Source organism: Stegostoma tigrinum, chromosome 8, assembly GCF_030684315.1.
Source record: "Stegostoma tigrinum isolate sSteTig4 chromosome 8, sSteTig4.hap1, whole genome shotgun sequence".
NCBI lineage: Eukaryota > Metazoa > Chordata > Chondrichthyes > Orectolobiformes > Stegostomatidae > Stegostoma > Stegostoma tigrinum.
The window spans coordinates 55,779,380-55,851,468 of NC_081361.1; positions in this window are offsets into that span (position 1 = coordinate 55,779,380).

Below are 72,089 nucleotides of genomic sequence, written 5' to 3' on the forward strand. Positions count from 1 at the left end.
CTCCTTCTCACGATCGGTAGGCTGTAAATTTCAGAGTCGTTTATAAATGGCTTTAAATTTTCTGTGCGTAAAGAATGTTAACATTTTTGAAAATCTAAATGCATTTTCAAGACATTGGTCTAATGCCTCAAATCAAGAGTAAAGAGAAGAATTGGGAACAGTGGGAGGGGCTCAGAGCAAATATCTTTCAAACAGTTCGCGCAGGTCCTTTGTAAATGGTGTGGTGTTTTGTTTCAGAATAATTTTATTTCAATTTTCTGAAACTTCAAATACATCTTGGGATAATAATAGACAAGGACATCCCAAACCATTTGGATTAAAGCTCTTACAATAGATCACAAGATATTAATTGTGTCAATCCTGTTATCACAGCTGCATAGAAACAGTGTACAGATGACAGTCTAATCTGATTTGTATTCAAGTTCCGACTTCCTAATTCTTTGGCATTTGTACAAAATGTGGCAGGAGGAATGAGACTGAAATGACACACAGACCCAGAACAGAATCAGAATTGATCATTGTTACGATCCCCACAGAGACTATGCTCCCTGAAATGTTATGACTGTCATTGGAACAGTTAACTGGACTAATAAATTTCTTCTTAAAAGTTATCTTCAAATGACATAACCAGATTATATGGTTTAAAACAAATTAAATTTCCTATAAAATAATCAAAAACAAATACTAAGTAAACACTCTTAGTTAATTACTGTACTTGTAATTTACATTAAAAAATACAATAAAATGTAACAATGTATATTTTAGATGAAAGTCCTCATCTGGCCTTTCTTTTTTCTAGTATGACTTCTAAGCTGTTGGCCTGGGTCTCAAGGGGTAAAATGGCGTAATGAAGATTAAATAAAAAGGATTGGGTGGGAATGTGGGGTGATAGATGAGATTATCAGGGAGTGCAATGCAGAAAGGAATACAAAAGGCTTGGCGGATCTGCTAAATTGAGTGGCTGAGCCTACAACTCACTCCGTGAAGTGTGGTGATGCCTTCCATCTTTATTCAAATCACAAGAGAAATTAAAAATGCTACCAGCTCAGCTAGACTGGTCAGAGTAAGTCTTTATTCCCTCAGAGGCCGCAGTTTTTATTTATAAGTGTTTCAGGCCAATCGTGGGCAATTGCATTTATCAGGCTCTCACACAGTCCAACTGAAGGTCACCTGTAAACACAGAATTTTACAAGTGGATTGCATGCTGCAAACAACTTCATTGACTAAAAGTCTTGGCCATGTCATACATCATTACAAACTAATCCTAATGATGACTGGAAAGCAAAAGTATTGTAGGTGAGCTGCACACTTCACAAATATATACCAAGGTTACACAGCCTGTGCAAAGTCCAGGAGATGCGTTTGTCCCACTTTGGACTGTAAAGTGTCCACACGATCATTGTATATGCAATGCTGTTTTTCTTGATTCATATCAGGGGAGTTGTCATTCTTTCTATCACAATCCCAATCCCCCACAGTACATGAGCACATGGCTTGTGCACCATGCATTTGAATCAGATCTAGTTTGTAAAAGGTGAAATGTTGTGGCATTCCTATTTTCCTCCTTGTTGGAGGCTTCCATGTTCCAATTTAGATGATAGTTAAATGTTAACTGTAGGACTGCTGAATTATCTCATTACTGAGGGACTGTTTCTGATATGCCCAACAATAGCGTCTTAGGAACTGTCCTTAATAGATCCGTGAGGTTTGCGTGCTTGTTCAGGTCTAGGGATTTGTTACAGTACTGAAAGAGGGCACTGCATAATTCTTGTATGTTGCACTCTGGCCAAATGGAGCACACATCAAAGGTATGTCATGGATGATAAGGGATTTGCAAAGCCTGCAATAATTGCTCCTTCAAATGGCTTCATTGAACTTGGCAACTCTCAAAGTCAATTTCCATGCCAACATGGATCCAAAGCCCATGTGATTTAAATAGAAAAGATGATTAACTATTCTCTGGACCACAACTGTACTCTACATTGGTAGTAAATGGGCTGTTTATAGCAAAACTGTTTATAAGATTATATCCACAAAACCATGCTCAATGCTCTCCTAGGATTTTGGAGCCCAGTATCTAAATCACTATAAGCACAGTTGTTGTTGCCATTGTGTCCAGGTCAGAGCACTGTACTTCTTTCCAGTAGAAGACATCAGACCTCCCTCTGCCTTTAAAAGCTCCATCACACAAGCCTTTTATCAGGTAGACTTCAGAACAGATCAAATGAACCCTTCATTTTAAACCACATTGAAGTCATAGTCTGATAACAAAGCTTCCTTTTTGTAACAATATTTCTTATTTGTATGTTAATATTCCTCTAATGAGAATGGGATATGGACAGCAGAATTACTTTGATTGGTGAATATGGACCACTATGGAGTTTGAAATTTAATACACAATAGGAAGTAATTTTTTTAAACGGAAAATGTCTATTGTTACAAATGACAGCTATCACAGCAAATGACAAAGAATTGAATTAATTATTTGTTTTATTCAAATTATATTTTAGTGTATAAATGGATTATACGATTAGTATAAAACTCCCATTCATGGGATGTGTGCATCACCGATTGTGCAGTGGTTAGCATGCTGCCTCACAGCACCAGGGTCCCAGGTTCAGTTCCAGCCTCGGGCAACTGTCTGTGTGGAGTTTGTACATTCTCCCCACATCTGCATTTTTTTCCTCTGGGTGCTCTGGTTTCCTCCCACAGTTCAAAGATGTGCAGGTTAGGTGGATTGGCCATGCTAACTTGTCCGTAGGGTTTGAGGAGGTGTAGATTAGGTGTGCCCTTGGGGGATGGGTCTGCGTGGGATGCTCCAACTTTGGTGTGGACTTGTTGGGCTGAAGGGCCTGTTTCCACACTGTGGGGATTGTATTCTAAAAGTGACAGCTTCCCTTCCAGGGTGGCAAGATGCTCAATTTGCCCAAATATGGGATGATGGGTTCATGCAGGGGCAACCAATGAAAGCCATCGGCCTGACATTGTATACGAGCTCACACAATCACCTACTCCTTGCACGACCCACCCTATGGCACCATCCCAAAAACAAATCACTCCCTTTCCCACTTCTCCAGGTGCTCAACACTGACGTGTGGGCCGTTGAAACAACAATGCCCCTCAGTAGCTGGTGATTGGCCAAGAAACCTGCCAGCCCACGATTTAAGAGGCTTTGACTGGCGCCTGATCCAATGGCCCGATTTTGCTGGTGGTAGCAGGGCTGTCTCACATTTAAAGATAGTCCCCCCCACACACACACACACATAGATGAGGAACGGAAAATTCCCAGCCAATTATGTAAGTGCAATTTGGAAAACCTTTAAAATAAATTGTATCAGCAAAGATACAGAAAAAGCAAATCTCGAGTGACGGGAAATAAGCAAATGTCATAAACAAGCAGAAACGTGACTGGCTGGTAATATACCTACTTGAGTGTAAATTTAAAACCAGTTAAGAACTGACAGTTATGTAGGTAAATTGAATGAGCTTTTCTTTTGTACGGGAGCTGAGCCATGCTAATGAGCTGCTAATTCAATGACTTGGTGCAAAGGCCAAGGAAATACAGGCATAGCATGGAAATGGGCACAAATTTCCTCACACATTACAACACAATAACATTAATGCTTGGTTGCTTCTTATGCACAACTTGAGGAAATTCCAGGTCTCAGCATGATACCCACTGGAGCTTAGACAAAGAAGAATCTACATTCCAACAAACTACCTTACATGTTTGACTAGACTTATCTGGAGTTTAAAAACCTTTTTGACAGAGAAATTAGCCAGGACCAGCTTTGTTGATATTTTCATAATTGTAAATACATTACTTTGACCTGGCCTTTTCATCTCCTGGGAATAGAGAAGACTTGTTATGTCGATTTCCTATTTATGTGAAAGGTACCAAATGCAACTGTCTAACAATGGACCCATTAAAAAATGTGATATTCACAATGGACACTGAAAAGATTAAAACATTATGTCTGTGTCTTTTGTGTTTTTGCCGATGGCAAATAAATATTTTTGGCTTGGACCATGGATGCCTGATGTTAATAGCACTATTATTCCCAAAATATGTCTGCGTACGTAAAAGTAAATTTAAGCTGTCAATGATGTCATTTAAAATGGATTATAGAATTGTAACATTTTGTTAGCTCTTGTATTTGTTTTGCCTCCTGGACATTAACAAGGCTACCACTGGGAACTGACTGCTCTCCCAAACCGTCTCAATTTCGTTTGGTTCAAAGCTTTCTACACGCTTCTCTTTTCTTATCTGTTCAAGACACAGGCGATGTTAAGTCTTTGCCTATCAGTACAGTAGAATATTAAATAGATTTCTGCCAATTGCTTGCAGGAGCTCAACTCTAAATATTACTTTACAAATAAAAACAATGACTCTATTATTTGAAACAAACACCTTCCACAGGTCTGCTCATTTTTCACCTGTCACAAGTACAATGAACTGAAAAATCCCTGTTTATGTAGGACAGTGCAAAAGGTTGAGGCTAATTGATGTGCCATGTCTAACCACTGTGGGTGCAAGAGGCCAATCAATGTACATTTATTATTTCCAAAACAGAACTCAACTTTCTAGTAGCCAAAAATTGGAGTAAAAATATTTGCTTTCTACAGCATCTCTGCTGCTTTATATAATTCTGGTATTTACCAAACCTTGAGAGAATTTTATAAACAATTGAACAGGCCTTTTTATGACACCAAAAATTTGTGAACCAGCCAACCTTATAGGGTGGGGTTAGTAAACAAGGCCATTGTCAGCCCAAGAAATAGCATTTATACAGAACCTCAGTTTTCATTTATTTTACACACATTCCTTTCCACTGAATACATTTGTTTTAATTTTCTTCCCAGCTATACTCTTATCTCCAGGTTTACACTCAAATGAAATTAACCACTTGAGTAAGTCAAGGATGCCAATGAAAGTGTTAAGAACATTAATGCTCTTTTTCTTGGCTGGAGTAGCAACAAAAAAGAGTATGGCATGTGAATGGCAATGACGGCCTTAGCATCACACAAAATGTGCCATTTCCATGAAAAGCAAAATCAGCTTCATTCTCAGCTATGTATATCAAATTCTGTTACATTTAACTGCAATGTCATAATATAGGAATCCTATGCATTAAAAGCTTATCTTCTATAACTTGCTGTTTTATCTCGAGAAACCTTCTGGACTACACCATTATTGGGAAAGACAAGTATGGGATAACTGATTAAAACATTCTTACCATGACTTGTTCATGATTAAAGGCAAACCCACTACAATAAATTATTCTCTGTTTGGATACTGGAGCCACAGGAATAGCTAATGATTTACCCATTCACATTATCTACATCATTTATTTTACAAGTGAACATTATATTCAGATTTAGATGTTTTTAAAACTTTCTGGGTCTGCAAGAGTCAGATGTTTTGACAAATACTTTTTCTAATGGAAAGTCAGTATTGCAGTAGAACAAAAAGGTGTAATGTACAAATCTTTGGCCTTTATAAAAACTCATTTGATAAACATGGGCAATAGTATTGAGTCATGTGGACTAGGTGGTTATAAATTCAAACTGATGTTAATTAGTTTATCTAAGCAAAACAACACTAAAAGGTGCCACAGTTTGATGCTCCTCAGCTGACTGGGGGAGAAAGGTCCCTGCCTTTGATCACTTTTTCATGATCTTATGTAGAATGTCTGTAGAATTACGTAAGAAAAACAATCTTAGGGAGGACCTATCCTTCTGTAGCCTCCTCTACCCTGTTCACCACTGCTCATTGAGGTATATTTTCCTTTTAGTAGCATGAGCAATGTGTAAAGAGGAAGATTAGATGGGAAGAAACACAACATCTACAAAACCTAACAATGTTATTTTCCAACAAATTCAGTGAAAGGAAAATCAGGCAGATTCCTGTTCCCAGTTTACAGACCCTCACCAGCAGATTAGCTCTGTGCTTTTTGATGTTAGAGACTAAAAAACTGCAGATGCAAGAATCCTTACCTCCCAGTCACCGGCCACTTCAACCCACCACCCCACTCCCCCCTCTGACACGTCTGTTCTCAGCCTCCTCCAGTGTCGCAGTGAATCAGAGTACATATTTGAAGTACAACACCTTATCATCTACCTGGGTACTCTACAGCCCGGAGGACTCAACACCGAGTTCTCCAAATTCAAATCACCTTCCCACCCATCTCCTGGCACCCCTTCCATCCCTACCTCCTCCCTTTCATTCCACCTACTGACCCTCCCTTCCAGGGCTTAATCCCTCCCATCAACCAATCAGGTCGCACCTATAACTAGTGTCCACCTGTCACCACCATTCCACTTCCACTCCTCCCCCTGCCTTTATCTGCAGCCTCCCGACTCCCACATCCAGTCTTGAAGAAGGGTAATACCGAAAACATTAGCTGCTCCTTTCCTCTAGATGCTGCCTGGCTTGTTGTGTTTTTCCAGCCTCCTGTTTGTCTACCACTGTGCTTTCAACCAGGGTGATGGTTAACAGTCAGATGGTGGGGATAAAAATCTACTCCCTTGTCTCATCTCATAAAGAGAAATGGCCACATAGTGGAGGTTACCAGTGCCAGTGAAATCTTGCATCAGCATCAGTGTGTGCCTTGAGAAAAAGGAAATTACAAATGGATAAAGGAGGAAAACAACATGTAAAGAAACATTTGGTAATCCAAATAATAGCCTTTTAATTTGATTAAAGTCAGCTTCCCTATTTTAGAAACAATGTTAATCTGAGCTCAGTTTATTGAATATTTGTGTAGTGTTCTGTTTATTAGTTCTCTGTTTCCAGTGTCTCACTGCATCAATTAACTAAGTCTGGATGAAAGGATCATCCCCTGAAGACATCTTTAATTTTTAAAAGGGATTCCAGGATGCTCAGCAACATTGCAATAACATGACAGATGCTCATTAAAGCAAGAGTGTGTACCCTGCATGCATTAATAAATCAGTGCTGAAATTGATGCTGAATTTCTTTCTAAGTTATGAACGCATCGCATAGACCTTCTGCACTTTTCCAAGGACAAACTCCACTGAATGATAACCTCTAGACACAAAGCCCATTTAAAAATAAACTGATTCAGATGTTGTGTAATCTTTCCTATATCCTATAATTGAAAAATTACACCCATGATTTTGAGGTCTTCTTTAGAACGAGGGTTGACAGTTTGGGAATAATGGAGCATTTTTCATTTTGCATCATGCAGAAGGTCAACTATTGCAGGACTGTCATAGCAATATACTTCCAACTCTCAGTGCCTAAAGCAATTAATTATGGTTCTAACATCAGATTCAAATTTTTAGTTTGCAGTAAATTAGAGAAAAAAAACAATTATTTTGGTTCACATTTCAGCCATCTTAAAATATCAACATGACATCTAATGCTATCTTGAATAATTTTGTGCTTTATTACCATCAAATGTTTCAAATAGTACTGCACATGATATCCTTCTAAGAATTTAGATACTGTTTTTTCTTTCATGCTGCAAAAGTACCATACTCACCACCATCATGTGGGATCTAGCAATGAGTATAATTGCAATAATAAATTATATCTGTGTTTCAAAATTTTAAGAAAATTGATTCATGGAGTGTAGAGGCTTTTTAAATTTTTTCTAGACTACTTGCATAAAATATGATATCGTTACCTGATTAGAAAGGACTTGGCATATGTGGCATCACAGAATGGGTAACAAAATGGTTGGCAAGCAGCCAACAAAACAAAGTAGAACAAGATTAAAAGTCAAATATTTCTAGCCCAATAGCTGTGAAGAGAGGTGGGGGTAATATGCAAATATACAATGAGTCACAGGGCTGAATACAACCTTTTCTCTGCTGTCTCTGGCGTTCCCTAGGAATGGGTCTTTCACTCCTATTGTCAACAGAATTTATAGAATTGTGGGCTCACTAAGTGCCTGTCTCCTCTAAGTTTCTTGTTTTAATTTTGAGTGAGCAGGGTAAAGTTTTAGCAGCACTTCTGTGGCTGTACAAGGAAGTGGTTTGAAGGGGGCACTGTTCATGTTACATTGGATCCTTTCATTCTAATGTCATACCCAGTCTGTGAGTAGAAACAAAAAGTGTTCTCCACAAGCTTTTGGAAAGAGCAGATGTATCTGTATCAGCTCCCTACAGACCTAATAATTATGTATGACTAAATGGGACACTTGGTCCATTGGGATTGGCTGCCTGCTTTCTGGGATCTAATGCCAATTGGAGCCCAACCCATCCCCAATCCCACAACTTTATCTCAAAACTCCAATCTTCCTGCTCATGTTTCTCTCTAGCATTCCCTCACAATCCCTCTCCTTTGCCAGGGCCTACCAATGCAGCTATGGGAAAATATTTTGCATTTAGGGGCATCTATTATCCTTCAACTTTCCAGGTCTCCTACCAGCAGTGGTCATCAATCCTGGCATGGCATGGAGCTGCTGGATACTGATTGGCCAGTAGGCCGAGATAGTGACAGAAGTGCTCCTTCATTCTAATTAAAATCTGTCAAAAATCTTAAAGGAAGACAATTCAGCCAAGTGGAGTTGGTCTTGCCCTGATATTTGCACTGGCATCTGGGCAGCCTTGTGCAACTGCAGTTCCATGTGGGCCTAACTAGTTAGAAATGACAAATATCCTCAAAATCACACAGTACAAAAGAGGATCTTCAGCTCATCAAGTCTACACCAAAAATACACCTACTCACACTACTTTTCTGAAGAAGGGTCTAGGCCCGAAACGTCAGCTTTCCTGCTCCCCTGATGCTGCTTGGCCTGCTGTGTTCATCTAGCTCTACACCTTGTCATCTCCTACTTGCACTTGTTCCACTTTCTTGCATTAGACCCAAAGCCTTAAATGTTTTGACATTTCAAATGCTCATCCAAGTACTTTTCAAATGTTGTGAGGTTTCCTACCTCAACTACCCTCCCAGGCAGTGCATTCCAGATCCCAACTGTCTTCTGAGTAAGAGATAATGGGAACTGCAGATGCTGGAGAATCCGAGATAACAAAGTGTGGAGCTGGATGAACACAGCAGGCCAAGCAGCATCTCAGGAGCACAAAAGATGACATCATCAGATAGTGAAGGGACAAGGCCTGAAACGTCAGCTTTTGTGCCCCTAAGCTGCTGCTTGGCCTGCTGTGTTCATCCAACTCCACACTTTGTTATCTCTGCCTTCTGGATAAAATGCTTTTCCTCAAGTTCCCTCTAAATCTTATGCATTTCACTTTAAAACTATGCCCCTTTGTAATTCGTGCTCAATTAAGGGGAGCATCTGTTTTCTATTCATCCTGTTCATTACCCTATAATATTATACGCATATGTCGTGTCTCCCCTCAACTTCTCTACTCTAAAGAAAACAACCTGCTTATCCAACCTCTCTCCATCCGAGGCAACATCCTGGTCAATCTCCTCTGCGCCCCCTCCATTGTAATCACATCCTTCCTATATGGTGGTGATTACAACCGCACACAGTACTTAGCCAAAGTTTTGTCCAGCTCCAACAATACCTCCCTACTCTCAATCTATGCCCCAAGCATTCCATTTGCCTTCTTAACTACCCTATTAACCTGTCCTCCCACTTTCAGCAAACTGTGGGCAAATACCCCAAGAGCATCCTAAAACTCCATTCATTGAATAATCCCTTATTTTGTCCTTCTTCCAAAGTGCATCACCTCACATTTATCGGAGTTGAATTCCAACTGCCACTGATCCGCCCATCTCAGGAGTTTGACATATCCTCCTGTAATCTAATAGCTTCCTTCTCTCTGTCAACTACCCAGCCAATCTCCGCAAACTTACTTTTCATCACTCTCACATTCTCATCTACATCATTTATGAAAATCAAAAACCATACAGGGGCCCTGTACTAATCCCTGTGATGCACAACTGCACACCGGGCTCCATTCACAGGAACATTCTTCTACCACTACCATTCCTGTGTCCTGCCACTAAGCCTTCTATAAAACAGAAACTGTTTGGAAACAGACAGCTGGCCTGGCAGTTTTTGTGGAGAGAACTTGAAAACCTTAAACATTGGCTCCAATTTTCTGATTTTCCCAGATGTCATTTCTGAAGCAAAGTTAGTGACCCAGTGAAATGCACCGTGAAACAGACTTGGAAATTGAAGATTATTTTGGTCAATTCCTCTGCACTTGGAATCCTCCGAAATTCTCCATTTAAACTGGAGAGTTCAGAGGGTTCTGATCAAACCAAATAAAATAGTTACTCGACAAAACAGAATATTGAATACAAAGTCTAGCTCCTGAGTGACTATCCAACTGGCCATACATTTATCTTTCACCCCCACAATTACACTTATACCCCCTTCTCCTTCCAATCCCAGACCTCGACTTCATCCTCTCTTTCGCTCTAGGGAGCTCACTGCTGTTAAAGGGAGCATGGTTTAAGAAAATCTGTCAGAATGGAAGTATGGCTCCAAATTTCTGAAGGAACCCCATGTGGAATTTCTCCGATATGTGGTAGTCTCTCCTCCCACAAAAAAAAATGGAGATTGGCATTCCTCGGAGAATCCGGCCCATTAACTCTAATACTCTCACCACTTAAACTGCCAAACCTGCTATTTCCAGCGTTTTAATGTTTCTATTTCACATATAAAGCATTCACTCACACATTAGGTATTTATAACAATACGGCTACTTTTATAATCATTATTCTCATGCTGGTTCACCAAGGCTTTATTAAATTCAACTTAAAACTCATCACGATGGGATCAGAGATCAGTATTTCTCATTTTGTAGTTCACAAGTGCAATTATGACATTGCAGTACCTCAAATTTGGAGATTACTGATATTTTGTGTGAAAACCGAATAAAGGAACCATTTCACTTAGACTCTCAATTCCCTCCATTTAAGATATTTTGCCAGGCTGTCTACATTCAAGAAAAATGCATTTTTGTACAAATTTAAATAAATGTACATTTGTATGTCAGGATCAAGCATTCCCAAGATTTGGCAGAGTACACATAAATGCAGGTGAAAGCTCCCTCTCAGTACAAACCAAGACAAACATCGTCTACTGCACAGTATGACAGTCTGCCCTCCTTGGCTAGTCTGTACTCTGCTTTAATAATGCCTTCAGTCTAAGCACAGATGATCATCTGTCACTGGACTGAAGAAAGAATTTTATTTTATACACCAGATCACTAGTGGCTACTGAGCAAGACAATGGAATTATTCTAAATTGGTTTGAACCAGAATTCAAGATGGAATTTAATACAGCGTCTCATGGCAGGAAATACGGTAGCCAAATCCACAGAAACATTTGTAGATTTGTACATCATTCTGCTGGAAATCCTCTTGTGATTAATTTGGAGGTGAGAATGAAAAGAGTTTGCAACCTGCCTAATCGCTTGGGTTGTCTGTTAAGCAGTCACCACCAGCGTCCCCGCTGACTACATCTGCGGGAAGTGCACCCAACTCCAGCTCCTTGAAAACCGCGTTAGGGAACTGGAGCTGGAGCTGGATGAACTTCGGATCATTCGGGAGGCAGAGGGGGTTATTGAGAGGAGTTACAGGGAGGTAGTCACTCCTCAAGTACAGGAAAAAGGCAGATGGGTTATGATCAGAGGACGGAAAGGGAACCGGCAGGCAGTGCAGGGATCCCCTGTGGCCATTCCCCTTCACAATAAGTATACCGTTTTGGATACTGTTGGGGGCGACGACTTACCAGGGGAAAGCAGTGGGGCACAGGTCTCTGGCACAGAGTCTGTCCCTACTGCTCAAAAGGGAAGGGGGAAGACGAGCAGAGCAGTAGTCATTGGGGACTCCATAGTTAGGGGGAGAGATAGGAAGTTCTGTGGGGACAAGAGAGACTCACGGTTGGTGTGTTGCCTCCCAGGTGCCAGGGTGCGTGATGTCTCTGATCATGTTTTTGGGATCCTTAAGGGGGAGGGGGAGCAGCCCCAAGTCGTGGTCCACATTGGCACCAATGACACAGGTAGGAAGAGAGACGGGGATTTAAGGCAGAAATTCAGGGAGCTAGGATGGAAGCTGAGAGCTAGGACGAACAGAGTTGTTGTCTCTGGTTTGTTGCCCTTGCCACGTGCTAGCGAGGCGAGGAATAGGGAGAGAGAGGAGTTGAACACGTGGCTACAGGGATGGTGCAGGAGGAAGATTCTTGGATTCTTGGATAATTGGGGCTCATTCTGGGGTAGGTGGGACCTCTACAAGCAAGATTGTCTTCACCTGAACCAGAGGGGTACCGATATCCTAGGGGGGGAAATTTGCTAAGGCTGTTCGGGTGGGTTTAAACTAATTCAGCAGGGGGATGGGCACCAAAATTGTAGTTCGACTATAGAAAAGGTTGAGAGTAGGGTGGTCCGAAATAAAGTTTCAGGGAAGCAAGATGGCACCGGCAAGCAAGAAGTTGGTTTCAAGTGTGTCTACTTCAATGCCAGGAGCATCCAGAATAAGGTGGGTGAACTTGCAGCATGGGTTAGTACCTGGGACTTCAATGTTGTGGCCATTTCAGAGACATGGATAGAGCAGGAACAGGAATGGATGTTGCAGCTTCCGGGATTTAGATGTTCCAGTAAGAACAGAGAAGATGGTAAAAGGGGTGGAGGTGTGGCATTGTTGGTCAAGGACAGTATTACAGTTGCAGAAAGGATGTTTGGGGACTTGTCAACTGAGGTAGTATGGGCTGAGGTTAGAAACAGGAAAGGAGAGGTCACCCTGTTGGGAGTTTTCTATAGGCCTCTGGATAGTTCCAGAGGTGTAGAGGAAAGGATGGCAAAGATGATTCTCGACTGGAGTGAGAGAGACAGGGTAGTTGTCATGGGGGACTTCAACTTTCCAGATATTGACTGGGAACACTATAGTTCGAGTACTATTGATGGGTCAGTTTTTGTCCAGAGTGTGCAGGAGGGCTTCCTGACACAGTATGTAGATAGGCCAACAAGGGGCAAAGCCACATTAGATTTGGTACTGGGTAATGAGCCTGGCCAGGTGTTAGATTTGGAAGTAGGTGAGCACTTTGGTGATAGCGATCACATTTCTGTTAAGTTTACTTTAGTGATGGAAAGGGATAGGTGTATACCACTGGGCAAGAGTTATAGCTGGGGGAAAGGCAATTACGATGAGATTGGGCAAGATTTAGGGAGCATAGGATAGGGAAGGAAACTGCAGGGGATGGTCACATTAGAAATGTGGAGCTTATTCAAGGAAAAGCTCCTGTCTGTCCTAGATAAATATGTACCTGTCAGGCAGGGAGGAAGCTGTAGAGTGCGGGACCCGTGGTTTACGAAGGAGGTGGAATCTCTGGTCAAGAGGAAGAAGAAGGCTTATGTTAGGATGAGATGTGAAGGCGCAGTTAGGGCACTTGAGGGCTAAGAGGTAGCCAGGAAAGACCTAAAGAGAGAGCTCAGAAGAGCCAGGAGGAGACATGAGAAGTTGTTGGCAGTAGGATCAGGGTAAACCCTAAGGCTTTCAATAGGTATTTAAGGAATAAAAGAATGACGAAAGTAAGAGTAGGCCCAATCAAGGATAGTAGAGGTAGGTTGTGTGTGGAGTCAGATGAGATAGGGGAAGCGCTAAATGAATATTTTTCAACAGTATTCACTCTAGAAAACGACAATGTTGTCGAGGAGAATACTGAGATACAGGCTACTAGACTAGGTGGGATTGAGGTTCACAAGGAAGAGGTATTAGAAATCCTTCAGAAGGTGAAGATAGATAAGTCCCCTGGGCTGGATGGGATTTATCCTCAGATCCTCTGGGAAGCCAGGGAGGAGATTTCCGAGCCTTTGGCATTCTTCTTTAACTCGTCATTGTCTAAAGGAATAGTGCCAGATGACTGGAGGATAGCAAATGTGGTTCCCCTGTTCAAGAAGGGGAGTAGAGACAACCCTGGTAATTATAGACCAGTGAGCCTTACCTCAGTTGTTGGTAAAGTGTTGGAAAAGGTTATAAGGGATAGGATTTATAATCATCTAGAAAAGAATAAATTGATTAGGGATAGTCAGCATGGTTCTGTGAAGGGAAGGTCGTGCCTCACAAACCTTATTGAGTTCTTTGAGAAAGTGCCCAAACAGGTAGATGAGAGTAAACCGGTTGATGTGGTGTATATGGATTTCAGCAAGGCATTCGATAAGGTTCCCCACAATAGGCTATTGTACAAAATGCGGAGGAATGGAATTGTGGGAGATACAGCAGTTTGGGTCAGAAATTGGCTTGCTGAAAGAAGACAGAGGGTGGTAGTTGATGGGAAATGTTCATCCTGGAGACCAGTTACAAGTGGTGTACCGCAAGGGTCGGTGTTGGGTCCACTGCTGTTTGTCATTTTTATAAATGACCTGGATGAGGGCGTAGAAGGATGGGTTAGTAAATTTGCAGATGACACTAAGGTCGGTGGAGTTGTGGATAGTGACAAAGGATGCTGTAGGTTGCAGAGAGTCATAGATAAGCTGCAGAGCTGGGCTGACAGGTGGCAAATGGAATTTAATGCAGACAAGTGTGAGGTGATGCACTTTGGTAGGAGTAACTGGAAGGCAAAGTACAGGGCTAATGGTAAGATTCTTAGTAGTGTAGATGAGCAGAGAGATCTCGGTGTTCATGTACTCAGATCCTTGAAAGTTGCCACCCAGGTTGACAGGGCTGTTAAGAAGGCATACAGTGTTTTAGCTTTTATTAATAGAGGGATTGAGTTCCGGAACCAAGAGGTTATGGTGAAGCTGTACAAAACTCTGGTGCGGCCGCACTTGGAGTATTGCGTACAGTTCTGGTCTCCGCATTATAAGAAGGATGTGGAAGCTTTGGAAAGGGTGCAGAGGAGATTTACTAGGATGTTGCCTGGTATGGAGGAAAGGTCTTACGAGGAAAGGCTGAGGGACTTGAGGCTGTTTACGTTAGAGAGAAGAAGGTTGAGAGGTGACTTAATTGAAACATATAAAATAATCAGAGGGTTAGATAGGGTGGATAGGGAGAGCCTTTTTCCTAGGATGGTGACGGCGATCACGAGGGGGCATAGCTTTAAATTGAGGGATGAAAGATATAGGACAGATGTCAGAGGTAGTTTCTTTACTCAGAGAGTAGTGAGGGAATGGAACGCTTTGCCTGCAACGGTAGTAGACTTGCCAACTTTAGGTACATTTAAGTCGTCATTGGACAAGCATATGGACGTACGTGGAATAGTGTAGGTTAGACGGGCTTGAGATCGGTATGACAGGTCGGCACAACATCGAGGGCCGAAGGGCATGTACTGTGCTGTAATGTTCTGTGTTCTATGTTCTAAGTTCATTAAATAATTACTTGAATACTGGAATTCAGTTGGGGCTCAGAGATTCAATGGAAGTCCTATGGTTTGACAGCTCCTGAAAGCTGCCCAACACTGAACAATGCATGGCTCCCCCCAGTTTTCCAAAGTGGGCAATACCTACATTGCCCATGTCAAGTTCCTGTTCTAAATATAAGGAGCTGGTGTTTGTTTGGCCTGTGTGTCTCTTGGTCTCTCTGTAAACTGAACTTTGCTTGCTGATACAGATAGGAGAAGGTTTTCCATTTATATTTTAAAAGAATAGTGTGGAAGCTCTTTGGCACCTGTCTTGTCCATGCTTTAGACACTTCAACTACTTTATTTGAATCTCGTTCACCCCTGACATAGGACAGGCTTTCTTCCACAAAGGTGGGTCTCAAAAGATGAATGTAGATCTTTTCCTGGGTCTTCTTGGGTTGCAACACAGTCTTCTGTATGAGGCTTACTGTGAGTCTTCTGATCTTCATTGAGGAGGTGATATCCAGGTGTATGTTGTTATCCCCTCTCATCTCTGACTTTCCAGAATGTTCTGTGGCTTTTGGCCAATGGGGTCATGAGCTTGGTTCAAATAATCCAGTGGAGTCACGCCAACATGCTTCCCTGTTTCTATGCCAAAAGGTGTAAAGTGCAAATACTCAGGTAGCGAAAGTGCCAGAACGTCCGATCAACACTTTCCAACATACAACCAACGGGCTGGTTGGAAGTGGTTCGCCTTGATCCTTTGATCTTGGTTCCTTCTCTTGTCTGTAGCTGATAATGACTGGCTGCTGTTTAATTTAATTTCGTCAATTTTCTTTCAGGCCTGATTTCTCCAGCTCTGAGTCAATTTAGAATGTCCAATTTTGGGGCCATGGTCACTTGACCACATTTGCCACCTATTCTACGTGAGTATTTTGGGATGCATAAGTATGTACGCAGCTTTGACAACAGAGGTAAATTCACTTCCTGTTTCATCAGTGATGTTGCGACATGGAATTGGCAAAATTGTAGAAATACAAGAATGAATGTAAAGCCTACAAGCAAATAACCTTAAAAGGCACAGATTATAATCCAGCAAACACAATAAACAAACTTGCGTAAAACTCTATTATATTCATTACAATTCAGGAAACTTGTCCACAAGCTATATTGTTTGTATTACAATTTAACAGTAACATATACTTTATTATACTCATTGATATGAAGAAAAAATGAAATTATGATGCTTTTGTTTTCCAGTAGAAAGATTGCTTGGTGAACTGTTTCTTAATTTCTCTTTTCATTTGCAGACATCTCCTCCTCGAAAATTTGTGGTAGGTTTGCTGTCTTTATTGTATGGAAATGTGAACATATTCAAACACAATTTGTCCTTTTGATTTGCTAATGTTATGTAGATGACACGTAGCAAATTACCAGGAGTACTCTAAGTACATGTGTTAGATGCTCATTCATTCAGTTCAAATAATATCTCACCTGATTAGTCAATTTTTAGTGTGAGCTTAGAAATGGAATGTCACCTCACCTTTGAAATAGGTAAGCATAAGAACAAAGGCCTACCCTGTTCTAAATAAAACAAAAATGTTATTCCAACATTTGATTTGGCTTAGATCAGCTATCAACTCAGACTGGAAATGCCATGTGACCTTTTATGGTTTGTGGAGGAGTTTCCTGAATTGACAGCATTCAGTAATTATTGGCTATAGAGAATGGTGGAAATCAAAATCAGAGACGTAACAGGTTGTACATTTGCCTGGGAAGTTATTAATTGAAGTACCCAGACTAATTTTAAAAAAAATAATAACCCTTCCACCTAATCTTTAATAGAAATAAATGATTGCAAGGTCAATCTGCTGTAGATTTCATAGAATCTCTTCAGTGTGGAAACAGACCTTTTGGTCCAGCAAGACCACACCGACCCTCAGAGCATCCCACCCAGGCGCATCCCCCTAAAACCCATCTAATCTATACATCCCTGAACACTCTGGGCAATTTAGCATGGCCAATCCACCCAGCCTGCATACCCTTGGACTGTGGGAGGAAACCGGAGCACCCAGATGAAATGCAGACACGGGGAGAATGTTCAAACTCCACACAGACAGTTGGCCGAGGGTGGAATTGAAGTATGGTTTTGTCAACATCTCCCAAATCACAACTGTATTTTTGTTAAGACCTGCTGATTGCCAATGGTTCAGTTTTTCAAAACATGAAAACAGACTGTCCCATCACTTATCAACCTCCTCCCTTGTGATTCTACTTAAACAGCCAAGTGAGGCATAAATTAAGCTGTGCATTCCTATAAGGGTTTTGTGACAGTGGTAGTGTCCATATCTTTTAGCCAGGAGACAGGGGTTCAAGTCCCACCAGTTCCACATGTATGTGATAACATGGCTGAAAACAATAAAATGCTGCAAATCACACCAGGTCAAGTAGCATTCATGGAGAGAAAGCAAGCTAATAACTTGAGTCTAGATGACTCTTCAATGTCTCTGAACATGTTGATTAGAAAATATCTATAATAAAAATAGCTTGTTAATAAATTTGTTTGGTATTTCAAATCAAGATAGTGAAATAACAAATGAGTACTTCCATTAAAATTAATTTATTTGTGTTAAGTTTCATTTTATATTAAGTTTGCATTAAAGTGTGGAAGCCGGCTTTGTAAAAACACTTAGCAGGAGAAAACCTGCACAAGTGTTGGGACAAAATTTCTAAAGGTCAGCTGGCACATGTTTGCATTCAGATTTTCTTTCTCACTGCAATAGAGCCTCCATTCTCATGTTAAGCCAGTCTAACCCACACATCTGTGAAACCTGGGAGAATATTACTTAACGCGACCTAGGAACATCTTGATAGGGACTAGTATCTAAAGTGGGTAAAAGGTTATTGAATGAAAATGATGATACAGCAGTACAGTGAGAAGCAGGATAAATAAAAAAAAGCTATTGATTGAAAGATGTGAAAGGGAGATAGCTTGAGATTTGAGAAGTAATGTGTGTTTCTTTTGCAAAGCACTTTTGTGATTCTATTGATGGTCATGAGTATATAAAATCTAATGTCTAATAAATGTATTTCAGTTGGTGTCCAGGAGTTCCTTCTTACATCTGAGCACAGGGCTACATCGTTTCATTAAATCGCAAACTTCATATTCCCAGCATGGCTATAATGAAGCAAATGCCAGAAAGAGTTCTTCTACATCTACAAATAGATAGCGCTGCAGTTTAAATGTCAGAACTCAAATTGTAATCCTACAAAAGCAAGATACTCAGTTCTCCTCAAAAGGTCATCAACCTGAAACATTAATTCTGTTTTTCTCTCCAGAGATGCTGCATGAATTGTTGTGTACTTCCAGCTTGCTTTTTTTTTGTTTAAATATGTTTTCTTGCATGTTCTTCCTCATCCCTCCATCTTACAGTAGACAGTATAAATCTTAACTTAAAAGCAACTGTAATTGTTTTTATATATATTTTCAAAACTGTACAATTCTTCAATTCTCACAGCTCCTATTTCCTCCTGCAATGACAGTCCTAATTGTAGCTTCCAAACTACTTTCATCTTTGGATTGCTAGCAAAACATGAAAAAACAGGCAGAACCTTTAATTTGCTCTCAATTGGGGCAAAGACAAGAGTACCAAATTTCAAAGGGAGCAACACTTATACTGCATGATAAAAAGGGGTGATTGTTAACAAGCCAACATTGTTTTGTTCAGACATTGCCAAAGGGAATGTATCAGGGAACTATTGGCCCCCATGCTTTTGCTTAATTCAGAAAAGGGTGCAATGCCTGGACATGTTGTTTCTGCTTGCAGATGACTTGCACAAGACTATAGATGTATCTAGCAAGCATAAGTTAACCACATTCTGAGCCCAATCAATTATCCCAAATTGGATGTTAGTGTAAATTTTAGTATGCTTGAAATCGTTTAGCAAGTTCTGCTCAACCACAGCATCAGATTGATCATTACATCCCTTCCTCCATTTGCATTAAGCCTAACCAGCCTATGGTTATAAAACACAAAACAACTGTCTTACATTACATGTGATTTTGCAATTGGACAATACTGGCTGAATAATCTTGAATGATTACATGAAACTAATTTAAGGTAATTAGTTATCCTTGCAATGTAGTTCACTTCAACTTGCTAAAAGCTATCTATATTCATGCCTCATACCCTGTTCTCTGCAAACAAAAAGAATATGTCTAGGCATTGTGTCTTCTGTATTAAAACAATAAATCAGCATGCAGCAAATTATCAGACAACCCATGCGATTGGGCAGGTGGCAAATGTCAAACTCTTTTCATCTTTCACCTTCATGGCCACATCTCAACCAATAAGAGTCAACTTTCCAACCAATCAGGACTCTTTTCTACAGCAGTATAAATATCATTGCTCCTAACTTCAGTACTTATGCATCTGTCCTGGTAAGCTCAAGACAAAAAGTTTCAATAGCGTATCTCTTTTTCAGCAAACTCAGATTCTGCATTCTTGCATTATTTCAGTCTAACTGTAAGAAATCTTGAAATTTCTTCTCTCAACAATTTCACTCCTCTATCTCACAAACTCTCTGCAATAGCTCTGAATGACTCACCAACTCCCTGTTCACACGAGGATCTTAAACTTATTGCTTAACCAGCAAAAACTTCAAAGTTAAGTAACAGGTTCAAAAGTGGACAATGTCTCACAAAGAATGACAATACAAAAAGTGACTGATGCAAAGAGTCTATCAATACCTGCCTGAGTCCTTTCTACTCTGTTGGATAATTTATTGGGCCACTAGGGTAAGTCATATTCAAAAGTTTTTAAACTAATTATTTTCACTTGATCAAATGCTTAATGCCCTTCTCAGTGGTGCTCTAAACACAGTTTCTTTGCTTTAAATGTAACAACAGCGCGCAGCTTTCTTGCATGACAGCTTTGTGCAGTGGGATGATAAAAATCTCAATTATGTTTCATTTAATCATTGTAATTCATTTATTCTAGTAATGATTTAACATGCACTGATTCTTTTCTACCATAACATTTAACAATTTTATGGTATTGTTATGCACAGCTTTCATATGAAAGTGAAGTAGTGTGGATACTTGAAATCTGAAATAAAAATAGAAAATGTTGGAGAAATTCAGCAGATCTAAACGACATCTGTGGAGGGGAAAAAAATGTTATTGCTTTGAGTACAATAGGAATCTTCTTCAGAAATACACCGGCTGGTTCTATTTTTATTGTGTAGCTCTGGTGTGTTTTTGTTGTCTGTTCCTGGATTTAAGATAGATTTTTTTATATAATTTGGCAGATCTAGAGAGGATTTTTGTTGCACAATTTTCATTGCACATCCTCATGAGGCAGGTGCAGGAGTGAGCCTTCCTATGACAATGACGGTGCAATCACAAATGGTGGAAAGACTCGAAGTATTGGAAGCACATAAGATTTTCCAAACTGGCAGAAGTGCTGGGGATAGTACAAGTAGGAAGAAGAAGTGTACGAGCTATAGAGTGTGGGGAGGGAGACAGTGTCCAAAGGCGGCTTACAAGGATCTCCTTGTCTGCCTTACAGAGCACCTCCACACCCCAGCCATAGATAATGGTTGTCCAGCTGTTGGAACATTTTTATTCAATCAAAATTGAAAGAAATTGGCAAGAGTGCACTTCTAACTTGGGACACCAGGCCTAGCATTTATTAGAAAAGGCAACCACTGTTTCATTTAAGTTGGAAGGGCTTGTATTGTCCCCTCTGCTGCAAGAATGTGCCTACCAAGATTGGTTGGGTGGTACACATGAACAAGGAGGAGGAATAGGTCCTTTGGATCATCCAGCCTCTTCCAACAGCCAATAAAATCATGGTTGAGCTGTTTTAATCTCAAATTTACACTCCCATCTACTTCTGATAACCGTCCAGCTCTGTAGCTTATCATTAATCTATCCAGACCTGCCCAAAAAATATTCAAAAACTGTTTCCTCTACCTTTTGAGGAAGAGCCTTCCAAAGCCTCGTGATCATCATGAAAAACATTCCTCTCGTCCATCTTAAATGAACAACGTCATATTTTGAAGCAGTAACCCCTGGTTCCAGGTTCTCCTATAAGGGGAAACCACCCTTTACGCATGCACACTGTCAACATCCTCAAGAATTTTATATATTTCAATCAAATCACTTCTTAGACAAGAAAATCGATCCAAGTCTTACATGTCTAACCTTTCCTCACAAGCCACACCCATTCCAGATATTAGACCATAAGGAAGTATACCTTCTCTGAACCGCTCTGAACACATCTACATCCTTCCTAACTAAGGACAGTAATGTTGTACACAGTCCTTGAGATGTGGACTCACCCATGTCCTATATAACTGAAGCACAACCTTCCTGCTTTTGTATTCAATTCCCCATGCAGTACATGATATCATTCCATGAGCTTTCCTATTTGTCCGTACACTTGCCTTTTGCGCTTCAGGAATGCACATATTCCTTTGAGTTATGGAACTCTGCAATCTCTATCTCTGTCGGTAATATTCCTAGGTCTGAAAATGGTGAGCCCACCCTCTGGCCAATCTGGGAAAAAAATCACAGCCAGCTAACAGCGCCCTATACAGTGTGGGCTTATTATGCCAATTTGGCCTGAGCATCAGGTTTCAGAGGCCCAAGGAAAAATCCTGCCCATTAAATGATTTCAGTTTATAACAAGTGGACATATTGAGGAAAAGAAAACTTGTTTTGGATGGTTGAGATAATGGGGAGTGGGATTGTACTGTCTATCGGTTGTTGTTATTTCCACCTTTTCTTTGAAGTCAATAGGTAGTAAGAGTGTAGAAGTAAATAGGAGTATAAGAAGCAGTATAGTTAAAAATAGGCCAACCTTTGTTTGTATTGCTTTACCCCAAAATACATAATCGGTTTAATTGATCAAATGAGTAATAAGAACTTCCATCTAATCTAGTATCAGTGATAATGGGAACTGCAAATGCTGGAGAATCCAAGACAACAAAATGTGAGGCTGGATGAACACAGCAGACCCAGCAGCATCTCAGGAGCACAAAAGCTGACGTTTCGGGCCTAGACCCTTCATCAGAGAGGGGGATGGGGTGAGGGTTCTGGAATAAATAGGGCGAGAGGGGGAGGCGGACCAAAGATGGAGAGAAAAGAAGATAGGTGGAGAGAGTATAGGTGGGGAGGTAGGGAGGGGATAGGTCAGTCCAGGGAAGACGGACAGGTCAAGGAGGTGGGATGAGGTTAGTAGGTAGGAAATGGAGGTGCGGCTTGGGATGGGAGGAAGGGATGGGTCACTCTCTAGAGACGCTGGCATTCATGCTATTTCCTGCATTTTCGGTTTTATTTCAGTTTTTCCACTCTTGTCCAATATTTTGCTCTCATAATCTATTTAGAATTGAGGTTGGAAGGTGCTGTATGGTGGTTTCATCAATTTCTGAACATTTGTTCTTGAATACCACAAAGTGCCTGAGATTGGTGGTAATATATTTGAATCGACTGGGGATTGATGAATGAACAGAAAGTAAAATAGGATTAGGTTTTTCTGAAGAAGGGTCCAGACCTGAAATGTCAGCTTTCCTGCTCCTCTCATGCTGCCTGGCCTGCTGTGTTCATTCAGCTCTATACCTTGTTATCTCAGACTCCAGCATCAGCAGTTCCTACCATCTCTAGGAGTAAATATGTTATTTTCAGAATGGTAACTAAATAGAGTGCCACTAGGATCTATATTTGGGCCTCACTCACATATGATCCATACAATAGTTCTCATGAATGGACTGGTTGGAATATATTCAAGTTTACTAACAATGCAAAGTAAAGTGTGAAAGTAAACTATAAGGACACAAAAGGACTGCAGACTGGAGTGGTATAAGCCAGTTAAGGAATTGGGCAAGGAAAGGAGGATTATTTGTGTTGAAAGGAAGGAAAATGAGTTTTATTTAAAACCAAGATAATCAAATGTGAGGCTGGATGAACACAGCAGGCCAAGCAGCATCTCAGGAGCACAAAAGCTGACGTTTCGGGCCTAGACCCTTCATCAGAGAGGGGGATGGGGAGAGGGAGCTGGAATAAATAGGGAGAGAGGGGGAGGCGGACCGAAGATGGAGAGTAAAGAAGATAGGTGGAGAGAGTATAGGTGGGGAGGTAGGGAGGGGATAGGTTAGTCCAGGGAAGACGGACAGGTCAAGGAGGTGGGATGAGGTTAGTAGGTAGCTGGGGGTGCGGCTTGGTGTGGGAAGAAGGGATGGGTGAGAGGAAGAACCGGTTAGGGAGGCAGAGACAGGTTGGACTGGTTTTGGGATGCAGTGGGTGGGGGGGAAGAGCTGGGCTGGTTGTGTGGTGCAGTGGGGGGAGGGGACGAACTAGGCTGGTTGAGGGATGCAGTAGGGGAAGGGGAGATTTTGAAACTGGTGAAGTCCACATTGATACCATATGGCTGCAGGGTTCCCAGGCGGAATATGAGTTGCTGTTCCTGCAACCTTCGGGTGGCATCATTGTGGCAGTGCAGGAGGCCCATGATGGACATGTCATCTAGAGAATGGGAGGGGGAGTGGAAATGGTTTGCGACTGGGAGGTGCAGTTGTTTGTTGCGAACTGAGCGGAGGTGTTCTGCAAAGCGGTCCCCAAGCCTCCGCTTGGTTTCCCCAATGTAGAGGAAGCCGCACCGGGCACAGTGGATGCGGTATACCACATTGGCAGATGTGCAGGTGAACCTCTGCTTAATGTGGAATGTCATCTTGGGGCCTGCGATAGGGGTGAGGGAGGAGGTGTGGGGACAAGTGTAGCATTTCCTGCGGTTGCAGGGGAAGGTATCATATGGTATCAATGTGGACTTCACCAGTTTCAAAATCTCCCCTTCCCCTACTGCATCCCTCAACCAGCCTAGTTCGTCCCCTCCCCCCACTGCACCACACAACCAGCCCAGCTCTTCCCCCCCACCCACTGCATCCCAAAACCAGTCCTACCTGTCTCTGCCTCCCTAACCGGTTCTTCCTCTCACCCATCCCTTCTTCCCACACCAAGCCGCACCCCCAGCTACCTACTAACCTCATCCCACCTCCTTGACCTGTCCGTCTTCCCTGGACTGACCTATCCCCTCCCTACCTCCCCACCTATACTCTCTCCACCTATCTTCTTTTCTCTCCATCTTCGGTCCGCCTCCCCCTCTTTCCCTATTTATTCCAGCTCCCTCTCCCCATCCCCCTCTCTGATGAAGGGTCTAGGCCCGAAACGTCAGCTTTTGTGTTCCTGAGATGCTGCTTGGCCTGCTGTGTTCATCCAGCCTCACATTTGATTATCTTGGATTCTCCAGCATCTGCAGTTCCCATTATCTCTTTTATTTAAAACCAGACCACTAACTATTGGCAGAGACATTTAGGTGTTCTTATGAGTGAAACACAGATGTAACAACCAATTCGAAAGGCAAATGACACATTAGCCTTTATTGCAAGGATGTAGGTGTGTAAATGGTGAGGAATTTTGCTTCAATTATATAAACCCATTACCTCCTGGTATTTAGTGAAGTTAGCAGTTCATGTTGGGATGCTCTTTCTCCTGACTAAAAAGTCCATAACTAAGAGACCGAATAAGGCTGAGCCCAAAGTAGTGTGATATGGGCAATGTAGGAAATGGAACAGAATTCTGATTCCCGCATTGGAAACTGTTCCCTGTTTAGTTAGGGGGCTCATAGGACTTAACATTGAAATCCTGCCTGCTAGTGGCAGGATGTGAAGTAGGATTTAGTGAGCCAGTTAAAAGACAATTATCTCAGAGTCTACCAGACTTGCACAGACCAGCCCCACCTTCAGATGGTCACCCAGAAAAATTCTGAAATCTCATTTTGGTTCTCTCAGGCCTGTACGTCTCACCACTGCCCTGATTTCTTCAGCAGCAACATCATCATTATCATCATCACATCTCCATCAGACTCCCTTCTTACTTGCCTCAGGAGACAAGTGTTCAGAGATAATGGGAACTGCAGATGCTGGAGAATCCAAGATAATAAAGTGTGGAGCTGGATGAACACAGCAGGCCAAGCAGCATCTCAGGAGCACAAAAGCTGACGTTTCGGGCCTAGACCCTTCATCAGAGAGTGTCTGATGAAGGGTCTAGGCCCGAAACATCAGCTTTTGTGCTCCTGAGATGCTGCTTGGCCTGCTGTGTTCATCCAGCTCCACACTTTGTTCTGTCAGGAGACAAGTGGTTAGCTCATCTCCCCTTTTGCCATGTTCTCAGTCCTTCATTGAGCTAGGTCGTGCAGAGCACAGCAGTCATTTTATCTTGGTGATATGATCCAGCAAACACTGTAATACTCCTTAGAAGTGCTTGAAGCAACAAGAGAGCATCTTCTGCAGACAACTATCTCTTCAGTGATGGCACAATTGGATGCATGGGCAGCGTAGTGTGCCGTTCAGCATCAGTATTGGGATTCTGCACTGGAGTAATTAGCCATTTCTTCTGTGGACCAGATCGTGGAGATGATATGAGGAAGTGTGCCTTCAGGAAATCTGAAAATTGTGCAGAACACAAGTGTCACAACAGAATGCTTCCAGTATGAAGTCAATCCAACCAGGTATATGGCTGATATATATGCTGTTGGATTTGTGAAGACTTTTTGTTTCCACTTTTGTGTGGCATGATTGAGTTGGTGGATGTAACTCCAATGGTTTGGGATGTTAAAAGGTATTTGTGATATGTTAATGAATGCAAGAGGTTCCCCATCCATCACGGTCAAGTAAGCTAACGTGTCCAGGGGGTTTGGGAACTCAATACCAAAACTTTAACTTATGTCAGAATTCTAAATATTGATCTCACCCCGAATTTAGTTCCCTTGTTTGTTTTCCCACAGGCCTGGGCTATCAGTAAGGTCAGTAGTCTTAGCATGGTTAGGAAGGATAGATCACATTTAGATGGAGACATAGCCTGGTTGAGTTTATAGTTCAGGGAATTTGGAGGCAATGTGAGAATAGAACTGGTAAATCTCTCTTTTCTTTCTCCATTTTAAAAAAAAGTGTAACTTCAGTAATCTAATGAAAGGGCTAATAAGGTAGCTGACTGAGGAACAGTTATCAGCCAATCACCTGAATCCCAAATATGGCCTTAATGGATGTTAGTCACGACTGATGCTTAACGAGTGTGTGTCATCACAGCTCACCTCGGTTCCATTTAAGAAAGGGCCAGTTGAAAACACATGGCCAGTAAGGAGTGATCACATCCAGAGTGGGACACAGCCTAAGTGAGTATATAGTTTATGGAATATGGAGACAATGTGAGAAGTCAGTACAGGGGTACTTAGGTAAAGTAAGGCTTTTTTAAAAAAAACAGGATAAATTGAAGCCCAGGATTGGGGCCCAGTACTAAACAGTGACATCACAGGTAAACTGTAAGTTCATCAGTTACTGACAGCTACTAATTGGTCAATTAGAGGTTACTTTCAGATTGAAGATAATGAGGGGAAACATTTACAGATCAGTTCTTAAAATTGATACTAAAAATTTCATACTAAGTAATTAAAAGAGAGTTCCTGGCCAGGCAATGTGTGAACTGCATAATGTGGTGAGTGGTGGACTCAATTGGGGTTGAGTGATCACATCTGTAGAAAGTTTTGGCTGATTGACAAACACTGCCTCAGAGTTGATAGGCTGGAGTCTGAGCTTCAAACACTGTGATGCATCAGGGAAGGGGAGAGTTACTTGGATGCTGTGTTTCAGGAGGCAGACACAATCAGATTAACTAACTTGAATTTAGTCACACCTTCCTGTCTCTGATCACTGACCATGAGTGAGGCAGCTAGAGAGGTTCAGGAGATAGTGCTGAAGGAGCCTCAGCCCTTCAGCTCGTCTAACAAGTTTGAGATTCTTGTGTGGATGACTATGTGGGCTGTAGGGAGGATGAGCAAACTAACCATAGCACCATAGATACAGAGTGCCATTGATGAGAGGGGAGAAAAGAGAAATGTACTCATTGAGGACACTGTAGTCAGAGGAATAGACACTGTTATCTGTGGCCAGGAGTGAGAGTCCTGAAGGTTGTGTTGCCTGCCTGGGTTCAGGATATCTCATCTAGGCTACACAGAGGAACTCGGAGTGAGAGGGGAAAGATCCAGTTGTCATGGTCCATGAAGATACCAACAAGATAAGTAGAAAGAGAAAAGAAGCTGTGCTGAAGGAATATGAGTAACTGGGGGCTCAATTGAAAAGATGAACCAAAAAGAGATTAATCTTTAGATTACTACCTGAGCTATATGATGTTTAGCACTAACTAGCATTAGGATCAACCAGATTAAAGAGGTAAACAAATGGCTCAAAGATTAGCATGGGAAAAACAAGGTTGAATCCCTGGGCCGTTGGCACCAGGAGTGGGGAAAGAAGTAGCTATTCTGATAGAACAGGGTCCACCTGAATCATGCTGGGACCATAGGATTCAACAGCTAGGGGGGCTGTTGGAGGTGGTGCACTTAAGGGGGCAGTCAACACAGGACTAGGGTGTTGTACTTAAATGCAGGCAGTATATGAAAAAAGATAGATGATCTTAAAAAGGGGAGGCAATGGCCTAGTGGGATTATTGCTGAACTGTTCATCCAGAGACCCAGATACCATTCTAGGGACCTGGATTTGAATCCCATCATGGTGGATGATGGAATTTGAATTCAATAAAATATCTGGAATTAGGGATCGAATGATGACCATGAATCCATTGTTGATTGTCGGAAAAATCCCGTCTGGTTCGCTAATGTCCTTTAGGGAAGGAAACTGCCATCCGTACCTGGTTTGGCTTATATGTGGTCCACACCAATGTGATTGAATCTGAACTGCCGTCTGGGCCATTTGGGATGGGCAATAAATGCTGCCTAGCCAATGATGTCCTCATTCTGAGAATGAATGAAGAAAAAACCCGGATTGAAATTGACAGGTACGATGTTACGGGTATCACAGAGACATGGCTGCAAGGGGCTTAGGACTGGGACTAAATATCCAAGGATACACCTTCAAGGCAGAGATCGATAAATTTTTGATCTCACAAGGAATCAAGGGCTATGGGGAGAGTGCAGGGAAGTGGAGTTGAAATACCCATCAGCCATGATTTAAACGGCGGAGTGGACTTGATGGGCCGAATGGACTTACTTCCACTCCTATGTCTTATGGTCTTATGGTCTACCATATAAAGGATGGGCAGAGGGGCAGAGTTGCCTTGCTAATAATAAATGAAACTAAATCAACATCAAGAAGGGATATAGAGTTGGAAGGTGTAGAATCTGTGTGTAGAGTTGAGGAACCACAAAGGCAAAAAAAAACCCGATAGGAGTTATGTACAGGTTTCCTAGCAGTAGTCAGGACATACGGAAGAAAATAGGAAAGGCATGTAAGAAACACATTAATACAATAATCGTGGGAGTCTCCAATTTGTAGGTGAACTGGGAAAATCAGGTTGCCTGTGGATCTCAAGAAAAGGAATTTATGGAATGCCCAAGAGTTGAATTTTTGGACCAACTTGTGGCCGAACCCACTGGGGAACAGGTTATTCTGGATTTGGTGATGTGCATTGAGGCAGACCTAATTAGGAACCTTAAGGTGAAGGAGCCCCCTAGTTGGATGTGACGATAATACGATCAAATTCACTGTGTAGTTCTAGAGGGAGAAGCTGGAATCAGATGTAACGGTTTTACAATTGAGTGCAGGTAACTACAAAGGTTATGTGAGGGACGAGCTGACCAGACTTGATCAGAAGGGCAGCCCAGCAGGGAAGATGGTGGAGCAGCAATGACAGGTGTTTCCAGGGATAATTCTGGAGGTGTAGCAGAAATTCATCCCAAGGAAGAAGAAACATACTAAGGGGAAGACGAGGCAACTATGGAAACAAGGAAATCAGGGACAGCATTAAAGCAAAAGGAAAGCAAACAATGTGGTGAGGATTATTGGGAAGCCAGAGGACTTGAGAAACCTTTCAAAAATTGGCAGAGGTTAACTAAAAGCACAAGAAGGGGGGAGAAAACTAATTGAGTTTAAGTTGGTTAGTAATATAAAAGATTGCAAGAGCTTTTAGGTATCTAAAAGGTAAGAGAAGAAAAAGTAGATATTGGACCACTGGAAAATGAAGCCACAGAAGTCGTAGCAGAGAACAAAGATGGCAGATTGATTTTTATTGTCATGTGTACTGAAATACAGTGAAAAGCTTTGTTTGTGAGTTTTTACAGGCAAAACACAACAAGCAAAGGCTGTAGATCAAAAAGACTTAGAGACGTAAGGGTTACATTGCAAGTTACATTATTTGAGGTTAGAGTCCTTTCAACATTCTGGTAATGGCTGTAGAGAAACTGTTCCTGAACCTGCTTGTGTATGTTCAGAGTCGTGTATCTTCTGCCTCTTGGAAGAGGTTGTAAGAGATCATTACCGGGGTTTGATGGTTCTTTGATGACGTTGGCTGCCCTTCCACAGCAGTCAGCTGTGTAAATGGAGTCCATGAATGGAAGGTCGGCTTCCATGATGGTCTGGGCTGTGCACACCACCTTCTGTAGTTTCTTATGGTCCTGAGCAGATCAGTTGCCATGCCAGGACATTATACACCAAAATGGTATTGTTTCAATGGTGTATCTGTAGAAGTTGGTAAGGGCCCTAATGGACATGCCAAATTTCCTGAGCTGCCTGAGGAAGAAGAGGCATTGTTATGCCTTCTTGACTGTTGTGTCCACATGGAGAAGTTCGAGACAGCTTGTTGGTTATCGCCCCTCCGAAGAACTTGATGCCTTTCACCCTCTCAACCTCAGCTCTGTTGATGTTGATGGGGGTATGTCCTTCTCCTTTCTTTCTGAACTAACTAGGCACCTTGCATCAGTTTTCATGATGCAAGGCATCAGCAACATTACAGAACTTCAAGAGTCAGGGGGCAGAGGTGAGTGTAGTGGCCATTGTTAAGCAGAAAGTGCTGGGGAAGCTAAAAGGCCTGAAGTGGATAAATCTGGCTGGGAAGGAACATTAACATCAGAGGCAACTGAAGCCAACACTCAGGGATGACCGCCAACAAGAACCAAGGCCAATATTAGGAGGCAACAATGAAAAGAGCCAGGAATCAGAACAGTTGAGGAGAAAGCGGTTGGTATTAGAAAGGGAAAGAGAAGTGATTAATCTAAATGTTGTCTGGGTTGGGGCAGGGTGGTGGTGATGTTAAGGAGAAAGTGAAGTCAGAGGAGCAAGAAGTGAATGAGACAGGCTGAAGGCTTACTCAAGATATCCTGAGGCTGTGAAAGGTTCTAAATAAATCTATGTACTGCACAACTTGTCATTCTTGGCTTGTATTCTTGAAGAACATATCCTTATGAACCAGCAGCTTCCACCCACCTTACACTGATGTATTTCACAATTCTGGGAAATTGATGAGTGATAACCTCTGAGACCCATGGACAATCACTAATAAGTCAACTTGTGGAGCTCACTGAATATAAAGCATTGGCCTGCCCAGCTGGAATTCATCACCTGAGACCCTGACAATGCAGACTCCAAGCGTTGCCCATAATAGGCTTTGCTTGCAATTATTTAATTGGCCGCATAGATTTGTTCCTGGTGGTGAAGATAAAGAAGAGAAATACATAAAGTCTATTCATAATTTTTTTTGGTCTCACTACATAAAGAAATATAACCACAGGTGACTTAGGGGGATAAAAAAAAGCATTATTGCTGGGCAGCGGTAGTATCCAAAACAAGGAACATAGCATCTCTGAAGAATAAAAAAAGCCCTCTAAGGCTCTTGTGGCATAATCATAGCACACCTACCTCTGGACTAGGAGGCTTGGGTTCAAGGCTTCCTTGCCCCAGTGATGTATAACAACATCTCTGAACAGGCTGGCTTTAAAATAAAACAAATTTACAAAACAGAGATTGCAGGGGATTTAGTGCTTTATTTCCCGCTCCAACTCTATTTTGATTTATTCCCCTGTCTCTCTAACAACCCCATTTTTTTCATGGTTTGCATTGCTCTTAACAGTCATTGCATGTAAATATTGGCTACATGATCACTAATGGTAGTTAAAATGGGGAAAAGAAACAAAGGTCATGGTGATTGAGGTAGTGAAAAAGTTTCTAAGTTGTGCATGAAAGCAATTCTGTGGCCAAAATAAAGCAAACACAATGATTCTTGCAGTGCATTGGTAGATATAGGTTCTGGTCTCACCTGTTCCAACGGTGTGTAATAACATTCCTGAACAGGTTGGCTTGAAAATAGATAAAGCAAACCCACTCTATCTCGCTCCCCCAACCCCACATTTTTGATGGCTTGTGTTGCCTGTATGTGCGCTTTGCATATAACCTTCTAATTGAATGCACAGGTGATTACTAGTGTGGTTATCAGTTTAAAAACAAAACAAAATCACTGTGATTTGGTGGAGGAATAGTCAATTGGTTGCATATGATAGAACTTCTAGATATTTATTTGAATCAAGGCAGACCCAGGAGGGCTCACTGGTGGTGTTCCTGCCTCTGCATGATAACATTCACAGAACAGGTTGATCAGAAAATACATGAAGCAGACCTAGGGATGGATCTGCAGAATTGCCTGTCCTAAGCTTGGACCAGCCTATGTATGCCATGAGTGGTGGTTCTATTTTGGTGTTCAACAATAATGCCATTCATTACCAGTCGGACTTCCTGAGTTATTACCCCTTTAATCACCTTTGAAATCAGGCGTTCGGTGACACTGAAATTTAAATTAAAATATTTCCATGTGGACTATTCTTCCTCACGAGATGCCATGCAGTGGCGTGAATATCTATCAATGAGCATCACCCTGCTGTGCAGATACATATTTCTTGAACAGCCCTTCACAACTGGGTTGGGGTTGAGGGAGAACGAGGCAGTGGAAAGTTTGCACTTTAATGTAAAGGCCACTTTCACTGCAGCACAGGTGGAGAAAACAATGCAGGCTTCTGATTTCAGTTCTCTATCAAACAGTTTACCACCTCTCAGTTAATGGTTGGAAAAAGGGTACCATTTTTTAAAGGCTGTGTAGTTCAGCTAAAACTAGAGAAACAGGTGAAAAGAAAGAGTTGCCGTAGGTGGGTGGGAGTGACAGGCAGTCGCCAACTAATATCTAAAACAGACTTGTTTTCCAGGAGGGACAGGGATACCCAAGATACGGGGAGATATTAATTTTCCCTGTAGGGTCTGCAGACAGAATCCAAATCACATGCTGTTCCAGTAAAGGAAGCTTTAATAAAATTTATCATCAACTGGCCTCCTTTGGAATGATTAATCTTTGATGCAACAAATGGATTCCCATGCACTGATGATAATGTTTAAAATATCAATTAACGAATGCATTGTTGTCTTTCGCCCTGATGTTTTTAACATCAAAATCTGTAATTGTTGACAAATGTTAAGAAGTAGATAAACATCAAGATTTTAAACTGACTAACACCTCTGATGTATAGTCAACTGGGGACACTGAAATTTTTGAGATCCACAAACTGTAAATCTAGATCTACTTTATTTCTGTGGGGTACTGAGAAAGTTAACGTAACCTGAAATGACCCCTTTGGTAAATTGGGTGATATATGTAAATGGGCTTCTGCTTAAAAAAAAGTGTGATAAGAGGATTAATTCCATGCACTAACAAATTAAATGACTGCATTATAAGTAGACCAATGCAGTACTGATTAATGTTGCCATGGTAAGGAATGGCTTCTTGCACTCTATCTATTGATAAAGCGAGACATCCAACTACTACATTAGAGTCATTGACGGTTGCACAATACCTGTTTACCTGCATTGAGGTCCCAATTTACTTTGCCAAGTCTAAGCATTCAGAAATTATTGTCCAGTAACATTCAGAAACAAATTATCCTTAATATTCTGCTACATAGCAATGTAAATAATCATTTGTACACAAGATGTATTAATCACACGTCTTGCCTGCAACCAGATTTCTCAGGTCTTTTGGATCATATGGAATTCTACTAAGTGGGAATTCTCGCATCATGTTCTGCCACAATTATAACTATGCTGTAACTATATTACTGTGAAAAATACAGATCGGGAACCAGGTGCTCATTCCCAAGGATAGAGAGAGCGGAACAGTACAGAATCGGAAATGGCCTTCAAACCATTCTTAATTGTTTATTGGCACGGATTTTAAAGTAGTTTTGAAAGAGACAGAAGTCTATGAAGTCAGATTGCCTATCTTAATCATAATTGATGGACGCCTCAGGGTGAGAAAGGGATTTTCTTTCTATGTTTTATTAAGCAAAATATCCACCTCCCTTCTTTTAACATTGTTACTTCTAACAATGAGATTTTGAGCTAACATGGAAAATATCGGAAGTCTGAGGGATTTAGTGGCAGCTAGAAGTTAAATTCAGACTTTGGTTTGGACATAACACTTCATAATATTGCACGATTAACCCTCTTGCTTCAGAAGTTGATTGATGTGATATACATTCTAGCATTTTTACTTCACATTGGGAAATTAAGTCATTCCACTGTGTATATAGAGCCAACTAAATTAAGCTACAATATCTAGTGAATCACGGGAAAGACTGTTTTCTTTACTACTAATATTTGAAAAGGCTTTTTTGATTAAGCTGAAGAATGGGAGCTATAATTACTGATGCAAGTCTGATTAAGAGAGGCTTCAGTGGAGTTTAATGCATTCTAAACTATTGTTCATTATAAACAATTGTTAAAATCGGCCAACTGACAGGGTGCAAGTATGCAACAGTCACCATAGGAACAGTTGCCAAACAGTTGGTAAAGCACTAGGTTTATCTGACAGGTGCCAAGAGAAAGCAGAAATATTTAATTACCAGCTGAAGCTCCTGGATGTGGTTCTACTTCATTTATTTTTACTGACATAATCAGCTTCCTGCATTTCACATGCAGAGTTTCAGTGTGCAGATGTGTCTGTTATTTACTGTTGTCAAAAATGAACATTTAATAGGGATACAATTCTTGTAATTAATATTGGAAAAGTGAATTATGGGCAAAATAATTAAGAGCTATTCCCTTATTCGCAATCATACGTAATTAACCCAGGTCTTCATTTACACAGACATTGAACAAAAGGTGTTCCTGTCAAAGTAATGCTATTGGCAAACATCTACAATCCATTAGAATCCATTGTAATATATTTTAAGATTTGGCTGATTGCAATGCTACTGGGTCTTCTTCCTACTGCTTGATTGCCAGCATAAATATTAAATTAACTTACTTAAAGCACCAAATTGAGAAGCATGATTCCATGTTGCTTTTTTTTAAATAATCAAATGTGCAGTGCCGTGATATTAAGTAAAACACGATAGGTTCTATCACACTTCCCAATCAACAATTATTTTAATATTAACGCTTAGACAGTAGGTAAAGTGACAAGGAAATCCTATTGTTGTAGAGACTTTTGTGTACTAGCAAGCTCAATTTGATTCTCATCAATATTGTTAAAGTTACCACTCAATCATACTAATGACACTGCCTGGATGGTGGCACTGGACCATTACTTACAAGGTCCCTGCTTTACCAAGAAAGAAAAATGTATTCATTAAAGAATCTTATTACTAAGAGTCCAATAATTCTGTGTTGTTTAAATTTCGCACATGATCACAACTTTGAGAAAGAGATAAAATGGTTTTGCTGATGAGGTCTTGCTATTTCTTATCAGTGAAGCAATGGTACTGAAATGAATGAACTAAAAACTTGCCACAAGAGACCTCTCCCCATCCCACAGACCCCTTTGCCGACCTCCAACACTCTCCCTCCACCTGGACCCCCCACACCCCCCGGCCTTTTTTTACTGCACTCAACACGTTCATTCAGAACTGTCATTGTGAAACTGGTTACTCCAATTTCTCTGATGATAAAATGTGAGGCTGGATGAACACAGCAGGCCAAGCAGCATCTCAGGAGCACAAAAGCTTAAAATGTGAGGCTGGATGAATTCCAATTTCTCTGTCCCCTTTACCCATTTCAAGCTATCCTCCCAGGAACTGACTGCACTCCATGCTCTCAGATCTAACCATGTCTTTGTATTTAAGCTGTTGATAAGGGTGGTGCTGTAGTAGTCTGGTGGACTAATCTCAACATAGAACATAGAACATAGAAAAGTACAGCACAGTACAGGCCCTTCGGCCCACAATGTTGTGCCGTGGAATAATCCTAATCCAAAAACAAAATAACCTAACCTACATTCCCCTCAATTCACTGCTGTCCATGTGCATGTCCAGCAGTCGCTTAAATGTCACTAATGACTCTGCTTCCACGACTACCACTGGCAAAGTATTCCTTGTGCTCACAACTCTCTGGGTGAAGAACCTCCCTCGGACGTCTCCTCTATACCTTCCTGCTAACGCCTTAAAACTATGACCCCTCGTGGCAGTCAGTCCTGCCCTGGGGAAAAGTCTCGGGCTATCGACTCTATCCATGCCTCTCATTACCTTGTACACCTCGATCAGGTCACCTCTCTTCCTCCTTCTCTCCAGAGAGAAAAGTCCAAGCTCAGTCAACCTCTCCTCATAAGACAAGCCCTCCAGTCCAGGCAGCATCCTGGTAAACCTCCTTTGCACCCATTCCAAAGCCTCCACATCTTTCCTGTAATAGGGCGACCAGAACCGGACACAATATTCCAAGTGTGGTCTCACCAGGGTTTTGTAGAGCTGCAGCATAACCTCGTGGCTCTTAAACTTGATCCCCCTGTTAATGAAAGCCAAAACACCATATGCTTTCTTAACAACCTTATCCAACTGGGTGGCAACTTTGAGGGAGCTATGCACTTGAACACCAAGATCCCGCTGTTCCTCCACACTGCCAAGAATCCTGCCTTTAATCCTATATTCAGCATTGAAGTTCGACCTTCCAAAATGCATCACTTCGCATTTATCGAGGTTGAACTCCATCTGCCATTTCTCAGCCCAGCTCTGCATACTGTCAACATCTCACTGAAGCCTGCAATAGCCCTCGGTACTATCAACGACACCTCAAACTTTGTGTCATCAGCAAACATACGAACCCACCCCTCAAACTCCTCATCCAAGTCATTTATAAAAACTACAAAGAGCAGAGGCCCAAGAACAGAGCCCTGTGGGACACCACTCAGCACTGACCTCCAGGCAGAATACTTACCATCTACAACCACTCTCTACCTCCTGTCAGCCAACCAATTCTGAATCCAGACAGCCAAATCACTCTGTATCCCATACCTCCTGACTTTATGAATGAGCCTGCCGTGGGGAACCTTATCAAATGCCTTGCTGAAGTCCATGTCCACCACATCCACTGCTGAACCCTCATCAACCTGTCTCGTGACCTCCTCAGAGAACTCAATAAGATTTGTAAGGCATGACCTGCCCCTCACAAAGCCATGCTGACTCCCTTTAATCATGCTATGCTTTTCCAAATAGTCATAACTGCTATCCCTCAGAATTCTTTCCAAAACCTTGCTGACCACAGACATAAGACTGACTGGTCTGTAATTTCCAGGGATTTCCCTATTCCCTTTCTTGAAAAGAGGAACAACATTTGCCTCCTTCCAATCTTCCGGTACAACGCCCGTGGAGAGTGAGGAAGCAAAGATCTTCACCAACGGTTTAGCAACCTCCTTTCTCACTTCCCGGGGCAACCTAGGATAAACCTGGTCTGGCCCTGGGGACTTATCAATCTTAATGTTTGCCAAAATTTCCAGCACATCAACTTCCTCAATCTTGATCTGTTCAAGTCTGTTTTCCTGCTCCTCAAGGTTCTCATTCACAACAAGGTCCCTTTCCTTAGTGAAAACCGAAACAAAAAACTCATTTAGGGCTTCCCCTATCTGCTCAGATTCCCGCACAAGTTCCCTACGCTATCCCTGATTGGCCCTACCTTCTCCCTGATCATTCTCTTATTCCTCACGTATGAGTAAAATGCCATTGGGTTCTCCCTAATCCTTCCTGCCAAGCCTTTTTTGTGCCCCCTCCTGGCCCCCCTCAGGCCACTTTTGAGCTCCTTCCGAGCAAGCCTGTAATCCTCGAAAGCTGTGCTAGTCCCTTGCTTCCTCCACCTTACGTAAGCTGCCTTTTTCTTTTTGACGAGAAACACCTCTGTTCCCATCATCCAAGGCTCCTTAATCTTACCCCTTCTTACCTGTCTCAGAGGAACAAATTTATGCATCACTCGCAACAACTGCTCCTTAAACAGTCTCCACATGTCTGTTGTGCCCTTTCTGTGGAACAATTGCTCCCAATCTGTACTTCTCAACTCCTGCCTGATAGCATCATAGTTTCTTTTTCCCCAGTTAAATATCTTCCCCTGGTAACTGCTCCTTTCCCTTTCCATGGCTATGGTAAATGTGAGGCTATTGTGGTCACTGTCGCCAAAATTGCAGAGGCTGAATACCAGCTCTCAGATACCTCCTCTTCTCTCCCCTGATTCATGACCCCACAATGGAACAGCAAGCCATTGTGTCAACTGTGGTCACCAACCTCATTTCATTGGGAGATCCCCTCTTGCATCGAAGCTGATAGACCCCCTAATCCCACATAGCTGGCTTCTGGCTCCTTCCCAAAATCCACAAACAGGACTGCCTGGGAAGACCCAATGTTTCTGCCTGCTCCTGCCCCACAGAATTCATCTCTTCCTACCTCGACTTGGTCTTTTCACCCTGGTTCAGACCCTGCCCACTTACGTCCACAATTCCTCTGCCGCTTTACACTAGTTTCAGAATTTCCAGTCTGTGGGCTCCAGTGGCCTCTGTTTTACCATGCGCAATTCTTTCGCATGTCCATCTCCATGGTCTCAGGGCTCTCTGCTACTTCCTGAAACAAAAAACCCTGAACCATCTCCAACCACCACTACTCTCCTCCACTTCACTGAGCTAGTCCTCAGTCTGAACAACTTCTCTTTTAACTCCTCTCATTTTCTGCAGGTCAGGGGTATGGCCATGGTTACATGCCTGACTCTTTGTGGGGTACACGGAACACTTCTTGTTCCAGTCCTATTTTAGCCCCCACCTACAATCCTTTCTCTAGTATATCAGTGTTATCTTAGGTGCTGCTTTCCTCTCTCATCCAGAATTAGAAATGTTAAACAATTTCACTTCCAATTTCCATTACTTCCTGCTCTCACTTTCACCTGGTCCATCTCTGACTCGTCCCTTCCCTTCCTCATCATTTCTGCTTCCATTTCTGGGGATAGGTTGGCCACCAATATCCACTATACTCCCATAGTTACCTGGACTATACATCCTTGCACCCTGCTTCCTGTAAACACTCCATTCCATTCTCTCAGTTCCTCTATCTCCATCGCATTTGTTCCAACGATGCCAACTTTGACAAGGGACCTCCAAAATGTCCACCTTCTTTCTCGCAAAGGATTCTCCAGCACCAGCGTTGGCACGACTCAGCCAGGTTCAGCCTTCACCCCCTCTTGCCTCCTTCTGTAAGTGGTTCTCCTTCCCTACCATTCCACCAGCATCCACATCCAGAGGAACTCAGCCACCATGTCCACCACCTAAAGCAAAATGTCACCACCTCCTCTTCCTTGTCAGGTTTCCACAGGGACCGTTCCCTCTGGGACACCCTGGTCCACTTTTCCTTCACTCCCAACACCACATCCACAGCCCCACGGCACCTTGACCTGCAACTGCAGAAAGTGTAACACCTGAATATCTACCTCGTCCCTGCTTACTATCCAAGGGCCTAAGCACATCTTCCAGGTGAAACATACTTTAGCTGTACTTCACACAATCTACCGCTTTCGTGTTCTCAATGTGATCTCCTCCACATTGAGGAAACAAAGTGTGAACTGGGTTGACCACTTCACAGAACACCCACGTTCTGTCTGCCAGAAAAGACCGAGCTTCCAATTGCCTGCCACTTTAACACACCACCTGTTCCTTGGCCAACGCCTGCTGCAGTGTCCCTGTGAAGCTCAGTGCAAGCTGAGAGAACAGCACCTCACTTTCTGCTTGGCGACCCAGCAACCATTTGGACTCAATATTGAGTTCAATAACTTTAGGGCTTGAGCTCTCCCACATCCTTACCTCAACCCCCACACACCAGGCCGTGTGGTCACATTAGAGACAAAAAGAACTGCAGATGCTGGAACTCGGGGTTGACAAACAGGAGGCTGGAAGAACACAGCAGGCCAGGCAGCATCTGGAGGAAAGGAGCAGCCAACGTTACAGGTATTACCTGTCTTCAGGACTGAAAAAAGAGTAATATGTGCTCCTGAGATGCTACTTGGCCTGCTGTGTTCATCCAGCCTCACATTTTATTATCTTGGAATTCTCCAGCATCTGCAGTTCCCATTATCTCTAATACTGAAACATTGACTGGTCTCTTCCTCCAGATGCTGCCTGGCCTTGTTATCATATAATCTGCTATTACACACAGCCCATTATCAACCACTAACAGTCTTCATTAATAGCTATTCATGCTCCTAGTCAGACTGTTATCCACTCCTTTGTCTACCCAACTGTTCTTTTCTCTCTTTTGGGCTCTATCCCCATCTATTATTTACTCCTTACCCTGCACCCTAACTTCTGAATATGAACTGACGTTTTCCTAGCTGCCATTGGTACTGAGGGAGGGTCACTCGACATGAAATGTTAACTCTGATTTCGGTCCATAAATGCTGTCAGATCTGCTGAGCTTTTCCAACAATTTCTGTTTTTGTTTCTGATTCACATCATCCACCGTTTTTTCGGGTTTTATAAAATTCCAAGTTCAAACCACAGCCCAGAATATTGATGCATTCATCCCAGCAAGTATAATTAGGCTACTTTTCCTGTTTTTCACTTTTTTTCCCTTTTCTCCAATTGATAAACTTAGATGAACAGATGAGACAAATGAATTGACCTTCAGAGTGGTACGAAATGGATGACATTGAATGCCCGAACTGTTTCATGCCAGCCCTAAAATGAAAATGTTGTTGTAAATGGTGAACTCTTGAATTATTTGAAAGTCCAGTATTGAAAGAAATGGAACAGAAAACTATAAAAATCCAGAAGTGTTGGGTTGAATTTTAATGAATTTTACATGTTGAAATAGGAGGGGAAGACTGACGGAGACAATTGGATCCTTGAAAAGGGAAAGTGGGAATAGTACCATTCACATCTAGAGGAATGCCAAATTTCTAGGTTTAATATCCAGGAAAGTCATTTGCAAATTGATTATTGTGCAAAACCAATGTTTTATTTTTGCCTGATTGCTCTGAGGTGGTGTTGTTTGGTGTCCTTGAACTCCTGTAGTCACTGTATGAAGCTGTTCCAACAATGTTGAAGCAGGAGTTCCAGGATTTTGAGTCAGCATGTGAGCTTTTCAAAAAAATCTTATTTATAATGAGGTTCCACAAAACAGCACCAAATTGAGTGATTAATTAATGTGGCTCAAAGGATTCAAAATTAAAATGCAGCTTTTTTTAAAAAGAAAAAAAAATGGGCTACAGGAAGAAAAATATTTCCAGGACAACTGTTAACAAAAGAACATTTTATCAAATGGAATTAACAAGGGCATACATCTGGAGACAAAAATCAAAACTGCATTATCCTGATATAAATACCTCAACAAAATGTATGTCTAGATTTTGACATAGACCACAATAGTTGAGGAACTATAATATCTAATATTATAACTTAAACAAAATCATTCAAAACATCACCAACTTGTCTACATGTTTAGATAAAGTTGCCTTGGCAATTCACTAAATTGAAAACCTTACTTTGCTCAGGATAACATACAGACCTCATGTTTTCTTCTGAAGCACTGGTAGAGTAACCTCTAAGGCTCCACTCATAGCTGCAAATCGATTTTTGTTTTCAAATACTATGTTCACAGAGGATATTTTTTCTTTCATCATATTTTAGCAGAAATCAGCACTTTTGCATTTCCCACTGCAATTATGCCAGTCTTGTCTAACATTTCCTCAAGAATGTTTTTGCAAAAACAGTCGAGTTCAGTAATTATAAGTTTCCCTGAATTTGTCCAGCGAAATGGACGAAGAAGCTTCATTAATTCCTTGCTCCAATTTAATCAGGTGTAACCTCTTACACTATTTCACCACAAGAACAATTTGTTTATTCTCTTAAAGCTGGATTACATCAGTTGTCCAGAGTTTGGTCCATACACTTCAATTAAGAAGCTGACTGAAGGATTATTTATTTTCTCTCTCCTCCAGAATCAGGTATAGAAAAAGTACAATTATTTTACTTCAATAATTTAAACTCACAACAGCCATTTTTAACTTTTGAATGGCTGTGTTAAATACAGTGCTACAGCAAACCCCTGCATTTCTCTCCTTACTTTACTCATTCTTTCTTTGAGGGGAAAAAAGTGAAATAATTTCAGAATTGTGCCTTAATCTGCAGATAGCCAGTTATTGGGTACAACCATTTAACAGCAGTTAACATCTTAATTATATTGCATGATATTGAAATATCTATACAGTGCTTTATTGCACCCGTCAACTCCATTTTGGTTTCATCGTTTCTTGCTCTCCCTACCCCACCTTGACTTGTGATGAGTTGCATTGCTTGTAAATATTTAATTGGCCGCACAGATTTTTAATGGAGGTGGTTAATATATAAGTAAGGAAAACAGAGTCATTATGATTTTTTTGGTGGTAGGAAAGTCACTTAGTTGTATGTGATAGCATTTCTAGGTACAGAGGAAAACAAGTCTATGAAGACTTTTGTGATGCAGTGGTAGTGATACTACTTCTGAATCAAGAAGCTCATGTTCAAGTTCCACCTATTTCAGAGGTATGTTATGATACCTCTCAGCAGGTCGATTGAAAATATATTTAAGTGGAGAAAAAGGGCCATGACATTGGAGTAAAATTTCCACTAATGGAGGTCTACTTCTACGAAACAGCACAAATACATTTTTTAAAATGTTTTCAAAGACACAATGTGATGATGTGTATTCTGTTGCAAATACAAGGCATAATTTGTGATTGATTTCTGCCTAAATCAAGACAATTAAATCAACACCAAGATAAGTAGAAAAGTTAACTCAGCCACATTAGGGGCATTTAAACAGTCCTTGGATAAGCATATGGATAATGATGGGAGAGGGGCTTAGATTAGTTCACAGGTCGGCGCAACATCGAGGGCCGAAGGGCCTGTTCTGCGTTGTATTGTTCTATGTTCTATGTTCTATGCTTGAAGTACTCAGCCATTTTGATAGCATCTGTGGAGAAAGGAATGGAGTTAATGGGCAAGAGATAGTAGGAACTGCAGATGCTGGTGAATTGGAGATAACAAGGTGTAGACATTGATGAACACAGCAGGCCCAGCAGCATTGGAGGAGCAGGAAAGCTGATGTTTCAGGCCTATGCCCTTCTTCAGAAGAAGGGTCTAGGCCCGAAACATCAGCCTTCCTGCTCCTCTGATGCTGCTTGGCCTGCTGTGTTCATCCAGCTCTACATTTTGTTATACCACAGTTAATGGGCCAAATTTAACATAATTAATACAGGTTCAGGCCATTAATTTTTGACCTGATATGTTACCTTTGAGGGTGAGGCTGCATTGGATTAATTATCTGTGAGGCACTTAAATAGCCAGCAACATGCCTTCCCCTGAATCAGAAATTCAACAACCCTACCTCCCATCATACCTCATACCGATCCTAAGAGCTGCTGTCTGCCTGAAGCTATTACCTGCTCTGCCTCTGGGTCCCTTAATTGATCTCTAAGTCCTCAAACCAACACATCAGTTTCCCAGTTGTACCAAGAGGGTGAGTTTTTCCAAAGGCCCTTTCTCACCAGCAATTAATTGTGCCTGGTTGCCATGTTTCCCACTGCAATGGGTAGCATTTAATGTAACTCAATAATATTTCTTCAAAACTGGAACAAGAGAAGTAATGTGCTTCAGCAAGTATAGAGGGGAGAATGGGAGATGAACTGTGTTTGAATAAAAACAAAGGGCAAGAAGATTAAAAGAAAAAAAAGGGTGATACAAACCAAAAGTGATTGTTGATGAGAAGAGTAAAGAAACAAAAAGTATGCCTTGAGATACATACACAGACTCACAAAGCTGAGTTGAGACTATTACAGATTTTCAACAAAATACACATGGTCTGGGTGTTTCACAAACTGAAAATTTTTTCAACTGAGATAAGGGTGCTTTCCCTAAACTGTCTGATCCTCCTTTAAGAGAGAAATGTATTTGCTTTTTGTCCCAGTCAGGTCTCTTCCAAACTACCAGAAAGCTTTTTAATCTCTGAGTTTCTCAAGCTAAAGTTGACCCTTGATTATCCAAAACAAATTGATTACCCTCCATTTACCCTCTCTATTATAAATATCCAGAGTAAAAATAACCTACCATTAACAAGGGATCCCTGCTGTCTGACACACTCTGGATTAGGTCACTGTTCAGGAAAGACTGTTTGACCCTTTATTTTGTAAATCAAAAATTCAGAAAAGTAACTAACCCTATATGCCACTATTCTAAAATCCAAATTCTTAAAAATGATATTTTTAACATGAAATCATGCTTTTTACCTCAGTAGTTTTTATACTTAAAACCACAGTGGAAAAAAATTTTGGTTATTTGTATTATCATTCATTTTTGCTTGCACCATTATCCGCATTCTCATTTAATCTGTGTTCAACCATATTATAGATCTTACCTTTTGCTCTGCACTTCCCTGCCCCAACACAATTTCCTTTGCATGTATTTCCTTAAAACATCTTACATCGCTAACATTTTCCCAATCTGATTACATTTTCATTGACCAGAAATATTAACTGTTTCTCTCACCATCAATACTACCAAAACTTTTCAATGTTTCTGCTATCATTTTGTGTTCCATTTAAGAGATTCAGCAATACTTTTGTATTGAGAGATATTCACTCACTAGAAGATTTTTTTCTTCCATCTCCGGCAACCAAATGTTCTTTTCAGAGCCTTTGGATGGATCCTTCAAAACTTTTTGGTTTAAGTCAAGTTTCCAGTCCTTCTCATGACAACAGATCTTCCGTAATTGAATATTTAATACATACACACACATTTAACCTCTTGCAATAATATTAACTAATTATTGCTTTGGTTGGCCACCCCAGCAAAATATAGTATTGTTTAGTCAGAATCAAGCATTTTTTTCCAACAATGGAGAATATTGTGAAAATTGCTACTCTACATCAATTGCTCATTATAAAAACTGCTTATTATTCATTTCCACAACAGCGGTTTTATGTGCAGGAAACAAATCTATCCAATGTGTTATCTGGATATAAGTAGCAGTAGCCGATCCCCCACCAGGATCTAAATAACAGTCGCAAAATAGCAATTATTATCCATTCATTGTTATTCTAGACAACATTAACCACATGGGTTAACCACAAAACGATCACATGAGTCTGGGTGGTATTACTGAACCTGGTTCTGAGGAAGGATCATCAGATCCGAAATGTTAACTCTGATTTATCTTCACAAGTGCTGCCAGACTTGTTGAGATTTTCCAGCAACTTCTGTTTTTGTGATGAGAGATAAAGGGAACTGCAGGTGCTGGAGAATCCGAGATAACAAAGTATGGAGCTGGATGAACACAGCAGGCCAAGCAGCATCTTAGGGGCAGGAAAGCTGATGTTTTGGGCCTAGACCCTTCATCAGAAAAGAATTTCTGATGAAGGGTCTAGGCCCAAAACATCAGCTTTTGTGCTCCTAAGATGCTGCTTGGCCTGCAGTGTTCATCCAGCTCCACATTATGTGACCTTAATTTCTGTTTCTCCAAAACAAGTCACTGACATCTGAGGAGTTAAATGAACAGGTAAAAAGTACACCTATTTCTTTTTTTAGATACGTACACTTCTCCCTCATCGAAACAATCATCAATTGTAATGCCAAGTTAAAGGGATATTCACTGATCACAACACCCTGTGACAATGTCAACTATGCTTGTAAACTGGCACGTTAAGTCAAGAACTGCATACATTGTGTTGACAGAGGATTTGATAACACACAGTGCAACAATGTCCATTAACACAAGCAATCAATTGTAAGAATGAGATAGATGATTAGGATTGGCTGTAAACTGTAATGAAAGAATTACTCCAGGGATAGGAAATCTTGTCTGTCAGTTTTCCCTTTTGAATGAACATTTCAAGTTAAATTATTTTTACTACTTCTATTTATTATCCAATATGAAATATTTAAAGGGCCAGAAGGAAAACAGGCCAACACTGTTTAATATTCTATCCTTTGACACTACCAAAATCTTACGAGAACTGACTTCTAATAGGTCAGGATTAGAAAATAGGAATCTCACTGTGAATCAGTACAATGGGTTAGAATTGAAATTGGTAACATATCATATGACATAAATGTTACAGATCATCCGAGAACACTGTAGAACTTACTGATCTGTGTACAAAGGTTAATTGATGTAGGTATCCTGACAAAATGGGCATTTATTGGCTCATTGAAATAAATGGACTTGTCTTTGTCATTTTGACGATCACTGGCTGATATGAAAATTGAGCAGAGAAGGTAAAAATTAAGAAGTGAGCAATTAATCGATGCTTTGATGTTTCAGAGTTTTTCTGGGTAATGTGACAGAACTGAGCAACAAAACTATGAAAGGCTCAGGTTCAGCCCTAATTCTGTGGTAGGTTCACTGATATCAGCTAGGGCAGGAGTAGAGAACCTGCACGTAAACAATTTAAAAATAAAATCTGACAGTGCCATTGATGGGGCTAAAATATGATAATTAACTCACACCTGTTTCCATCTAATCTTCCAGTTTGGCACAAAATGAAATTTTACTCAATTTACGCGCTGGCAGTTTCCACACAGACAGGTTTGGGGAAGGTTACTGCTAGTATTTGAAATCTTGAGCACCCACTAGTTTGAAGCTGACATATCAGAAGCAGCTTTCAAATTAAAGTTATTCAAGAGTTTGGTATAAGCTAATTCATGCAATCCAAGTCTTAGAACAGCCAATTTGTGGCATACCAGTAAAGTTTCTACCGCATGTCACGCATGCTAAGCTTAGTTCCTGTCTGGAAGTACAGTTTCCTTTGAGAGGAAATGTGTGATGTTTGCCTCAGAAGATCAAGAGTTAACATGATCTGGGTACATTTAAGGAAAACATTATCAAATTTAAAAAGGCAAGCATCGTGTACACAAATCTGTTGCAGACAGACAGTCTCCAGTAATGTGCAGCAGTCACTCTAACTCATCTGAGCATCTTAATTCTGTGGGAGTTCACTTAACTGTGTGTATGATTGTGTGACCAAGAATGTAAAAGTCTGTATCCCCTGAACTGGGGCCTCAGGACTTTTGCATGTGTTTCTTTGTGTCTGAGAGGGGAAAGAAACTGGAAATGAGTTGTTAAACTTCTAAGTTTCACTGTGATGCAAACATTCAAAATGATCTTCATGTTGAGACTCAAGTCTTTGGTTCAATGCTGTCAGGTTGAATTTCAGACGACAAATGGTAAAATGCTTGGGTTTCATCTCGTACACTTTGTTGTGAATTTGCCAGCTTGCTCCATCTACACTATGCTTATAAATATAGCCATATCTCCCTTTCTGGCTGATTTCCAGGTACTGTGGAGACTGTTTACAGCTGCAGTCAGTATCTGGGGTTGGAGCTTCTGTTTCAAGCTGTTCGTTGAATTGCAAATTCACTCACGGTCAAAATCAGCTTCACTGCTCAGAGGCTGCCAGTGGAGAGAGGACGTTTTGTTCTTATTCTGAATGGTTCTAGCTATGACCTTGAGAAGTGGTGTCATTTAGAATAGGTTCATATGCTCACCAGATCTCCCTCCAGAAGAAACAGAAGCATTACTAATCAAATCTGCCATTATTGCTGAGAGTATGAAAATTTGATTTGTCATACCCGCCAAAGAATATGATAGCCATCCAGTATATTAAGGTTTAAAACCAGGCTGCTTTTGGAATTCCAACTTTTACTGGCAACATCTGTCACACTGTCAACCACAGAGTACAAAATATCTTGAGCAGCATTAGTAAAATATTTAATTAATGGAAATACATTGTGATTACCTTTAACATTGCTTTACATTTCAATGTTGAATAAAGGGTACTAGAATGGCAAAACAGGCGTGGATTGATATAATTCCTTCTAAAATTTTTATCAGTTGATTTCAATAGTTTTTACAAGAATCTCATTACCTAGTAATCTTTTAAAATGCAATATGTTTAATATTAATGTAAAGTAATTTCAGGTTAGAATTGAAGAATGTATATGGAATATGGCAAAAAAGTGTAAAAATCAATATTTGTAAGCATCAGGAGATCACTTTTGAGGAGGTAACCCAAAGATTCCTTGGTTTCAACAGAAACAACATAATTGTAACTCATGCAAAAATCCTGGAGGTTAAAAAATAAACATCACTTGTTTTAAACTGAAGAAACTGAACTATCTGGTTGGTTCTTTTCCTATCATTAAAATGCAACTTTGTTTTTATGATTCTCTTGTAAATGTGGGCATTGCTGGCTGGCTGACTTTCCAAATAGAAATGGTGAGATGCTTGGAGAGGAATTCAAAATATTGTTGTCCAGCTATTACACTCATATAATCATATTCCTCAGGTCTTGACAGTGAAACTTTACCATTCAGTAGTCTTTTATTGTCAGCTCTTCTCTTCACTAGGAGGCATTGTAAAAGAAACAAAAGTAACAAACATCCAGCCATCAGAAGTAGAACCCTATTGATGAAGATCCACCTGTCTTTTTGTTTATATATCTTATGGTTAGCTTGGCATAATACCTTTGCAGAATCCCAAGCGCAGTACAGGCCTGTTGATGACAACACACTAACTAGAACTACCTCCAGGTATACTATGAAGTTGTGGCCATGTATCATTGTCTTGGTTGGCTAACAGTGCTGGGACTAGTAACACCTCCAGATCTATTTTGTGTCATTTTTATGAATAACATGACCAATGCTGAATTTAGACATAAGCGAGATAAGATACAGTGTAGGGTGTGATATTGTGAGAGGTCTCTAAATATTTAAAAAGACTAAGTGTTATGTTTTAGCTAATCATTTGGAAAGGAGGTAGGGAAATAAAGATGTTGTAAAATGGACATTTTGTTCTGACCTACTTATACAGCTACACAATTGTTTTACCAAACAATCCTGTTTAAAACATATTTTCTGGTCTGCTCAGTGTGCCTAACAAGTTGGTTTGTCCAACAGGATTCCTCAGCTGTTCTAATACTGGTAACAGACTCATCTTTTTCCCCAGATCTTGTAGAACTTATTGCAATAGGATTGAAATTTTCCAATTAAGACTATTGGTGTAGAATTACATTTGACTCACCCTACTTAATTTTCAACCCACATATTTGAAAGCTTCAGATGATCGAATGCCTATTTTGAATTTTTTAATTTGATTGATAATCTTCTCTCCAAACTCATTGGAGCTCACCAACAAAAAGCTCATTCAGATGCATCATAAATATTCCCAAACATTTTCTATTATAAAATCAAGAGAAGATTGCTTGGTCCACCTTCAGTTGTGATCACCCTAAAACTATCAGATATAGGAGCATAATTAAGGCATTTGGGCCATGCAGTCTGCTCTGTCATTTGATCTTGGCAGATAGGTTTTTTCAATCCTATTCTCCAATGTTCTCCCTTTCACCCTAGATCCCTTACTAATCAGATATTAACAGAACTGTCTGAAAGCTACAACAGTTGAGAAGTGTTGTTTAATCATGGAACTTGTTGACACAAATCCCTGAGCGCCCCTTCTCTTTCTGGTGCTTCCTTTGTAACGAAAAGACCAGTTATAAATTTTCGAACAAAATAAAGAGCTAAGTAAACAAAATAGAGACGCAGCACCATGTGATGTGTTGTAACTGTAAGAGCTGGTAGACCCCATGGTGGTTCGTAGTGACTATACCTGTAGAAAGTTGGTTGCTTGACAAACTCTAACTCGAGTTGATGAGCTAGAGACTGAGCTTTGAACAACTGCAACACACCAGAGAGGAATGGAGTTACCTGAACACTGCATTCCAGGAAGCAGTCACGCACCTTAGATTAACTACCTCAAATTCAGTCAGTTGTAAGGGACAGCAGGGTGTTACTAAGAGTGGGAAAGGAAGAGAGATTCCAGAAGTAGCGATGAAAGAGCCTCAGCCCTTGAACTTGTCTCACAGGTTTGAGATTCTTGCTCCATGTGGATGAAAACAGAGGATGTGGAGAGGATGAACATACTGAACATAGCACCGTGGTACAGAGAGCCATTCAAAAGCTGGGAGAAAAGAGACAAATAGTTGTAATCACGGGTAGTAAAGCCAGGTAAATAGACAGCGTTCTCTCTGGTTGGTATTGAGAGTCCAGAAGATTGTGTAGTCTGCCTCAGGTTCAGGATATGGCACCTGGGCTGCAGAGGAACTTGGAGTTGGAGAGGTAAGATTCAGTTAGCACGGTCCACATAGGTGCCAGTGTTAGAGACAGATAGAGATAAAAAGGTTCTGCTGAGGAAATATGAGCAGCTATAGGCTAAATTTAAAAACAAAAACAAAAGGGCAATAACTTGCTGATTACTACCTGAGCTGCTAGCTAATTGGTACAGACTCAGCAAGATTAAAGAGGTAAACACATAGTTCAAGGATTTATGAAGGAGAAATAGGTTTGAATTCAAGGGTCTAGGCCCGGGGCGTCGGCTTTTGTGCTCCTGGGATGCTGCTTGGCCTGCTGTGTTCATCCGGCCTCACATTTTATTATCTTGAATTCATGGGACGTCAGCTCTTGCAAAGCTGGGAGCTGTTCTGATGGGACAGGCTCCATTTGAATAATGCTGGGACCAGAGCCCTGGAAAATTGCATAATAAGGGTTGTAGGTAGAGCTTAAATTAAACAGTTGGGGGTTGGGGTCAGTTGCGTGGAAAATTATCAAATCAAAGATAACAGAGAAGTCAAGATTGTGTTGGAGGTTGGTGATATGGGATTTTGTTTCCAGGAAATAAAAGGAAGAGACAGAATGTGTGAATGTCCTATTGTACCAAGGAACCATAAAAGTGTTGGGAAATTCAATAACAGAACAAGCTTAAAGGCTTTGTATCTTAACACTCAAAGCATTCAGAATTATGTAGACAAACTGGCAGCACAAATCGGTGTAAATTAATATGACCTCACAGCTATTGAAGAAACATGGTTACGAGATCAAAATTGGGAACTTAACATTCATGGATTTTTGACCTTTTGGAGAGAAAGGAAGGATGTAAAAGGTGGTGGGCAGCATTGTTAATAAGAAACGAAATAACAACTGTTGTGAGAGATGATTTAAGCTATTTGATCAAATGTAAAAAACATCAAGGAAAAGAAGACATTGGCAGGAGTAGTGTACAAACTCCTGAACAGCAGTCATTTTGTGGGAAAGTCTACAAATCAGCAGATAATTAGAGCATTAAAAAGGAGTAGAGCAATAATTATGGGTGACTTTAATCTTAATGTTGATTGAATTAATCAAATTGGAAAGAGTAGCTACAACAATAAATTGATTGAGTGCATTAGGGATAGCTTCCCAGACCAGTCTGTCATGGAGGCAACCAGGGAGTAACTATCTTGGATTTGGTAATGGGTACCAGATGTGATTCAGGTCTAATAACTGACTGACAAGTAAAAGATCCCCTAGGAAGTTGTGATCATAACATAATGGAATTTGATAAGAGAGCAGGAGACACCCAGCAGAAGTGGCAGCATGGTGGCACACTGTCACAGAAAATTGCCCTCAGAGTCCTTAATATAGACTCCAGATCTCATGGAATCTCATAGTTTCAGGTTAAACATGGGCAAGGTAACGTTATTACCATTTCGTATCCTCCCTCAGTTGATGAATCTGTAATCCTCCATGTTGAACAACACTTGGAAGAAGCCTTGAGGGGGTGGCAAGGGAGCAAAATGTCCTCCGGAAGAGGGATTTCAACGTCCACCAGCAAGAGGGAACCTACAAGAGGGAAAAGTATACTTGACCTCATCCTTATCAATCTGCTGGCTGCAGATGCATCCACCTATGACAGTGAAGGTGAGAGTAGATGGAAGTGGTCGTGGGTTTGGAAGATGCTTTAGTGAATTTCTGCAGTGCATCTTGTAGGCAGTTCATACTGCTGTTACTGAGTGTTGGTGGTGGAGGGAGTAGATGCTTATGCAATATCAATGAAGTGGCTGCTTTGTCCAGGATGGTGTCATAAGGAGCTGCACCTATCCAGGCAAATGGGGAGTATTCCATCACAGTCCTGACTTGTGCCGTGTAAATGGCAACAGGCTTTGTATAATCCCTATAGTGTGGAAGCAGGCCATTCAGCCCAACGAGCCACACCAACATTCCAAAGAGCACCTCAATCAGACCCACCCCCTGCCCTAAGCCTCTAACCCTACAAGTTTGCAGACGACACAAAGGTCGGAGGTGTCGTTGACAGTGTAGAGGGCTGTTGTAGGCTGCAGCGGGACATTGACAGGATGCAGAGATGGGCTGAGAGGTGGCAGATGGAGTTCAACCTGGATAAATGCGAGGTGATGCATTTTGGAAGGTCGAATTTGAAAGCTGAGTACAGGATTAAGGATAGGATTCTTGGCAGCGTGGAGGAACAGAGGGATCTTGGTGTGCAGATACATAGATCCCTTAAAATGGCCACCCAAGTGGACAGGGTTGTGAAGAAAGCATATGGTGTTTTGGCTTTCATTAACAGGGGGATTGAGTTTAAGAGTCGTGAGATCTTGTTGCAGCTCTATAAAACTTTGGTTAGACCGCACTTGGAATACTGCGTCCAGTTCTGGGCGCCCTATTATAGGAAAGATGTGGATGCTTTGGAGAGGGTTCAGAGGAGGTTTACCAGGATGCTGCCTGGACTGGAGGGCTTATCTTATGAAGAGAGGTTGACTGAGCTCGGTCTCTTTTCATTGGAGAAAAGGAGGAGGAGAGGGGACCTAATTGAGGTATACAAGATAATGAGAGGCATAGATAGAGTTGATAGCCAGAGACTATTTCCCAGGGCAGAAATGGCTAGCACGAGGGGTCATAGTTTTAAGCTGGTTGGTGGAAAGTATAGAGGGGATGTCAGAGGCAGGTTCTTTACGCAGAGAGTTGTGAGAGCATGGAATGCGTTGCCAGCAGCAGTTGTGGAAGCAAGGTCATTGGGGTCATTTAAGAGACTGCTGGACATGTATATGGTCACAGAAATTTGAGGGTGCATACATGAGGATCAATGGTCGGCACAACATTGTGGGCTGAAGGGCCTGTTCTGTGCTGTACTGTTCTATGTTCTATGTTCTATAACTTAGAATGGTGGTGTTCCCATGTATCTACTACCCTTGTCCTTCTAGATGGAAGCGGCTGTAGAAGATGCTGTCTAAGGATCTCTGGTGAATTTCTGCACTACATCTTGTATATAGTACACAGTGCTGTTCCCAGGCATCAGTGATGAAGGAAATGGATTCTTATGGATGTGGTGCCAATCAAGCGGGTTGCTTTGCCCTAGATGGCATTACCCTGTTTGAGTATTCTTGGAACTGCACTGATCCACGCAAAAAGAGAGCATTCAATCATACTCCTAACTTGTGCCTTGTAAATGATAAACAGGCTTTGGGGAATCATGAGGTGTTATCTGCTGCAGTATTCCTAGCCTCTGACCTACTCTTGTAGCCACTGTTTATATGATGAGTCAAGTTGAGTTTCTAGTCAATGGTAACCTTCACGATGTTCATAGTGGGGATTCAGCGATATTAATGCCATTGAATGTGAAGGGACAGTGTTTAGGTAACAGTCTGTTATTTGAGACGGTCATTGCCTAGCGTTTGTGTGGCACGAATATTACTTGCCACTTGTCAGCTCAAGCCTGGATGTTGTCTAGGTGCTGTGCATCAATACATTGTGCAAGCAGCAGCAAACATCTCCATTTCTGACCTTAAGATAGAACATAGAACATTACAGCACAGTACAGGCCATTCGGCCCTCGATGTTGTGCCGACCTGTCATACCGATCTCAAGCCCATCTAACCTACACTATTCCATGTACGTCCATAGGCTTATCCAATGACGACTTAAATGTACCTAAAGTTGGCGAATCTACTACCGTTGCAGGCAAAGTGTTCCATTCCCTTACTACTCTCTGAGTAAAGAAACTACCTCTGACATCTGTCCTATATCTTTCATCCCTCAATTTAAAGCTATGCCCCTACGTGCTCGCCATCACCATCCTTGGAAAAAGGCTCTCCCTATCCACCCTATCTAACCCTCTGATTATTTTATATGTTTCAATTAAGTCACCTCTCAACCTTCTTCTCTCTAATGAAAACAGCCTCAAGTCCCTCAGCCTTTCCTCGTAAGACCTTCCCTCCGTACCAGGCAACATCCTAGTAAATCTCCTCTGCACCCTTTACAAAGCTTCCACATCCTTCTTATAATGCGGTGACCAGAACTGTACACAATACTCCAAGTGCGGCCGCACCAGAGTTTTGTACAGCTTCACCATAACCTCTTGGTTCCAGAACTCGATCCCTCTATTAATAAAAGCTAAAACACTGTATGCCTTCTTAACAGCCCTGTCAACCTGGGTGGCAACTTTCAAGGATCTGAGTACATGAACACCGAGATCTCTCTGCTCATCTACACTGCTAAGAATCTTACCATTAGCCCTGTACTTTGCCTTCCAGTTACTCCTACCAAAGTGCATCACCTCACAGTTGTCTGCATTAAACTCCATTTGCCACCTCTCAGCCCAGCTCTGCAGCTTATCTATGTCTCTTTGCAACCTCCAGCATCCTTCATCACTATCCATAACTCCACCGACCTTGGTGTCGTCTGCAAATTTACTAACCCATCCTTCTACGCCCTCATCCAGGTCATTTATAAAAATGACAAACAGCAGTGGACCCAACACCGACCCTTGCGGTACACCACTTGTACCTGGTCTCCAGGATGAACATTTCCTATCAACTACCACCCTCTGTCTTCTTTCAGCAAGCCAATTTCCGATCCAAACTGTTATATCTCCCACAATTCCATTCCTCTGCATTTGTACAATAGCCTATTGTGGGGAACCTTATCAAATGCCTTGCTGAAATCCATATACACCACATCAACCGGTTTACTCTCATCTACCTGTTTGGGCACTTTCTCAAAGAACTCAATAAGGTTTGTGAGGCACGACCTTCCCTTCACAAAACCATGCTGACTATCCCTAATCAATTTATTCTTTTCTAGATGATTATAAATCCTATCCCTTATAACCTTTTCCAACACTTTACCAACAACTGAGGTAAGGCTCATTGGTCTATAATTACCAGGGTTGTCTCTACTCCCCTTCTTGAACAGGGGAACCACATTTGCTATCCTCCAGTCATCTGGCACTATTCCTGTAGACATCTACAAGTTAAAGATCAATGCCAAAGGCTCGGAAATCTCCTCCCTGGCTTCCCAGAGGATCTGAGGATAAATCCCATCCAGCCCAGGGGACTTATCTATCTTTACCTTCTGAAGGATTTCTAATACCTCTTACTTCTGAACCTCAATCCCACCTAGTCTAGTAGCCTGGATCTCAGTATTCTCCTCGACAACATTGTCGTTTTCTAGAGTGAATACTGTTGAAAAATATTCATTTAGCGCTTCCCCTATCTCATCTGACACCACACACAACTTCTCACCACTATCCTTGATTGGACCTAATCTTACTTTCGTCATTCTTTTATTCCTTAAATACCTATAGAAAGCCTTAGGGTTTACCCTGATCCTATCCGCCAACAAATTCTCATGTCTCCTCCTGGCTCTTCTGAGCTCTCTCTTTAGGTCTTTCCTGGCTACCTCATAGCCCTCAAGTGCCCTAACTGCACCTTCACATCTCATCCTAACATAAGCCTTCTTCTTCCTCTTGACCAGAGATTCCACCTCCTTCGTAAACCACGGCTCCCGCACTCTACAGCTTCCTCCCTGCCTGACAGGTACATATTTATCTAGGACAGACAGGAGCTTTTCCTTGAATAAGCTCCACATTTCTAATGTGCCCATCCCCTGCAGTTTCCTTCCCCATTCTATGCTCCCTAAATCTTGCCTAATCTCATCGTAATTGCCTTTCCCCCAGCTATAACTCTTGCCCAGTGGTATATACCTATCCCTTTCCGTCACTAAAGTAAACTTAACAGAATTGTGGTCGCTATCACCAAAGTGCTCACCTACTTCCAAATCTAACACCTGGCTGGGTTCATTATCCAGTACCAAATCTAATGTGGCTTTGCCCCTTGTTGGCCTATCTACATACTGTGTCAGGAAGCCCTCCTGCACACTCTGGGCAAAAACTGACCCATCTATAGTACTTGAACTATGGTGTTCCCAGTCAATATCTGGAAAGTTGAAGTCCCCCATGACAACTACCCTGTCTCTCTCACTCCTGTCGAGAATCATCTTTGATATCCTTTCCTCTACATCTCTGGAACTATTCAGAGGCCTATAGAAAACTCCCAACAGGGTGACCTCTCCTTTCCTGTTTCTAACCTCAGCCCATACTACCTCAGTTGACAAATCCCCAAACATCCTTTCTGCAACTGTGATACTGTCCTTGATCAACAATGCCACACCTCCACCCATTTTACCATCTTCTCTGTTCTTACTGAAACATCTAAATCCCGGAAGCTGCAACAACCATTCCTGTTCCTGCTCTATCCATGTCTCCGAAATGGCCACAACATCGAAGTCCCAGGTACTAACCCATGCTGCAAGTTCACCCACCTTATTCCGGATGCTCCTGGCATTGAAGTAGACACACTTCAAACCAACTTCTTGCTTGCCAGCGCCATCTTGCTTCCCTGAAACTTTATTTCGGACCTCCCTACTCTCAACCTTTTCTATAGTCGAACTACAATTTTGGTGCCCATCCCCCTGCTGAATCAGTTTAAACCCACCCCAACAGCCTTAGCAAATTTCCCCCCCAGGATATCGGAACCCCTCTGGTTCATGTGAAGACCATCCTGCTTGTAGAGGTCCCACCTACCCCAGAAAGAGCCCCAATTATCCAAGAATCCAAAACCCTCCTCCTGCACCATCCCTGTAGCCACGTGTTCAACTCCTCTCTCTCCCTATTCCTCGCCTCACTAGCACGTAGCATGGGCAACAAACCAGAGACAACAACTCTGTTCGTCCTAGCTCTCAGCTTCCATCCTAGCTCCCTGAATTTCTGCCTTAAATCCCCGTCTCTCTTCCTACCTGTGTCATTGGTGCCAATGTGGACCACGACTTGGGGCTGCTCCCCCTCCCCCTTAAGGATCCCAAAAACATGATCAGAGACATCACGCACCCTGGCACCTGGGAGGCAACACACCAACCGTGAGTCTCTCTTGTCCCCACAGAACCTCCTATCTGTCCCCCTAACTATGGAGTTCCCAATGACTAATGCTCTGCTCCTCTTCCCCCTTCCCTTCTGAGCAGCAGTGACAGACTCTGTGCCAGAGACCTGTGCCCCACTGCTTTCCCCTGGTAAGTTGTCCCCCCCAACAGTATCCAAAACAGTATACTTATTGTTGAGGGCAATGGCCACAGGGGATCCCTACACTGCCTGCCGGTTCCCTTTCCGTCCCCTGACCGTAACCCATCTGCCTTTTTCCTGTACTTGAGGAGTGACTACCTCCCTGTAACTCCTCTCAATAACCCCCTCTGCCTCCCGAATGATCCGAAGTTCATCCAGCTCCAGCTCCAGTTCCCTAACGTGGTTTAAAAGGAGCTGGAGTTGGGTGCACTTCCCGCAGATGTATGAATGGGAGGTCATTGATGAAACAGCTGAAGGTGGGTGGCCTCGGAAACTAGTCTAGGGAACTCTTACTCTGAGGAACTTCTGAAGCTTGGAATGATTGATATCCAACAACCACAACCATCTTCCAATGTGCCAAGCACATTGCCAACCAACAGATAATTTGCCCCCTGACTCCCATTGATTCCAGTTTTGCTTATGAATTAAATCTTGTCAATTTATTCTCAATATGGACAATGCGAACAAGACATCTATTGTTGATATCCTTTATAATATTTAAACCATTTGGTTAGAACAATATTTTGTTACATGATACAAGAATCAAGACAATGTTATTTCAGAAAAAGTTATTAACTAACAGTGTAAGAGAGGTTTTAGATATTTTACCACATGTAGTGGCAGAAGATGTGAACAATTAAAACAATATCATGATAAGGAAACCCTAACAGACATCTGAATTAATTATTTTAGTTGAGATATTGGATATGCTCTGATATACTGGGGCTAATTTAAGTTTATGAAATTGTATTTAAAAGATATCAATAATGATCAAGCTACTGAAAGAACAAGAGAATAGAAAATAACCTCTCTATTCTTCCCAGCCTCGTATTGCTGCTTTAACAATTACTTTAATTTTCTGGGATTACTGATCCTACTGACCAGAACACTCATACAAAATAGTGGGAGCCTGATTAAGATATTTAAGCTGAAGTAATCTGATATCATTACAATACTGCTGTCATTTTGTGATATTACCAACCAGCCAACACCACTTCTGTCTGCCTACAGACAACAAGCAGCATGTGATCTGATGCAACCTATTTATATGGTTCTTCAGTTACACTCAGGTGAACTCTAGAGCTGTTGGAGACATTTTTCTTACAATTAACTGGCAGGGTGTTTGAAATTAGAGGCTTTAAAAGCACTTGTCCTCACAATTGTGAAGGATTTGCTCCCTGGTCAGTGTTCTTACAAGAAACCGACTCTGGGAGGAGTAGAATTAACAGGAGGACGGAACAAAATTTGCAGCTCAATGAAGCTCAGAGGGAGTTATTATTCTTCCAACTGAAACAGTAGGCTCAGAGCAAGATTCCTGCCATTCCCTAAGGAGCAGTGTAACAAAGCACTTCAATTCTTAATAGAAGCAGTGACAGAGTTGTCATATCTACAAGACGATTTGCGACCGACTAGCACAGTATTGCCTGTTATAATTTAGGCCACTGCAGTCCCAAAATTTTTTGCCTGTGGTTCGTTCAAGTTTGCCACAGGGAATATCAGCAACATCAGTTTATCTGCAGTTCATGCTTGTAGTAAACAAATGACTGATGTCTTGCTTGAGAGAGCAAACACATTCAGCAATTTCTCCCTGACATCCTGAGGCAGTGGTGTAGGACTCTGGGATTTGTAAAGACTGCAGGATTCCCTCAAATCAATGTTGTCATTGACTAAACTCACAGCCTTTGTACACAAACCAACTCGTTTCATGAATCACAAGGCTTTCACTTAACGTGCATTTGGTGCGAGGTTCAGGTTTGTGCCTGCTTTTCTGGGGACTTCCACAATGTTTCTTACATTGTGTCAAATCAGCCAATCCCCATTCTTTGTCCCTGAACAAAAAAAAATTAATGGCTATCAGCTTGGAAATAAGGGCCATCCCTTACACGTTTGCTTCTGACTCATTTTAGGATTCCCATCCTTAGTTGTAGAGCAATCAGATGGACGTGTCAAACAAAAGCCAAATAAAGCAGATCAATGGTGTCCTCTAAGAACAGATTCAGATGCTTAAATAGACCTAGTGGTTTTCAGTAATTCTGCTGAAGTGTCATGTCCTACACCATCGAGCTTTGCTGAAATATATTATTCTGTACTCCAGTCAATACAGGTGGAGCCATCACTGGAGGAGGAATGTAAGCATGAAGAGAGAAAGGACATAGGAGACAGAGGGTGGTAATGAAATAAAAGGAGTGTTGTAGTTGCTTGCAAACAGCCATTCTGTAGAAGCTCATTGAGGAGAAACTTTGAGTTAACAAATGAACAGGTTTATCCATTATTAAAGGCAAGATGAATTAATAACACAGTGCACATACGTTAGGAATGAGAAGTGAGTCCAAAAACTGATACAAGTTAAAAATTATATACTGATCAGTTGCCGGGTCATTCATGACGAGCATATAGTGGAACGTTAATTATTCAGCTGTTAATTTTGAAATACTTGGCTTTGTAAGGTTAACCTAATTTCTTTGTCCTACTTTCTTTTGAACTGGATTGCAAACTTGCTTCCAGCACTCTTAGCAGGAGAGAATTCTGTATCTGATACGTAGGATTTACTAGTAGATGGTTCTTTGATTGTGATTTTAAAAGCAGTGCTCAATGCAAGCTTGTGCACACAAGTACTACAACCCACCAGTACACACAGACTAGGATAACAATTGCTTTTAACCCCATATCCCTGCACATTCTTGAAGGGGAAAATACAATGTGTTCGAGAGGCGTATCTTGTGGTATTTTTCTAAACATCATGGTCATAGTCTGACATAATCACAGGAGATTGCAGCTCAATTTGTAGATCATTTTACCTTTGAAATTTCTTTGCCTTTTGAGTGTGACATTCCACAATTCCTCTCCAGAAAGCCACTGAGCTTATATACATAGTCAACTTTTCACTGTAACTCCTCTTTTTAGAAAATACAGGTTGTCATTCAAAGTACAATATGTTCATAGGTGACCCGGTGTTATAAGTTGTGGATAAGAAAAAGTTCCCTGTTGTATTTATCTAAATCCACTTCCAATTTTGCCAGTCTAGAGTAAGTGACTGAATCTAGAGTTTGCATGGCCTGAATAAAAGCATTTCTGAGAAATGTTACCGCTGTGCTGCATACTCCTGCATGGAAAGGGCTCAACTAAAATAGCTATTCATCACTGCAGAGTGACAATACCATGAGAACCCTACACATGATGGTGGTGGACTTCACTTTGCTGTCTGACAGGTTTTGGAAGCTGATGAACAGGCATGCAATACTCAGTAACTGAGAGCGCTCAGAAAACATGTTTCTTTTAAAAGCTGAGCCTTTGAAGGCTGTATTTTTATTCAATTCAACAAAGCCAAGGCAGAAAGTAGCTCTCCAGCTTGCTACACCAGTACCACAGTTTTGCACTAAAGTTGTAGTAATACTGAAAATTCTAGTTTTCAAGCATGTTTGGGCAACAGCAAATCAGCTGCCATAGCAATTCACAATACTACTCTGCCAGCGCACAAGACAGCTTGAGTGGGAAATTAAATGTCACACTGTTCTGAATCTCGATGGATCTACAATATCGCTTTCGCTGACATGGAATGTTTGCTACTGAATTTCTCAAAGTCGAAAATTCTCCATTCCCAACCTTCCCCATGAAGAAAACTAAAAATGTTTGTCAAGATTGTTCTTTTACTTGTCTTTTTTTTACAATTTCTTTGTAATGCAAAGATTAAACAAAAAAAAAATTTGGTAGTCATTATCCTACAGGATTATTTTAAAAATTGTTCTGGAATCCATGGATGACGGTATATTTGACAGTTATACCCATTTACTTAATCAATAAATATACCAATGTCAACCTATTTACACAATACTTGCGTAGAGATGATTTGGGAAGAGACTGTTTTGTTAGTAAGGTGTCCAGAGAATCACCAAGAATAAAGTTAATTTCTGTCATTGCCTGCATTTCCAGGTCAATTAAAGTATCAGGGCCTTGTACTCAATCTATAATTCCTCCTTTTTTCCCCTTCAATTACAAAATATTTAGTAGAATTCTGTAAAAATGCAGTTTCACAAAAATATTCAAACTAGTGCAGAATATCTAATCCAGTACAACTGTACTCCATGAATTTATTTGACACAATCAAATATCAGCATCTTTGCAGAAAGAATTCTATCATTGCAGATAAAGAGAGTATCTCAGCGTTGACGTTTTTCTCACCAGACTTCTCTCCCAGTTCTGTCATACATCTCACCAATGCCCAAGTCATTTAGACACCTTCAAGATTCATCCATTGCAATCTTTCCCTTGTCTACGTGGCTGTAGGTCTGATGCAAATCTGAGTCAGAGGTTTGTGCTGTCAACCTCCAAATGAAAGCTGTACCATCTTATCCAGCCTTCTGCTGCAGTGTAGAACTGTGGGTTGGTATTGTCAGAAATGCCATTCTGAGCAAAGCATTTAAAATGACTAGTTTCCCAAAGTCTACTTTCTAAAATTGAGGGGTAACATTCAATTCTCCTAATGTCTGGGAGCAAGGGCCACAGTAATACGGCTTAATCATGTCCATTCAGAGCCAAGTGGAAAAACACAACATTGGTCTACAAACTGCAGTTGAATTGCTTCCACACAGGATTTTCAGCCTCTCGCAGGGCTCTTTTTTTGGCATTGCCAGTGAGTTCCTTACACGGGAGTGGGATGAGCAACATTGTATCTCAATCATCTCCTTCTGCTCCTATTTTACATTTTATCAAACACCAAGGAAAATGGGATTAGTGCAGGAAAATGGTTTTGAAGATCAGCCATGATCTCTTTAAATGGCAGAATAGGCACAACAGGCTGGATATTCTATCCTTGATCCTGTGCGTTATGGACTTAAAACATGATCTAGCCGACCTTAAAGGCCAACAGCCTTTTGAAGACAAGTTGGAGAAATGCTTGCGAAAACAGAAGAATTTGAAAGAGATGGACACCAAGGCAGACAAAAAAGTTCTGGTAATAGCATATAACAGTAGCAGAAATGCATTAATGCCATGGATGTCCAGGTATCTCTCAGGGATTACCCTTAGGAGGAATATGAGCAGGTCAGTTCCCAGAGGTCCAGACCCAAGGTCCTGACAGTAGTTTTGCAAGAAGTCCAATAACCTTATGAGGGAGGTCAAAGTCAGTCAGAGCATTCATCCTCATGTGAAATCTTGTATCTTCTGCACCACCAGCTTCACTCACTGATCAATGCACCACACCCCATCACTCACCCAGCAGCTTTCATTGGCACTAGGACTTGTGGCTTAACATCAATATTCCACAACGCCCTCAAACGTCTACTATGTTGACAGCCTCATTCCCAACTTTTACTGTCTCAAGTTATTCAGCTATGGAAGCTATCGACATCACCCAAACCCAGTGGTATCCAATCACTTGCATTCTTCCATTGATTTAGCAGGACAATGTCCTACACCATAGAAGGGAACAGAGCAGAACAGACATTGGTCAAAGATGCCAGCATCCCTTGGGTCCCAGAGAGGAAATGGCTCTCGGTAGCATGAAGCTGGCTGTCACATAACAAGAACATTCAAGGATGATTGCAACTCACTGCTTCATGGCGCTTTTCAAATCCTACCTCACCCTCACCTTGACATCTGACAGTAAAGTGCAAGCTGCCGATGGCGTGATTGTGAACATCTTGTATCCGAACCCAATTCCATTCTTCCAGCCTGGCCCTTCTGAAAATCTGCTCACAGATACAGGAGAACAATGGCAACACGAGCCCAGGAGGAAGGGGAGTAACAGCAGAATATTGCTGCCGCTTGTTTTTACGCTGCACGTGCCCACATCAATGACAGATACTGTGTGGACCGTACAGCTAACAACATATGGTGCTGTCGAGTGAGGTTGAATCTGCACTGTGCCATCAGAAACAACGCCACATCATTTTTGACTGTTAAGCTACGGGAAATAATTTTATAACAGTCGCTGCAGCATGGTTAAAGAATGTCATTCTGCAAGTGCTCCACTGTGCGGAAGGAATTAAAAGGCGAATGTATCCCAGCAGTTGCTGGTGAGGCTAGTCACTGATGACCAGCAACTAATCTATTCACCTTTAACATTTAGATTAACACAAAGTCATGGCTGTGAAACATTCTAATATTTATTGTTGTAATACGTATGGATATGGTGCATTATAGCATGAACGAGATAATAAACTGAGGTCCGGTTTACTCTCCAAATGGCAATGAAAGATCCCATGGTACTAGTTCAGAGCAAGTAACGTCATCATTGTCCAAGGGGACCATAGGGCTGCTCATTCATTGGATAGAGATGACAGGTGGTACTTAACTCTGAGGGTCACCATGCTTCAGGCAAAAGGCAAGGTTCAGAAACTTGAAACTTCATTTCAGCCAATGCAGGAAATGAGCCTACAATGTTGGTATCGCTCTGTAGCTCAAGTCAGTGTCTAACCAATGAGCTAACTGACACCTTAGATGAAAGCAAAACAAGTACAATACCAGCTTCCTCCCACCCCAAGCCGCACCTCCATCTCCTACCTACTAACTTCATCCCACCTCCTTGACCTGTCTATCTTCCCTGGACTGACCTATCCCCTCCCCACCTCCCCACTTATACTCTCCTCTCCACCTATCTTCTTTTCTCTCCGTCTTCAGTCCGCCTCCCCCTGTCTCCCTATTTATTCCAGAACCCTCACCCCATCCCCGTCTCTGATGAAGGATCTAGGCCCAAAACGTCAGCTTTTGTGCTCCTGAGATGCTGCTGGGCCTGCTGTGTTCATCCAGCCTCACATTTTATTGTCTTGGATTCTCCAGCATCTGCAGTTCCCATTATCACAATACCAGCTTCTTGCCCGATTTCTGTCAATCATTTTTTTTCCTGTGTTGTTGATTACTTGTTCGTTATTACATTACTGCCAGTGCACAGTTTGCCTGTTTGTTTGTTTCCTAAATCACAATTCTTGGCTGCAAAATACTGTGGATTATCCTCAGACCATGAAAGGCACTATATAAAATCACATTGTTCTTTATCTTGAGTCCAAGACAGCAAGAATACACACTCTAAGGAACCGTCTAAACAGCTTGCAGCGCATCGATGTGAAAATTCGTCTGTTGAACAATCATGTACAATTTAACCTCCCAGGGAGAGGTATTTGCTTCAGCACATCCCACAAGAGCAAGGCTGGGATTAAAAAAATCAATGGAGGGATCATTGAATCATCCCCTGTCAAAGCTTAATAATGCCACAATGCACTAACCACCATGCTATATATTTTATAATAATTTGCAATAGAATTATTAGAATGTTCCACAGCAATGAGTCTGTGGCAGCCTAAATATTACAAGTGATTGAATCAATTTCCTGGTCATCATTACTAGCCTCATTGGCAATTGCTAGAACCTGTTCACCCTTCAGTTCTGAAATTTTCATTTAAAATATGTTTAATCCTGGAATATTATCAGTAATGTACCTAAAAATAGACACCCATTAATACAGGTCAGCAAAATCTAGACTTCCATTTAAGGTCATTCAGTGAGATGTGCCTTTTTTAGTTAATAGTGATGACTAAGATGCTACCCACAGTGATGAGATAATTCATCCTTTTGCCCAGCTGCCAGCTCACTCAGAGATGATAGGTAGTGCATAAGCTTCTCATGTTATCAGGTACCTAGTCACTGCTGTGCCAGGTCACTGGACGCTGCCAGCCCCCTTGCCTGTGAAAACCTACTCTGGAGGGATCCAAAGGTAAAATGGCACGTCTTTTCTTTGTTTACTTGTCATTGGTTGTGGGGTAGAGTATGGAGAGAGGAGTGGGAGGCAATGGCAGGTGGATGGTTTTCAAGCCAACCCACCTGCCTGTCAGCTTTCCCTCTAAATGGCCCTAACTTGTGGCATTTGGAGCCCCTGCATCCAGCTGGTCACTCTGGTTTCTCATGGGCAAAGCCAGTAAGTCAAGTCATCCATGGACCTTTTCACCCAGTGTTTGTCTTCAGGGCAAACTTGTCTGATCTGTTATCACTTCCAGGGATGGGACAATTTTCACAATTCTTTGGGGCATTTCATTAGTGAAAAAGTGAAGTTGGAAAGTAGTTCCAGATCCTCTCCATAAATTGGACCACTGAGCAACAAATTGTGTTCAACATTTACTGCTCTGGCATGAATGAAAAAAAAACTTACAGCCATTTACCATTGACATTGGCGTGCAGGGAAAAAAAATTCTAAATTCATGCAAGATCTGTCCTGGAACTCTGGAGTATCCGAGTTTGAACGTACCCACTAAGTCTGTACATAATAACAATAATACCATGTTATTATTCATCTTGTCTTTCATTGAATAAAGAACAATGCAGCACAGCAACAGACCCTTCAGCCCTCCAAGCCTGCACTGACACATTTTGCCCTTCGTTAGAAGAGGAACTGTCTGTCTATGTCTTGCATTTCCCATATTCATAGAATCCCTATAGTGTGGATACAGGCCATTCAGCCCATCAAGTCCACAGCCATCATCTAAAGAACAACCCACCCAGACTTATCCCCTACACTATCCCTATAATCCTGCATCTCCCATAGTTAATTCATCTAACGTACATATCCCTAGACACTATGGACATTTTAGCATGGCCAATCCCCCTAGCCTGCACATCTTCGGACTGTGGTAGGAAACCGGAACACCTGGAGGAAACTCATGCAGACACAGGGAGAATGTGCAAACTTCACGCTGGCAGTCGCCTGAGGGTGGCATCGAATCTAGGTCCCTGGTGCTGTGGGCAACAGGGCTAACCACCATGCTGTACACCGTTTATATTTAACCAACAAGTATCCTCCTCTCCGCACTGTGCAAAAGTTTGGACAGATGAGCTCCTGATACATCTTGACTGCTCCATAACCACAGCTAAGAGTTACATCAAAATGATTTCTTTCTCTTTCAAATGGAGAAGCATTTTATCTCCTCTGGTGATGTTAATGCCCAGTACCTAGCTGCCTGGAAGTTAATTCAAGAGGCGATCAAATACTAATTGTGACCCATGACGTAGTGTATTGGAACATCAGTGCAGTTTGCCATTATCCAGCCTGGCTAATAAAGCCATAAATTTCCACTGTTCTTTATTATTTAATGATGATATCCTCTGAAATGTTAAGTTTATCTTTTATACTTTCACAGATGCAATTGGTTGGCAAATTTCACCCCAAAATATTTTACTTTCTCCTGAGTGCTTCTGAACTGTTGCAATTATTTGTAACAGGGTGACTGGCAACGTGCAGAGATAGTGGGGGAGAAAACCAAGTAAGGCAACCTATGAGCCTCTGTTGGATTCTCCATGCAGGGACTAATGTCCTAGGCAAGTTGAGGGGCAAAATCAAATACTGCCTGACAGTGAAGAAAGCAGCCAGCAATAGAATCTAGGACTTGTGTGTTGCAGAATGATAAGAAACATGGTCACAGCTGGAACCTTCTGACAGCAACTAGAGATCTGTTAAGTGGAAGTGGAGCTGGTGCACAGTTGCTTAAGGCTTATTTGAACCACCTGCAGAGTATTCAAGAAGGCCCAGGCGGATGAAGATTCCCTTTATGTCTAGAGATTAGGTTCAAGTGATAGTGTGAATTAGCACCAGGAGCTCCACCAACTGGACTGTGTTATGTGGCTGATTAGAGTTCAGGAGTTAAGCCTTCGAATCTGAAACTCGAGCATCAGCTGTGAATGCTCACTGTAAGTAATTTGTTCTTCTGACAAAAGTTTTTGCATTAATGTTTATAAAGATCTGACACCTGCGTAATAAAGAATTGCTGTTTTATAATCACTGAAGCGCATGTGCTTAGAAAGTACATTACATAGTGATCTAGGAAGGAAGATGGTACTCAGCACCTTAAACAACTCCCTTTACATGGCACATGAGACATGGACTGCAATTTGCTCACATTGGCTTTCAGGAAGCGTTGTTTCCATTACCTAATTCATCTAGGAGCATATAAAAGTCAGTTTTATGTCCTCACATGCTTTTTACCTCCTTCCAGTAGCTTGTTCACTTCTTTGGGAGTGTCTGTCATATATTTCACTTGAAAACATTCTTTAGATGTAGACAAAACCACACAAGCTTTTCTATTACAGCTAGCTGTCAATCACTTCACTTTTCCAAACATTGTATGACATTTACAGGCTGCTCCCCCTGCCCACTGTTGCAATCCTTGGTTATTCTTCAATTTTTAATGGCCACAATCATCATTTTTAACCTCAACCCTTCCCAAAGCTGGAAAATCAAAACACCAATGGGTATTGCAATTCTTTGACTTATGCAACAACTTATGGAAACAGGGAGTAGCATGGGTCAGCAGTACAGTAGTCGGCTTTAGAGGATGCAAGCCATTAATAGTTCAGCAGCATTTCATTGCTACCAATTATCTGGTGGATTTTCAGGGCTGTTCTTTCACAGGAATATAATGCTTCAAACTGAAAAGCCCACTTCTCAATGACATGCAACAGTTTTGCTGAGAATATAATTCAACTATGCTCATGCTTTACTCAGTCCAAACTCAGTATCTGAATATTGTGCTCTGGATTTGCTTCAGTCTTCCTTTTCTTCTATAATCTCCAGATTTTTGAAGTCTAAACTTTTTATCTTCACTGCTTCTTGACGGCCAGTTTGTTTCTCCAATCTCTTCCACCTTATTATATGCTGCAATATGCATGGGCTCCCCACCAAGTTGCTGAATTAGAGCCTGGTTAACACTGCAACAACTTAACCTCCCTTTGGGCTCACATGTGGCAGTGTTGGCAGCAGTTACAGAGATTACAACTTGCTCTGCTAGCTATAAGGAGATTTTAATGAGCTGAGGGAGCTCTGTGAAGGGGTAAAATTGAAACACTGGACAATTTTTTTTAAAAGTGACTACAGGGTGTAAAACTAAGAAGATGGAAGTGTTGGGATTTAGATTCTAAAATAACCAAGAGAAAGAGTCTGTGTTGAGTGAATATGATTATTCTCAGCAATTTTATAAAGTTAGCCTTAAGGCACTGCCAGTCTGCACCTTTTAGAAAAGTTCCTTGCCTTCTCTGGAAATTCTGGAGGAAAAATTGAATACTTTCATTTTGTAACAGACCCTGTGGAGACAGTAAAATGGGTCATTGGCACACTTAGTAAGATTTGTAATTTTGTTTCATGGAGATACAATACAGATTTGAAAGTTTATATGTTACTGATACATTTGCTTGGAAATAAAGAAAATCACCTGTTCCAATTAGATTATATTCACATCAATAGCAAACTGGGAAGATAGAACATAGAACAAAGAACATTACAGCACAGTACAGGCCCTTCGGCCCTCGATGTTGTGCCGACCTGTCATACCGATCTCAAGCCCATCTAACCTACACTATTCCATGTACGTCCATATGCTTGTCCAATGACGACTTAAATGTACCTAAAGTTGGCAAATCTACTACCATTGCAGGCAAAGCGTTCCATTCCCTTACTACTCTCTGAGTAAAGAAACTACCTCTGACATCTGTCACCCCTCAATTTAAAGCTAAGCACCCTCATGCTCGCCGTCACCATCCTTGGAAAAAGGCTCTCCCTATCCACCCTATCTAGCCCTCTGATTATTTTATATGTTTCAATTAAGCCAGACACAAAACAATTTCAAACTTGTATGTTGAAATCTCAGTCTGTACACTCGAATAGCTTCCTCTACTAACATTCCTCTGTGTAAATTATATTCGATCCTGTTATTGTGATATCCTTAGGGCATGCAGATTAAGAGTTCCAAGGAGGGATGACTGGTGACATGATCTCTGAACTCCGTTAATACCTAAGTGTAGAAGTGATAGAGAAGTCCAAAAGTCCACTTTAACTTTTTCAGGAATCCCGAGAAAATAACATGAGAGCATGACTCAATTTCAGCTGACAGCTAATGGACTTTGGGCAAACTTCTGAGAAAATACTTTGACACAGATTTTTTCCGTGAACCCAAGAGTGACATCTAAACAGAAAGAGGATTGGTAAGTAAGATGACCAATTGGGATTGATCTACTGAGAAGCTTATTTAGATGACTGACATTTTCTTGACTTCATAAAATATTATTTTAATGAATGGCTCTAAAATAATCTTCACTAACTAAAATATCTGGCACAATACAGCAAAGTTAGCATGATAGAAATGTCACAAATAAATCAATTGTTGCCCCCAAAATCCTAGTTATTATGTTTTGAGACATTATTACAAATGTAGCAGTGACTGTTACAACCAGATCCTGGGTGAAGGTCTCCAATTCATTGCAGTTCCAGAGGGTATACCTTAAGCTATTACCCCAGGAGAGGTTTGACCTGACTCTCCTTGTTTATTCACTCACCTCCTCATGTGGTCATAACAGGGTTAATTTATGAAAGATCCCATTCCTTGTGGATGTATTTTACCCAGAACCAAAGTAAACTTATGTTTTAAAAGGGAGCAAATTTAATCAAGTTTTGACAAAAAGCAGGAGCTCATTCATTAAAAAATGTGAGAAGAATTAGGTACTCAACACACAAGTTGAAATAAAAGTTGAATCTGTAACGAGAAGCGTTAGAAAAAAACATATATAGATTTGTCTGTGAATTGTTTGTTAAGAGGAAATAATTGAACATCGGAGCTATTGCAATAGAGGTAAGTAGTAACATTGATAGTAGTAGTTGAACTATTGGTTTCATGATTGTTAGCTTTGCAGATTGGTTGAGACTTTATAGTTTTGATTACTTTTGGCCTTTCTTGAATTCCAGAATTCAGGGTGAGACAGTGTCCTTCTGTTGTCTTGTTTTGTTTTTAATTGGTTTGAAATACTTGGAGTGAGGTCTTTACCTGCAACACAGGGGTAGGTGGGGTAGGTAAGGGCTAGTTCTTCGACTACGACCTTCACAGTGTACTAATACTTGAAACCAGGCTGGAACACTAGGAGCATTCAGTCTTACTCATGGTAACCCCTATTTTTGTGTCTCCTTTAAAGGCAAAAGCACAACATGCATCTGCACTTTGGCACCTAATTTGCACAGGGATGGCATGCTATTAAGCAAGGGATTGCCAGCCCCTGTAGTATCTTTGTAATCACAAGAGATCACAGTTCAGTCTGTTTGAAGTTTGTGACATTTTGGATGTTATATTCCATCAGTCTCTGTCCAGATCATCACATAATTTACATTTGCAGGCATTTTTGATTGTATCGGCCTTCTTTTAAATGACCCATTTTGAAATTATAAATTTAAGAATGTCCATTGGACTTCTGGTTTCTAACTAATGTTCATTCTAAGCTGTACAGTTTTACAGCTGCTGGGAAGATCTGTGTGTGATCATCACGCGCTGACAAATTGCTTTTGCTTTAGGAAGTCACTGCTGCACAGAGACATTGAAGGTCTATGCAATAGCAAGAAAAATTTATATTGAATGTTAGCCCTGACCTGTGATAATGACATGATACAGTGAGATTGTTAGATCAGAATAGAATTGTGCTTTACTTTGCTCAGTCTGGCAGCCCTTAAACAAAATAACGTTATTAGCAATAGGATTTAATGAACATTAGGTAAAAAGAACGCTGCTAAGGTAGAACAAAACGACCTATTTGATAGGACTTTGAACCTCAATCTGTATACCAGGTGCTTGATGGTTCTGCTGGTGGATGATCTTGGTCTAATCTCCACACACAATTATTTAAAAAACAATATTCAACCCAATTATGCAACAAATATGTTTATAGTATTTTCCAAACAGTTTGCTTGACTGCACCTTTTCATCAATATATCTGAATAATCACACGATATAACAGCCTAATACACTACTCTCAAACGGGAAGCACAATGTTCCCCTCCCTAGTGAGGAAGGTTGTGTGAAGGGCCAATAAGCAGACTCGGAAAGATCCCCTCCCCATTTTCTCACCACCTTGGCAATTACATTCAGGGTGAAAAGGCTCACTGTGGGACCTTCTTGACCTGCTACCAATTAAGTGTCAAATAACAACCACAAAAGCTTCACACTGCCACTGGGCCATGGATCGGCCTACCCAGCACACGAGGAAAATGCCAGCTTTCTGACAGGATCTGCCTGCCAGGCTGTCAGAGCTGTGGAAGTGGGGAGGGGAACACTTTCCCCAATCTGACACAATTAGACGCAAGGATGCTGGCCGTGATGGTGATGATGACTTCTCAAAGCAAACTCCTCCCCAACTTCCCATTGTTGCCTCGGATCCCCATCCTGACAGTGGTCCCTCTCCCTACCACACCATATCCACTTGCATTCTTATCATTTCAGTCCCTCAAGATGCCACAGCCAGATCCTCCAGTTATGATCCCTAGGCCCCAGAAGCTATCAGTCTAAACTTGTCCCAGAGTGGCATACTCTGCCTGACATTTGTGTGTGCCACATGGCAAACTGAGAAAGAATTAGGAGTGTTTATCTTAAGTGTACATTTCTTTATGATCAGGTTCAAAAAGGCTTCAAAACATACAAGTTTATTTAGATAAAGAGCTAACTGATACACATTTCCAATTTTGGGGGTATTGGTGCAAATTAAGGTTAAGCTTCAATTAATAACATTTTGAGTTTCAAGAGAAACATGTAACCTGACAGTCGAATGGCCTGCCACTCTGCTTCTGACCACAGCACCTCCTCAATATTGCTGCTCTAGTGAATACGGCTACCATGATGCCAAATTAACCCATTAGCTTAATTCAAGATGATTAATCTGAAAATAGTTTCTTAACATGGCAATTGAGTTCGACAAGGAAATACAGTCTTACGCATTTTCAAATTAGTAAATTGAAGTCCACAGAAAAATGGCAGAAATATCTCTGAGTGCAAGTGAAAAGATCATTTGGTTCTTATCATCAAAGTTACAATGTCTGGGCCCTATTAGTATTCAGAGATGCTCATGTTTAGTTGGTCTTGAAATATCTATGTTAGAAAATTATCCTTTTATGAAAGATATGGAATGTGGCATGATCTTTGCCAGAAAGCTGTCAGATCCTGTCAAAAAGCTGGCATTTTTCTTGATATGTGAGGAATTACACCATCATTTTCCATAACTATCTAGGGTAACACAATTTTAGCAAACTGCAGCCAGTTTAAAATACTGCCCGTGTAATGATTTGGGCTGTCTATACAGGGCAATTCTAAGATTCAGTAATAACACCAGATTAACTGTACATCTGCGGAAATTTCAACATTGTTCATAATGGTATTCATAATTTATGGAGGAGGGCAGCAATTTTAAAATGGTGTCACTGAGAGCTGGTGAGAATTTAATCTGCTAATGACCAGAAAAAAAAATGGCGGTCCAAAATCACATATCAAGTGAATCAGCCATTTTTGTTTGCCGACAGTGTTACTTTGCTTCAAAAATATCGAGACAAATCTTATTTCCTTAGCTCCTTTCAAACTGTTATACACTAGCTGAATTAAGAAGAAATACAGAGTCCAAAGCCATACATTTATTCATTTTCTCCTTTGGC